Source organism: Amblyomma mixtum, chromosome 3 (assembly GCF_055824585.1).
Source record: "Amblyomma mixtum isolate Tamu chromosome 3, ASM5582458v1, whole genome shotgun sequence".
Taxonomy (NCBI): Eukaryota; Metazoa; Arthropoda; class Arachnida; order Ixodida; family Ixodidae; genus Amblyomma; species Amblyomma mixtum.
Window position 1 is genome coordinate 205,080,157 of NC_143014.1, and position 61,900 is coordinate 205,142,056.

Genomic DNA, 61,900 nt, shown 5'->3' on the forward strand with positions numbered 1-61,900 from the left:
CAATTATCATAAAACATTTATTTCCATGTGATGGAATTGCAAAATATACAAGATATTATTCTATAGTTTTTATTTTAATCTGTAACATCGGAAGAGGAATATATGGTATACAGAGGATAAGCGGCTGGTTTTTTGACATTCAGAATGTGAACAAGGAAGGGGAAAGCCTCAGAGCGCTTGCCAGAGTTTCCACAAGAGGTCTTGTCTTCACCCAGACGAAGACAGTTCTCTTGTTGAAATGTTCGCAAGCGCCCTGAGGCTTTCCTGTCCCTTGTTCACCACGTGAGTACAGGCAGATGAAGGCAGTCACTGCATCGCTGAAGCATCAATGCAACATCGCACTTCCGGAATAATTTCCATTCTCTCTAGACCCCAGAAAATGTGACCGATTTGTTTTTTAGTTACTGTGACAGCAAAAAAGAACCTGCAAAGATTGCCTCGAAATGACCGAGCAAGTAAACAGTACTTGGAACGCAATATATCATGGGTCTTCGGTCGTTAAAAAGCCTGCTCGGCCATAAGCACTGCACTGTAAACAATGTAGGAACAGGTCCGACAGAGTAAATGTATGGGGCAGACTTGGCTTCCCTTGTGCGTGCGCCTATGGAAGTGTCTAGGTAAGAATAATGATCTTGGTTGTTGTCTAATTACCAATATTTGTACTTCCTTGACAATGACGTGTCTGTGACTCTGCATGAACACATTGGAGTCAAGCGGCGACTATGAATACTTTTTCGCGGCATGGAGAAGGGAGCGTGTTTTTCAAACGATCGAGTGATTTCCTCACTCAAAGAGAAGTGGCTGGAATGGGCCGCAAGTAGAGGATTTCCGCGCGTAATGATGATGCTGGGGGGAGTTGTCAATGTCGATTCATTTACAAAACCTGCAGCTAACTTGTGAGACATTTTGTAGCGCACGCCCTTCTGAAACGTTATGACTTTACTGGAAAAAAGCGCTATTTTAGAGGAAATCATAGTATCCGGTTCAAGGGATAGTGAGAGGAAAGTGACGCCAACCAATATTTTAATTTTTCCCAACGTTTCGGGACCAACTCGGTCCCTTCGCTCTCCCTTTGTTAGCACGTGGCGCAGTCCACTACGCAGAGGGGAGCGTTCCTGGAGTCCTATTCACTGCCGCCTTTGTGAGCCGGATGTGCCATGACTAAATGTCGCCTCTTGAACAGGTTTGGCTCCACGGCCAAGCGCTCGCAGTGTTCGGCGAGGGGGTTAGTAAAGATTCTTCAAAGGAAGGTTCGCAAACCCTTCCTCTAGTTAATTCGGCGTGAAGGAAGACCAGGAGGCGTTTCTTCAAGATGAGGATGATAGAAGAGCATATATTTACAACATATACATGTGCAAGGAGTAAAACTGGAAAACAGCAGACATGAATTTACGAAGGGAAAAACAAACTGCGCTACTTTACTCTTCGACCCAGCAGGTTAGAGCCTAAGTAGCAGAATGTTACATGCTAAGCATGGAGCCCCAGCTCAGGCTGGTCTCCATCCGTTTACTTCGGTTTTTATAACCGTAACAAACAAAGAAATGGGGCGGTGATTTTCAGTGGCCCGCCCCAAACATCAATTCTCCAATCATTGACCTACCACGTGGGTTGAGCTCAGCCTCAAACCCAGGGTCTCGCTAAGAAAACAAAAATAAAGAACAAATACAACACCACTTTCTCGTCGGAAAGAGCATGTACATCCTCTCCCGTTGGGGCTCTCCTTCCGACCTGTACCAAGCACACCGCCGCCCCCCTCTCCACTCGCACTGCAAGTCAAGATCTTGGTACAGATGCGTACCCCCTGTCCTCAGTGCTTGTCATATGCAAACAATAGATGAGAGAGAAGCCGGTACGGCACAGACGGTGGGGCGCTCGGACAAGAGTGATCGATGAGCGGGCGGATAAAAGTGAGGAATGCATGTCGTTCCCCACATCGCCAAAAAAATGCTCGAATCGTCCTTTCCTGGGCTCTCTGTCGTCTCGGCATACCAGCTACGAAAGGGTTCCTGTTTTCCCCCACAAATTGATAGAGACACCGTGAAGATAGCAGTGCGTCAAAAGACCAACTCCCTACTGCACTGTGCTTGGAGGGGCTTTCGTTCACAATGGACAGCCCCTTCCGCGGGGGCAGCGCCCTGCACCGTGGTAGCTGGAAATGAGCGTTGACCCTTCAAGGCCGCTGTGGGCCATCAGGCGCCTTTCCGACGTTAGCGGGGGATAGGGGTGGGGGGCGCCCTGAAGGTAGCGGCGGTGCTGTCGTTCACAATGGACAGCCACCGCCGCGAGGGCAGCGCCCTACACAGTAGTTGCAGCTAATTGAGCAGCGGCCTTACAGGGTTGGATTCCGAATTCATTAGCCGGATGTCATTTTTGTGTTGCCTTATTCATTGGTGGAGGTTCTTTCTTTCGCCGATGTATGAAGCCGGACGCTTGGAGAACGGGATTTTGTAAACGACACCCGGTTGTTTTTCTCTGGGGACGCGGTCTTTCGGTCGTGGTAAGAAGCGGCTTGTCGAAACAGGTTTGTGAGCAACGTAGATTCCATATTTTCCCAGAATGCGTGCAAGTGCCTTTCTGGTTCCCCTCACGTATGGAAACACCACGAGCGCGCGTTTCTCCTGTCCTCCGACCTTGACGGCGACCAACGCGTTGAATGAAGCCACGTGTGTAGCCATTCTTCTGTAGGTTGGCGAGAACGGTGGCCTCTTCTGCTTTTTTCTCTGCTTCGGAGAAGCAGATAGCCTTTAACCTTCTCAGAAGAGAGGAGAAGACGGATTCCTTGTGGCTAGTAGGGTGGTTGGAATTAAAATTTAGGTAGCGGCCGCCCCTTTTCTTTTATAAAGACGTCTAGGAATGGCAACGTGTTGTTCACTTCTCGTTCCATTGTAAACTGAATAGAAGGTTCGACTGAGTTGAGGTGTCCTGCAATGTCTTCAGAATGCAGAAGCAGTCGTCAATGTAGCGAATGAAAACTTTTGGTTTTTCTTGAAACGACATGAGTGCCTTATCTTCGATGGCCTCCATCGTCAGGTTGGCAGCAGTCACCGAGATCGCGGCGCCCATATGGCAGTGCCGCTGGTCTGCTTATAAAATTCTCCTTTGAAGGAAAAGGCTGTGCTGCTTAGGCACAGGTACGCTGGTAAAGAGCAAGACCACGTCGAACGAAACCATGCACTCGTCCGCTTCCAGTTGTACGTGGGAAGGATGTTCGACGAAGTGGCTGGAGTTTCGCACGTGCGTTGATGTGTTGCCCGTTAGGGGCGATAGGACTCGGTGGAGGTAGGCTGAGAGTGCCTTGAGCGGTGAGGCGGTGAAGTCAATGGGGGCGCAGCGGAACGCGAGGTTTATGAATTTTTGGCAGTCCGTAAAAGGCCGGTGCTGAGCCGTTCCAGCAGATCAAGCGTAAGTAGAAGTGCTTTGGTTTCCTGGTGGTGCTTGAAGGTGGATGCTAGAAGTTTGTTAATTCTGGTCTGAAGTTGCGAAGTTGGATCCTTTCTTAATTTTTCGTAAGCTGCGCCGTCGAGGACTGTTTTGACCCTTTCCTCGTAATCCGGTCCGTCGAGAACCACCGTTGCTCGGCTCACTAAAGGCATTCGCCGAAAGTGTTTCCTCCAGCACAGCGTTTCATCCCGGCCATTTGAGTTTCCCTCTCAGTCTTGCGGAGTGAAATTGCATTGATGATTATTGAAGGATGCTTGACGTCTTGCAGATTCGATATTGCTCAATCACGTTGCTAGAGGAGACTTCTGGAGAGGTTAGCTTTTTATTAACAATTAATACAACAAAGAAATTAAGATACAAGCTAGGTGAAAACTTATTTACATTTGACTGACTCGTAGTTCTACCTGACGGAACCAGCCCTCGGAACCGCTGGTTTTAAACCCTATGAAAGATATCGGCGCCTCGCCGAGGTTCGCTGGCGTCTCCTGCAGTGCGCATGCGCAGACCGGTTCTGCCGTACGCCAAGAGCGCCGACGCTGGGCGCATACGCCCAGGAACGGCCCTTGGAGTTTGCACCTTATGGTGCCTCGAGCGCCCTCAGTAGTGAATATTTGCTTCCCTTAGCTGTCAACAACATGAAAATAGCTAGGCGGATATCGTCGTCGCGAAACATACGCGACCGACATCGCTGTCGCGTCCACCCACCACGTCCACTCATTGCCACTCACGTCCACTCACAACCACTTATTGCCACTCATGTCCACTCACATCCAGTCATCAACAGCCCTGGATTAAGGGGGGGGGGGGGTCTAAGAGGGCTGCAGCCCAGGGCCTCACCTCCGACAGCAGGAGAAGGGGTCCATTTGTTCTAAGTTGCTTAGTATTTGGAATCGTGGGCAATTGAACTTTGAGCGACACGTATGAAGCGAGAAAACCAGAACGAGGAGATGGGCCCCCACCTTATGTAACTTCGCTTAGCCTAATCAGCTGGGGAGAGCCTGTCGAGCTGCAAAAACAGGAATATCCCCCGCCACCTCGAGGGGGCGCCTTTCTTACGAAGCGATATACGCGTTTGCTTACGGATTGTGGAAAGGTTTTCGTGGTTTTCTGTCAATCCCCCCGTCCAGTGGCGTCTGAAGGTGTAGTGTTGAAGGTGTATCGTATTTGAGAATCCTGGCGTCGGCATAACAGTCGGGACATCCCGCCTCGCCTCCAAGCATTCTGCTGGAACTGCTTTCATAATCCGCTAAAAATCCACTAATTAATTTTTAATACCACACATATTTCCGCTAATATGCAGTGCGGAGCAAGATGTAAAAAATACTTGTTTTGCGCTCTCTGCATGGCTTACAAATATACAGACTGTTGAGAAAATAAACGCGCACAGTAGAATGCTTCTCTCTGCTACACGGGTGGATTGTTCAAGTTCGAATTTCGCACAGATATGACATTTAGTCGTCGGAATTATTTTATACAACACCGGGTTTTCTTCTTTAGCTTTACCAAATTTAAAAAGAAATCAGGCTGTACTAGCTTCTTGGAAGCCCCACAGTTTGATTTTGTGCACCGGCAGCCACTAGGAAAGCGAAACACTCGTTTATGGGTTTATGTTTAGGTAAGACATGATGTTGGGCCAGTCGGTTCATGGTTAGAGCAAAACAGAACTGGGAAAACAGACGGGACAAAAGAAGGCGCGCGCACACACACACACACACACACACACACACACACACACACACACACACACACACACACACACACACACACACACACACACACACACACACACACACACACACACACACACACACACACACACACACACACACACACACACACACACACACTGCACTTTGTGTGCGTGCATTCATGCCTTCGTTTGTCCCGTCTTCCTCGCGCAGTTCTGTTATGTTTAGGTTTATGTTGTTTAACCGCCACGGCAATTTATTTTGTTCGTTCTTTTTTGGGGGGATTGGTTTTGTAGAGCCAGGTGAAATTTAATTTTTGAGGAAATAAAAGGCACAGTAACTGCCTCACTTCTAGGTGGACACCTCAACCGTGTCTTGAAAGGAGGGAGGAAGGTGGGAATGAAAGGAGAGAAAAAGATGCGGTTGGTGCATTGGTTTATGGGGGCTGAACGTCCCAAAGCAACTCAGGCTATGAGAGATGCCTTAGTGAAGGGCTCCGAAAATTTCAACCACCTGGGGTTCTTTAACGTGCACTGATGTCGCAAAGTACACGGGCCTCTAGCATTTCGCCTCCATCGAAATTCGCCCACAGGGGCTGGGATCGAACCCGCATCTTTCAGGTCAGCAGCCGAGCACCATAACCACTGATCCACCGCGGCAGCAAAAAAAAAATATAGGTGCTGTTGTGGAGCGCTCAGGAATTATTTTGACCACTTGGGGATCTTTAACGTGCTCTGAAATCGCACAGCACACGGGCGCCTTTTTGGATTTCGCCTCCATCAAAACGCGGCCGCTGTGCGGCTGGGTTTGAACCCGGGTACTCGGCTCAGCGCCGAGCACGCTCACCAGTGATCCAGGACTTAAATAAACTTTAATAACATTTAATAATACCCTCTCGGGGCACTAATTAACGAGTGTTTCTATTTCCTAGTCGCTGCCGGAGCACCCAGCTCAACTGTAGGAAGCTAGCTCAGCCTGGTTTTCTTTGATGCGCGTTAGCATTAAAAACAGTTCTGCGAACAAAAACCCGTCTGTCGGCTTGTGTACGGTGTCATTGAAAGAGGAGAGTAGGCATTGCAGCGCGCTGCAGTGCAGCCCCGCAAGTTGTCGGTCGGCTCACGTGGCTCTTCTGTGGAGTTCGGCGCTCGTCCACAGACGGACGCGTGTCACGCGTTCCAAGAGTTGCGTTGTGTTTTGTGCGCTGTAAAACTAATGCTACTGCGTTACTGTTGCATGAATACCATTGATCGCACTTCATTCTTTTTAATTAGATACATACATACATACATACATACATACATACATACATACATACATACATACATACATACATACATACATACATACATACATACATACATACATACATGCATGCATACATACATACATACATACATACATACATACATACATACAGGAATTTTATTGCAAGATATATATACACAGTACATAGCGTGTGCCCGCAGAAGCGCAAGCGCTTGTGGGCGGGCCACGGCAGTCACAACAGCATGCGGTGAATACAAAACGCTGAAAGTGCACACTTTACAATCCATAAAGAAGAAAAAGAAGAAGAAGAAAGAAGAAAAAAAAGCAATAACACGAAGTCGAAATATTGCATATAGTTCAGTCAACAAATTTAGCGATTGAGAATTATGTAAAGCAAAGAAAATCTGCAGTTAATAAATGGAACACAAATTGAAAAACAAGATAGAAATTACAAAGCAACTCAGTATTTCCTTTCTTTGAAACTTTCAAACCACGCTTGCAGTCCAGATTTCACAGCCGTCAACGAATCATAACCAAACACCTGAGCAGGTAGTTTATTAAAATGGTAGGGTATATAGAACTGTCGTGTCCTTTTACCATAATGTGTGTAAACCCTGGGAACTTTATAACGCGCTATATGCCTAAGTGACTCTGGTTTTTTATCTGGCTGTTTAAACTGTGCTGAAAAGTAATTTCTGAGAACTACCACCTGTAAGTACAAGTCATGCAGAGGAATAACTCCTGCTTTAGCCATTCTGGTGTTATGGTCGGACTTCTCGTGAGCAGTGCCATACAATAAATTAGTGGAGATTCTGCACAGGAAACTATCTACCTTCTTAATCTTACAAGGTGCACAAGAACCATACACTGAAACGCCGTATCTAAGGATAGATTCTCCTAAAGATCTATATACAGTCTGACGCAAGTTTATAGGTGTAGTGTATTTTATACGATAAAGCTGGACAGAAAGAGCACGGAGTCGTTTTAATAAATAGTCAATTTGGGAAGACCAACACATGTTGGAATCAAGATATAGGCCAAGATATTTAACACTGCTCGAGTAGGGTAGTGGCGAACATTCGCAATTGGCACAGTTGCTACCATGCAGTAGAACCGACTGGGTAAGATCAACATTCTTGTGCGGATTTCTGAAACATATTAACACAGTTTTGTTTTTGTTGATGTATATTTGATTCCCAGATAGCCAGTCTACTATTTTATTGATATCGTACTGAAGGAATTTCAGTGCGAGTGGGCTAGATTCATGGGATATCACTAAAGCTGTATCATCAGCATACTGAAATAATTTTGCATTTAATGTAAGGTTAACCATATCATTTACATAAATATTAAACAAAAAGTGTCCCAAAACAGAACCTTGTGGAACGCCGTACTGAATATCAGAAAAAGTACTAAATGATTCTTGAATTTTCACTACTTGCGTGGGATATATTCCAGTAGTGTAGCAGGGGGGTCAGTGGGGGGAAAGGGAGAGGGGGCCTACATGCGCACTAGCCCAGGGCCCCCATTTTTCTTAATCCGGCCCTGGCTGGGTAGGCCGAAGGCAGCCTTGTACGCTTGCCTGATCATAGCTTCTGTCTTACCCCTTTCCGTGACATACATGCAGCTTAGCGCATACACCACCCTGCTTACAATGAATGCTTGCACCATCTTAAACATGTCCCTCTCCTTCGCCCCCCCTCTTCCGGTTGGCTATTCTCCTAATGAGTCTCACCGTCGCACTGACCATGTTATTAAGTCGTTCTAATACCTCCTTGTTCTTTCTGTTCGCCTGCAAGTACAGCCCCTAGATCCAAATCGTCGGGTCCTCAGCGACCGGCAGCCTCCCCACCCTCACTTCCAGCGGAGGCGGTGGGGCGTAGCGCCTCATGTGGATTCCTCTAGGTCTGTCTCCTGTCTCGCACCACAAGCAACTCCGACTTGGGTTGTGAGCAAGATCGTCCAGCCTCACCAGCGAGCTCCTCTATAACATTTACTGCCCGCTGCAGCGTCTCTTCCAGCTGGCCATCACTGCCCCTGGTAACCCATAACGTAATATCGTCCGCGTAAAACGTATGCTTTAGCCCCGGAATCTCCAGCAGCCTCGACGGCAACTTAATTAAAGCAAGATTAAACAGTAATTTTTCAACAGCGCATGCTACACAAGGACACAAGACGAGGAAACACACACACGAGCGCTGAACTGCAACTTTATTTGAGAAAAGGCGCCAACCTCTACATATATACCCTCAAGGAATTCCGCCCACTAGGGTAAAACCTAAAATCACTGCACGTGTCAAGACACAAGCAAGAAAAAATATTCAAGAGTTAAGCATACAGTACAAGGGTGACCAAGACCGCAAAAAAGAAGAAAGATTACAAGAAGCAGCGAGAAGAAATTATTTCACTTGCCCTTTTTTTTGTGCGTAACAAACAGTGAGCAGAAATCGTTTTTAAAAGTGGTAAAAGCACAATTCGCGGTAACTAAGCATGATGGTGACCGAGGCGAAAAACATCTGAAGTGCATTAGGGCCAACAACTAACACGGCTAAAAAAGTGGTGGCAAATGAGATGTAAAAGGTGCTAACACGAAGACTAAAAGAGATAAAACAGAGGTACAAAAAGGAGGGTAAAAGCAAAAGTAAAAACGAAGGAAGAACAACCGGAAAAAACCAGGTCAAAATCACATAAAACCAGACAGGAACGCTATCTCTTTGTTTGAAAGAGAAACAGAAGGTGTACTAACGCATTCACTCTTGAGGTTACAAATCTTGGCTGCTTCTATTATTTCGCGAGTCAGCTGGTAGGGGCATTTCTTCAGAATGGTTGTTCTTTTGAACATAGGGGTGCATTGTTCATTAGAACCTAGTTTGCAATTTTTACAGTGCACTGGCAAGTTCCTGAGTGATGAACCAGATAGATCCCTACGATGTTCCATTAATCTTTCATTAATACATCGGCCTGTTTGGCCGATGTACGCCTTCCCACAAGAAAGAGGGATCGAGTATACTACACCCTCAGCACACGTGACCAAGGGATCTCTGTGCCGCGTGGTACAACCGGAGTTAATTTTTGTCTTTGCATTGATTCTCCGGCACAGTCTGGAAAGGCGCTGGGGGGCCGTGAAAACGACATCAACACCTGCCTTTTTTCCTATTTTTTTAAGGTTATGCGATATTGTGTGCATATATGGAACAACGGCGACCTTTTTATTTCGCTGCCGCACGTCGGCTGAAGCGTTAGTATTCGTGCGCTGAATGCTTCGGAACATCTTTTTCGCCACAGAAGTGAGTACTTCTTGTGGATAACCTGAGTTCGTCAGCCTGCACACCTGAGCTGAAAAGCTTTCTTCTAGCTTATGCTTGCATGTATTTGTTAAGGCGTTGTTCAGAGTAGACTGTACAATATTTCTTTTTACTAACTTTGAGTGCGCGGAATCATAGATCATATGCCAGTGCACTGTAAAAATTGCAAACTAGGTTCTAATGAACAATGCACCCCTATGTTCAAAAGAACAACCATTCTGAAGAAATGCCCCTACCAGCTGACTCGCGAAATGATAGAAGCAGCCAAGATTTGTAACCTCAAGAGTGAATGCGTTAGTACACCTTCTGTTTCTCTTTCAAACAAAGAGATAGCGTTCCTGTCTGGTTTTATGTGATTTTGACCTGGTTTTTTCCGGTTGTTCTTCCTTCGTTTTTACTTTTGCTTTTACCCTCCTTTTTGTACCTCTGTTTTATCTCTTTTAGTCTTCGTGTTAGCACCTTTTACATCTCATTTGCCACCACTTTTTTAGCCGTGTTAGTTGTTGGCCCTAATGCACTTCAGATGTTTTTCGCCTCGGTCACCATCATGCTTAGTTACCGCGAATTGTGCTTTTACCACTTTTAAAAACGATTTCTGCTCACTGTTTGTTACGCACAAAAAAAAGGGCAAGTGAAATAATTTCTTCTCGCTGCTTCTTGTAATCTTTCTTCTTTTTTGCGGTCTTGGTCACCCTTGTACTGTATGCTTAACTCTTGAATATTTTTTCTTGCTTGTGGCTTGACACGTGCAGTGATTTTAGGTTTTACCCTAGTGGGCGGAATTCCTTGAGGGTATATATGTAGAGGTTGGCGCCTTTTCTCAAATAAAGTTGCAGTTCAGCGCTCGTGTGTGTGTTTCCTCGTCTTGTGCCCTTGTGTAGCATGCGCTGTTGGAAAATTATTATGAATAACCAACTAGCCCGTGAGCTTACCCTGTTCAAGATTAAACAGGAATGGAGACAGCACAACTCTACTCAGATCAAGTCCTAAAATGACTTTAGTCCCCGTACCATACCCTAGCTGGGTCCACTATGTCCCTCGTAAGCCGTATCATGACGTCTTGCACTGACAAGTTGGCTGTAAAGCCAGTCATTGTGAGCGGGAGCAGCTCACCTTCCTCTATAGTCGTGAAGCCTGTTGAGAACCACATGCTCCGTCAGCTTCCCCACACAAGAGGTCAGCGATATGGTGCGTATTCTCTATGCACAGCTTCTTTCCCGGCTTGGGAATAGAAGTGATTCTAGCACATTTCCACTCAGGCGGCAACTCTCCTTCATGCCAGCATTTATTCATCAAGTCCGTGAGTGCCCCCACCGACTTGTAAACCAAGTTTCTCAAGACCTTATTCGTCACTCCGTCTGGTCCGGCTTCTGACGTGGTGCAGAGCTGACCCATGGCAAATTCAACTTCCACCAGCGTAAAATCTGCGTCTAGCTCCGGGTTGTCTCTTCCCCTGTAGTCGGGTAGTCGACCTTCTGTCGTACTATTAATGTACCGACCCTTGAGCGCCTCGACGAAATCATCCTGCGTATTGATGTAATAGCCTCGCCATCTGGTTTCTCTGCACCGATTTGGTCTGCGTCGAATCAAGAAAATGCCGCATAAGTTGCCTCGTCCTCTTCCACCCAAATTGCCCATTCATGCGATCGCAAATCTGTACCAAAACTGCGAGCTTTCGCAGTAATGGTTCCGGTAGCGCTATCATGCGCCCTCCAGACGAACGAGCACTCTGCTGCTCAAGGCTGCGGAGAAACTCATGGGAGAAGCGCAAGGTTCGGGGAGGGGGCCAGTTGCGTGCAACAACTTTTTCTGCGCCCGATTTTTACAAAATAGCTGAGAAAGCACTTTCAAACCAACCGCGCAGCCGCTTTCATCCCTCTTTCGTTTAGAGCGCTCGTCTAGAAGGCCATGGAGGAAGAAACACTCGTCATGCTATGGTTCCTCCGGCGTGCACAGATGGCGCTACGGGTACGACTGCTGCGAAAGCTTGCCGTGTCGGTAGGGCCCCTAATTTCGGTCCGCCGTACCCCATCCAAACGAAGTGTAAAAAAAACTAAAGAGAACTGACCGCCACATGCTGCTTTGGTGCGAAATTGAAGCCCGAATAAGAAGCGGTTAGTCCAAGAGAATTTTCTTTTCGATTTTCTGTGATCGACGCAACAATCGGTATCATCATTATGAAATATTTTCGCTAGCACTTGTTTCTCCAGTCGGGCAATAACGTCAGGTGGGCTGTCGCTGTCACACATGGCGGTTCGTGACTATCCGGTGTTGCCTTTAACATTTTTGCCTTAATTTCTTTTTTTGTTGTAACGCAGTACTTGTATTTCGTTGGCCACTATCTCTAGCTGCCACACTGCGTTGAAAGCAGTTTTTGGAAACGAATCACTCGAGCTTAACGTTGTAGTTTCTTGTCATTAGTCCAACCATTTTTTTTTCTTAAATGTCGAATCGAGTGCTCAAGAAGCTTCAAGGCGTCAATGATATTGGGAAACTCGATGCTCAGTCGGAAACCGAAGATGAGGCACCGAATGTGGCTACCAGCGATGCTCGGAAAAACAGGCAAGCGGCTGCAAACCGTTTTGAACTGGTGAGCTCCCTGGCCTCTAATCTCTTGTTTAGGCTCGCGATCGATGTGCTTGCTTACCGTACTTTTGCACTTCGCTGCTTAAAACTGTGCAACGCTGGTAGCTAAGATAGAATCTAGCTTTTGTTGACGACGGCTGCAGGAGAGACTGTCTATGAGCGACAGTTACGAGGCGTGCGTGGAGTGCGGTTCCCACCGACGCTGCGTTGGCAGTAAAAAGTGTCAAGATGTTGGTTTTGCATGTAGCAGACGTGCTATGCACAATTCTGGTTAGTCTGTCTGTCAAGTTGGTAGATGCTCAGCTTTTGTTGCTGGCCCCACGGCGCGCTGCTATGTCGCTGAGCGGTAACAGTATCTTGGTCGCTGAGCATAATATCCGCGCCTCTGTAAAGGCGTTAGTCTCAGCCCGTTGCTTGGCTACGAAAAAAAAAAAATATATATATGTATATCTCGAGTGCTGGGTTGTAGTTTTTCCGTGGTAGTGCTGCCTAGGCCTGAAGACATTAGTTGCGTACATTGGGAAGAGTTCCAGAGGTCGCCATGGCGAAAGCAGCTGCATTCAGTAGCTGTGGTCCTGGTTCGAGTGGAAACCACATATGCTGACTGCCTTACTTTTGACAAGTGTATGCAAGTTTGGTGCGAGACGTGCAACTTGGCGCGGCATCCGATGCCGTAATAACTTATGCATTTGGGATTGTTTAATACAGAAGCCAATGTGGTATCTAAACATCGTAACCAGTGTGCTAAACTTCATACAGTTCATGGAGTGCACTTACCCAGCTTTTACATGGTGCACTTGCAGGCAGGGCTCCTTAGGCACTACACCTCATTCCAGTTTGCACTGAGAGTGTACTGGTGTACTGGTGTCGTGTGATGTTTGTTCAGTTTTTGTGAGGCATGCATGCTTGGCATGTTGCAATGTGCACACTTACTGTTCGTGCAATGCTCATCGTATGCAATAACATGCTTTCGTCATACTTCAGATGGTTGTATGTAGAGCTGTTCTGTGGGTGCATAATGCTTGTAGTAGCATCCTTTTTCTAGAAAAGCATAGCTGTGGTGAGAAATGAGAAATAGAAGCAGTATGCCACAGGTAGGGAGGATGCTTGTGGAATGTTGTAAACATGTTAAAAAGTATAGTACACACAACAGTGAGGAGTTCAGTTGAAGTAAAGAATTCCTCCTGTGTGTGTGTTTGTTATTCTGTACCGTGTGTTTTTTTTAGTGAACTGACATTGTTTGTGAGCTCTAGTGACCAGCTGTACTGACTTCCTACGTTAAAAACAGTGAGGCTGTTCTCTACTGGTAAAAAATTCACCTCTGGCCTATTTTATACATTTATTTCCTAACTCGCTGCAGTGGCTTAGTGGCTGTGGTGTTCGGCTGCTGGGCCCAAGGTTGCGGGTCAAGACTGCGGCCGCCGCGTTTTGATGGAGGAGAAATGCAAAAACGCACGTGTGCTGTGCATTGTCAGTGCACATTAAGGAACCTCAGGTGGTCGAAATTTAACCAGAGCCCTCCGCTAGTGTCTCTCGCAGCCCGTGTACAGCTTTGGGGGTGTTAAACCCATCATATACAGCTTAACAAAGCATAACATTATTTGTTCCCTGCATTATAACTTCATTTGTTCTGTGCCATTTGTAAGTCTGTAATGAAATTTTTTTGACAAGCTGCCTTAGCCATTTAATGCTTTGAGAAAGAAATGAACGCATTATGAAGTCACAGAATTGATCAATTCCTTCTTTGTTTGCCCAGAAATTGAATAGGTATGCGTTCATTAGCATTCCAAACTGCAAGCAGTTCAAATAGGACTGCTCCTGCATGTCTTAAATGCAATGCATGTTTGCATATGAGCAGACAAAAATAGAGCAAAGTAGGGGCTTGTTAATTTATAACAGCTTGTTAATTTTTGCTGGACAGCAAATTTGGATTTGCTTTCGTCATCTCAGTTTTTTTGCCCTATGTAAATGTCTTGCAAGTTCAAATAACCCTAAAGCCCTTGCCAGCTATTCCATGTGCTTCCTTTCTGTTTTGGCCATCCTTCATGGCATTAAATGATACAGTCGAGCCCACTTATGGTGAACCTGACGGTGGCACAAATTGCATTCGTTGTATCCGAAGTTTGTAGCATGTGGACTTTCCGCATTACAGCCAAAAATATAAAGTAACAAAGAATGGCATTTATGTGATTAAAAACTTCAGTAATTCTCTAGATTCCTGGCTGTCGAGGAGGGCTTGTAATTCGCTTTCAGGCGTTCGTCAGTCAGTGCCTGTGTGGTATTGGCGTCGTCACCTGCACCAACAAAGTCACCACAGGCAGCACCAGGACTGGCCAGCTGTGGACCGCTGACGCGTTGCCACAAATTCAGATGCATACAATCACGTACATTTCCTACACCATCTGTCATTTCTGGACCCATTCGGGCAAAGAAACTAGCATGGCGCACGTGTGCGCTGGAAGTGTCGAGGCACTGCTGTACACTTCACTGTTTGCTCCATGTGCGCTGACTGCACGCGGTAGCAGCACAGAAAGGGGAGAGCTGATTTGGCAGGCAACACGTCTTCTGACCCCCTGGGCCAGCACCCATAGACTGTTATCTATACATCTGAAACTGCTGCGACTATGCCATCATCAACTGTGCGCAGTAGCACAGACACAGCATCTAGCAGTAGTTTGGTTTTTTAATGCTGCCCCTGTCTTGTACCCACCACACTTACCCTTCCACTTTAGATGCTTTTCCCAACCGGCGCACACCCACACACTGATTGACATTGTGGGCCATTGTCACGCTTTGCCAGCAGTTATCTACAGTTCTAGTGCAGCCTTTTTATTGCTTGTTTGGGTGGGGGTGGGTTGGGCTGAGCTTTTAAAGTGGGAGCCGTGACTCGTAATGGCGAGTAGTATGGGGGCACGATCTGTTGATAAATGTAACAAAACGAGTTTTGGTTCTCTGATGTGCTAAAATATTTCATTTTCTTTTCTGACTCTCCAATGGAGCGACATCATAAAATTTACACAGCACCACTGGTGTATTGTGTGGGTGTAAGTGGGGGATAAAATTGGGGACTTCATTTATGATTTTCTTAGCAATGTGGCCACCTTTTCATGCAAAAAAAAAAAAAAAATCTGGTAGTGTTATTGAATGATAACCTACTGGTTTAGTGCAGCTTCTTGTTTTCATCGCTTTTCCCTTTAGTCTTCCTTTAATCTTGTTGCCAAGCATTCGTCATGCTTATTGAACGTCTTTAGTTGAACTGAGATATTTCGAAGGTAGTTCTAAAGCAGTTCTTTATATCAGTAATTTGGTCCATAAAAAATGGCAATAAATAAGCTGATCTGTAACCAAGAAGCAAGAAAGTCACTGCCAACAATCACGTCACTATCGCGAATGCAATGCTTGGTTTATTGGTGTGGTTTAATCCCCAATAAACCAAACCAATAAACCAAGCATTGCATTCGCGATAGTGACGTGATTGTTGGCAGTGACTTGCTGCCTGCCAGTGTACTGGTGGCACCAAAGCCGCAGCAGACAGTGCTCTGGAACTGGCCACTGCCGATCAAAGGATGTCTTATCCTGTTACTATTGCACTATAAATAGAATGATCTCATTAAAATAATGTGCAGTTGTTTTCCGCAATGCCTTCGGCAGCAAAGCAGGCCAAGTGGGGGCTGCTGCTAGGCTTTAATTAGTTTGACTTCACTGCATCACAGCCATGCAGCGTGCAAAAGAAGTGCGAGAAACTGAAGACTACCCCCAGGCACAGCCCACGTTCACCTGGTCGCGCAGTTTCATAGAGCTAGTGCTGCCAGCAGGGGCTGAAGGCTGCATAGCCGACTATTCTCTGCACGCGAAAAGGGATCGAAGATTGCCGTTGGGAGAAACGCCACTTGGCAGGGGCCATTCGATTTGTTGAATGTTCTGCTGAAAGCGACCTTGAGAAACGCAAAAAATATTGCTATACTTTTGCGTGAGATTTTCAGGTGGATGTTGTGACTGTTAGATCAGAACAGTAATTTTATATATCTGGTTTAGGTAAATTCGGGCACGACTGTATTGACATGCTTGTTCCGTGTGGTGTTCTTGTATTTTTGCTGCACATGTCCATTCCATGTGTTTGTCCTATACTGCTCACTTGTAGTACTGCCGTTGTGTCATCAGGCATTTATTCACTTCTTTGACTGCCGCATACGCATCTGCTCATTGTAACTGTTGTTTAAATGAAACCATTTTTATTGAGCAATGTGGATACATCCAAACTTTATGCTTTTGTTCTTAGTAAAAAGTAGTAAGGCTGTTGCTAAGCGTGGAATATGGTTTGGAATTTTCGTGCAAGCTGCTGGGTTTTCATTAACCACCTCTTCAGAGGGATTGGGTTGGGCTTTGATTGTTGTGATCCTGGCACCCAGTGTGACACCATGACAGTCTAATATATGGGAAGGTGGCAACACCTGGAATTTATCAATGACATTGCCTCGACGAACAGTGAAATCTCATTGTGTGATGCCTGAACTATCCAAGGCATGGCGCATATATTTCTGCCTGACGCAATGAAAAGCTTTCAGTGATTAATTTTGACAGTAATTCATTAATTCTGTCAAGCTGCACTGAATTGTAAGGCTTGTGCGCACAGAAGTCACTGTAATTGCTGATAGGAACTGCAGCATGAAAATCTGCAGAGCTGCTGTATTCCATGGTAATATGGCCATTATTCGCAATTGTGTTTAGGTGTCATGGTGTTTGCATATCAGTGGATTGGTGTCATGCTGGATTGGTGCCATGGTGATTGCATTTGGTTGGAGAGGTTGAGAAAATGACATTTCATTTTATGGACCACCTGTTCTTAAATTAATGATCATCTTTTGGCAGATCCTATGTATTGTTCTATTATCTTTGGCTGTGTATGTGCCATTGTAAAGTGGAAACATTGGTCAGAAGTCTGTCTCTACTCTATTAACTTTGAATTGTACCAAAAACGTCTCAAAAAACATTTGGAAAGAACATTGTGCATCAAAGCAAAGCCATCACTTTGGGAAAAGAAATTGTTAACATGATTATATTGAGTGCTTTCAGAAGTTTTCGATAGCATTAGGAGGGCCATGAAGGCGAAAACTGTCTGGCGGTGCTGCCGCGGTGGCTCAGTGGTTATGGTGCTCGGCTGCTGGCCCGAAAGACGCGGGTTCGATCCTGTCCGCGGTGGCTAGAATTTCTTTGGAGGAGAAATTCTAGAGGCCCGTGCACTGTGCTATGTCAGTGCACGTTAAAGAACCCCAGGTGGTCGAAATTTCCGGAGCCCTCCACTACGGCGTCTCTCATAGCCTTAGTCGCTTTGGGACGTTAAACCCCATAAACCATAAACCAAACCTGTCTGGCGGAGATAGTGTTGGCGTCTATGTTAAGCCCCCACCTGCTAAGTGGCGGCTAGGAGTATTAGCCTCTTTCCACTGCCTCTTTCCACCTACCCCTTCCCCTGTCCAGCTCCCTCAACCCCTCTCCACTTTTAGGGCAGAGAAGGGAGACGCGGGCCGAAGGATGACTCAGCAAAAATGAAAATGACTAAAGAAGACAATATACAGCCTCCTGAAGAACTAGCTGTGCAAAAATGAAGCTTGCGGGAGCTATTCCTTCTTGCTTTGCTCGGGCAGAGCAGCCTGGGTGTGCAAAAATGAAGCTTGCGGGAGCTATTCCTTCTTGCTTTGCTCGGGCAGAGCAGCCTGGGTCTCACAAGCCCCACCGGTGGCTGTGTGTGAAACAGCCACCTGCCAGTGCTGTGGTGTATCGTTTAACTGCTGCGCCACTGTGTTGGTATGAGGACTCGCCGCAATCTGTGAATGTGACATATTTTGCGTAGTTGGAATTGGGATACATTGGAGAGTGAAAGACAGTGAACTCAGAATCGGAATAGAATCAGAACTGGAATGATTGGCGAGTGAAAGAAGCACGCTATCACATTTCCTCCGCACCAATTCAGTTGATCGTCCTCCATTTTCTTTAGTGCGTTAGCGTTAGGACACCCATTATTGCAACAAGTGTCCGGCATTGGCTTTGCCGTGTGAAGCCTGGGTGAAGCCTGGGTCCTTTCCACTCTCAAGGGAGAGGGGGAGAGGGAAGACAAAGAGTGGGTGGGAGGTGATGGGTGCCATGTGGAGGAGAGTGGATCAGGGGTACGGCGTGTCACACCGTGTTTGATGGACTGGATCACACCACCTGCTCGCATGGTCTTCAGTGGCAGCAGCAACTCCGTCCAGTGGGGGGGGGGACACTAATGCTAACACATACTCTGCCACATGAATCGCGTTGATCGTCTGTGAATTTTCTACTGTGACATTCTGTTTGAGTGTAATGACAGTTTTGACTAGGTGGAGATGTCAGCCACATTTTGCTCTGCTCGTGTGTTTGCAGCTCACGGGCCTGTCAGCGGAGCAGTCGCTTTCGGACACAGCTAAAGAAGATGATGACCGAGAGAATGAGCCACCCCCTGCACGTGGGGGCGCAGCAGGAGCACCTCAGGAGGGCTCGCTTCTGGCTGACGAGGCCCCACGCAGCAAGCTGGAGAAGCAGGACTCCACCCAGAGCACTGACAGCCTCAAGCGGCGTAAAAAGAAGAAGAAGAAGAAGAAGCAACTCAACAGCCAGCACAGCCATGAGGATCGCCTGCACCACACTGTGAGAGCCAGTGGCTGCCATTGTCTGTGAGGTGCAAACATTAGGGCTGATGTGTGTGACTGCCGCTAGTTGCTTTTAACCCTGCACAGAAACATGCAGTCTGAAAAGTACTTGCCTATATTCGTGCGAGTGAGTGAGAGCATATTTTGTACCAGGATTATTTATGTGAATGAGAACTGATAGGTCATTCATTAGAAAACAAACTGTGCTGCATACACAATACTGTGTGAGTAAATTGTAGGGTGCTGCCATATGCTCACAACATAAGCGGTGTATGGTAAATAGTCAGCCATAGGAAAATGCTTGATAATTTTAAGCGTAAGGCTGTTGAATAAAGTTAAAGTTCAGTCTGAATGTTATTCAGCTCTTTGTATTTATATATCCGGTACTTGTGCACTCCTAGTTGATGCCACACTTCTGGGTTAATTGGTTTTTCGTTGTTAGTGGAAGGTTATATGCACATCATTGATGTGGTTGCCACTATTGCATGGGGAATGTATGGTACTGAAATTGTCTTGTATTGTGCACGACAGCCAGTGTCTTCTAGTCTTGTGTGAATTACTGTATCCTCTATTTTACTTCTTGCTTGAGTGCTTGTTAGCAAGGAAAATTGGTTAATAGAAGTGTGTGCACTTTTGTACAATAATTTCAGTGGGTCACATGACTAAAGAAACTAGTATTCTGGGAATTTGTATGCTGTGGTATCACACTTTCTGAAACTTTTAAGAAATATAGTCCTAACAACATCATGCCCTTGTATTGCTATGGTAAGGAGTATCAGTTGTAGTCGCAATTTTCCTAGTGTTCACGTGAATGATGATCAGTCTGTCCTTTATTGTGCCCCTCATAGCTTGACAACAAGGCATTAGGGTTTTATGTGCTGCAGATACTTGCCTTGTTGTTTAACCATTGCTGTTGTGCCGGGTTAACTACCAGGCACACCTGTCCTGTAATCATTAAAATGTCTCCCTCTCTTTCTCTCTTTAACTGAGTGGCTGTTTTATGTTGCTGCAGGAGGATGAGGTAGCAGCCAGCGTGCGGGAGGTGAACCGGATGCTAGGGGAACCTGAAAACCTCCCCCACGTTGCCGCTGTTGCTGCCACTGTCTGTGGGCCTACCCGACCAGAGAAGAGCCTGCTCACTGTTGACCAGCGTAACCTCAATCCTGAAAATGAGATGCGGAGGATCTTTGGATCACGGGTTGTCCAGTCTGAGCAAGTGTGAGTGAACACTGTCTTCTTCTTGGATGTAGCCCAACTTTACGTAGGTTACATAGAAAGCTGATGCCATTGAGTTTTACCCCTCAAAAGGAGGGCAGCAGAATTATATTTTTCGAGCTCTGCTAGGCATTGGCGGGCTGAAATGTGCAATGCTCCTAGAATTCTCATTTGGAAGACATTTGCGTTTTGCTGTTGGATGAGTTCAGAAAAATGTTGGTGACGGGGCCGTATTAAAATTTGAAGTACTTCCTCAAGGATGATGATCACAGAGTGTGGCGTCATCAATGGTGTGCAGGAAACGACGTGGAAGAGGACGGGTCTATGGCAGAACGGCTGTTTTGGTGCCGGGCAGAAACTGGCGCCACATTGGCAAGCCTGGTAGGTTCACTCTTAATTTCTGGTAATTTTCCTTGAGTAAACCATCTGAAGGGCTTCAATCAGATTGACTGGTGGGCAAGCTGGCACATCATTTTAAAATGGAGAGCATAAGAACAGCACATAGGGTTGATAGGAGGAGACAGGGACATGACACTATTATTGCAGAGCTCTGTCTCAAGAAATTAGGTGTGCTAGATTCTTCGGCTTATGATAGGACCTGACCTAAGGATTGGTAGGACTTGACTTTGAATTGAAACATGCTTACAGTCAAGATATAGGTTATTTTTGGGAGTGAAGTCATGAAAGAGGAGAGGTAAGAGGGCTTAAATCCACAGGTTGCTTTTATTTATGTTTATAGTGCGTCTAATGTTTTGGGAAGATGTTTTCATTAAATTTTGAGCATATTCTTTTTGAAGTTGCAGCAGCAATATATTTGCTGTTTGCATACATAAATATAAATAAACTTGGTACTGAGCTATGGAAAGCTATATGTTTATAAACCCTAAGGTATAAGTTATTTGTAGAATTCTCAGCTCTTTGTTTATCTAAAGACTGTTTTTTCTCAGCTCTGCTTTCAGTTACCTGAGCTATAAGAGGCACTGCATTGGAGAGGTGTTAATTTTGAACACCTGGGGTCGTTTAAGTTCACTGGCATTGCATACCACTTTGGAATTTTTCCATTTTGCCCTCAACGAAAAGCGGCTGCTGACCCATGATTTGATTTCGCAACCTTATGTTCAGCACTGAACCCTTTGGCCACTGTGCCACCTCAGTGAGTCGCTGGAAAGGAACGCTGAGGGGAGGTTCGAAGAGTTTGACGGTTTCTCATGTTTGCTCTGTTTTAAGCTGAATGCAGCTTTGCTACTTTTATTTGGTCTTTGTTTTCATTGAGTGAAAATGTTTGATCATTGGTTTTAATTCTCGGAGCAGTTGAAGTAGTGCTCTAAGCTTTAAATAGCTTAAGCTTTAAATTTCATGGTGTGGTATTGAATTCTCTGTTCATGTTTTTCCCCCTGATGCAACTATGGTGCCAGGAATAAGCATGGAGTTGGTGGAAACACAAGGTGATGTGCATTTCTTCACTTTTGAGCACTCAAAGTCGTACCAGGCAATCCAGTTTCAATTCTTGGACGCTGTTGAGACCTTCAACCCAGACAACATAGTGGTGAGTCTTGCGTGTGATGTTTTCATTTTTTTTTTTTTGCTGCACTGACCTGTTGTTGTTTACTTCGACTTGTCCTTATCAGTGCTTCAGGTTAAGCTCCCTTGACTGTGAAGTAACAAAAGGAAGCATCGTTTGATAGTTATTTCTTCAATATAAACCATGTGCCTTATGAGGACCAACTTTTGTTCATTGAGCTCTTCACCTGCTTGTTCTCATCTTGTTTTGCTTCTAATGTAGCGCTAGGCCTACCTCAACTTGTGCCTTCAGTATGACAAGGCAGCCAGAACATATCTGTCCTATTTTTATTTTCTACGTACTGGTGTACTGTGGGGGTCAGATGTCTCCAAGAAGCCGCAATACAAGTCTAGGTGCATAGGTGCTGTGTCTGTCAGTGAAAGCCTCATTCCACTGCCACACGTGAGCATGCTAGTCTGGCTTTCGTCTCTACAAGCATGGTCTTGGTCATGCATAGGGAAACAAGTTTCCAACCTGCCTTTTAGCGAGCAAAAGTATCACTGGATGTTCTTTCTGAGATGTGGCAATGGGAAGTGCTTGCAATGTCATTCTGGTAAAAGTAGAATAGGTAGCAGTTTTGTGCTACAAAATTGCACACAGTTTGAGTGTACTTTTTGGGAGGAATCACAGAGGCATCTTCTCTCTTGATTTTATTCACTTGGTTGCCTTTTTGTGATACTTTTCAGGCACTGCTGAACCAGCATCCCTATCATGTAGACTCCCTGATTCAATTCAGCGATGTCTGTAAGATGAGTGAGGACCTCCAGATGGCTGCAGAGCTTATTGGTGAGTTTCTTCACTGAAAGCAACTTCACCTGCTTGCCAAAACGAGGTTTAATTTTTTGCATAAAAATTTAGTCAAAAAGGATTTCTTTGTTCAGGTTGTTTTGTTGAGGCTTTCGGTTCTGTCTCGAAATGCTGATTTCATGACAGCATAGAAACTTGTCGAATGTCATAACCATTCTTCACATGATGGTTATTTAATTAACGTGGGAATAATTATTATGCCACTATGTATACTTGCTACACAAACACTGGATTGTATTCACTGTTACTTGGTTATCTTGTGCTTATCCAAGTGAAATGCATATGCCATTGGATTTGGTAGGTCTCTTATGCTGCTAGGAAAATTTCTCTGTCTACACAGTAGTGGGGTCTTTATATTGCAATAAGAGGCATTTATGCCAGCAGCCTTCAGTAATGTGTTGTGTCTGTCTAAAGCAGACAGTCACCGTGTCCGTTCACCCAGTGACAACTGAAATTTGTGGCTATTGGCCTCAGATTGATTACCAATGGCCGTTGAACCCTAATGGCCATTGATCATGATGGCCATTGCACTTCATAGCCATTGAACTTGTTGGCCATTCGCTCAGTTGGGGCTCATGAGCGACCATTGAATTTCTGTGGACATTGAGAGTATCATCACGCTCTTCACGCTTTGAGAGAAAGCGGGTGTAAAAACTCAATAAACTAAGACAAAAAAAAAAGTGTGCCTATAAGTATTACTAATTGTACACCTTTACTGGCTTGCAATTCAATACAGTAAAACCTCATTGGTATGTTAGAAAACAAACAGCGGAAAAACTTATAATCCGGGAAAACATAGATTCTAACAGCCTAAAGGTACAAAAGCATTTTATTGACAATTTTCACCTCATATAAATATTGGTTAGTGAACAGCTCCGTTCCTAGTGCTTGTGGAAGGAACTTTGCAACACTTCAGATTTGTTGGACTGCAATGGTAAAAGTAGCCAAAATTCTTCTTCCCTGCCATTTTTTCTTTTTTTTTTTTTTGGATGCTTTGCCTCCTTGCACCTGTGCACTGCGGTGAAACCACAGCAGCAGCTGACTGTCACAGCTAGCTATTTTGCTTCTCATGCTGAGTTCACAAGACCCAGCCCGCTGGCATGTAAGTGCATTGCTGTAGTTCTCAGCTGCTTCACCCCCTTGACCTTAGACACTGCGACGAAGTTACTCAGTCTCTCCTCTTCATGTCGCGTCTCTACAAGAATGTCCCACTTTTATAATGGCACACTTCTTTTTTTGTGTTCTTTTGTTAGTGCTTCGCCCGTTTGCATCTAGACATTGTAGAAAAGCCACCATGGCGGGTGACTGCCACTGCATTTCAGTTCTTCATATCATGTGCCCCCAGGTTTGGCCCATATGTATGTTTTCACATATGCAGTTGGCTGTTTAACGTGTTATACGACCAGAATTTGTTAAAATTTTAAACGTAGTAACCAGGAAATCGTGTGATCCAGAAACATATAAAATGGGAGAAAAAGTGTTATCGTGGGACATTTTTAATGCCCGTGATTTTGAATGTATGAACCGAGAAATCTTATGAACCGGGAACATATCAATGAGGTTTTACTGTATTGTGGATATACTAGATACAAAGATGGCTTGGGGATTTATGCATAATCAAACCTGTGCCATTTTTAGTGTGGTCTGTGTCTTAATTTTTTGGCACATTTCCACCTCTTCATATGCTTTGCAACGAGCGAAAAGAAGGTATGTTGCAGTGGTGTTGCAATCGTAGCCAGTTGTGGACAACAATGGTTGCCAGTTTGTGTGTCCAGTTTTTCTGGCAAAAAATGAATGCTTGTGAAATGTAGTGAAAAACGTTGTACCATCGGTGTTGGTATAATATATTTGAAGAGTTCATGACACAAAACACCTCTGCATATTATGAAATCAGAAGATGCAGAAGAGGCTCCTTGATAGCTTTGTTGAAAGGTTTTCGAAGGTTTTTCAAGCATTTTAGGTTGAAAGTCTCATCATATTCTTTGGGGTCCCCTCTCTCTGTCACAAGCAGTTTTTCAAAACAAATTAGGGAAAACAGCAACCCGAAACTGACACTCAGTCTGTGGCCCTGGATGATGCTTTGCATGACTCAATGCTGGCATCACAAACATTACTATAAAAACACTCACATACACATCGAATGGCTGAAGTAGAAACTGGAAATGGTTACGTGGTCCTTTCATAAAATGCCTGAGGTGACCTTACGCAAACCTCAAAATTTTTTTCTGTTGAAGCGGGGAGTGGGTATTGACATGGGGTGATATTTCTGGCATTGAAAATGCATTGTTGCCCATAGAAATCATCTGAACTGAAGCCACGGAAACGGCAAGCCTTGAAATTGATTTGCACTGGAGTGAAGTGTCGAATGGCATGCAGATTTAGTGGAAGCAATCAGGAATGAGTAAAACCTGCAGTACTATAAGTTTCATTACAATAGGGCAAGCCTTGAAGAACCCTTGGAGCTGCCCATAAGGTGGGGGGAAGAGGGTCGTAGATGAAAAATTCTTATTTGTGAAGTCACAATTATAAAATCTTCAAGGACCACGTATTTTTGTGTGCTTAGTCAAAATTGGCTATTTACAGCAGAAACTCGGATGATGGGTGGTATGAATTTTGGGATGACGCAAATTTGCAGAATTCTGTGTCCGGAGCACATTGTGTACGGTGTGTAAAATTTTAAATGTTCCAAACACTCCCGTGCAATTACAGATAATATGACTGCGGCAGCTGTGGCTACACTCTTGACTGCACCACTAAGTGTTGCCTGCATATTGCGGTTCGCACCTCATTTAGTGAGCTGTGGTGCGCGGCCGTAAATTAATCCTGTCAGCCGTATACAGATCTGTGGGAATGCACCTTCCTGCTTCTGCGTACTGATTGTGTTCGCTTTGGATGATGAAAATTTCGGGTGATACGAATATTTTGGTGCAAAAGCACTACGGTCCCAGCCAAGAATCTTGTGTGAAGCTCAGAGTAACTTGGGTTAGCTCAGGTTAGTTCGGAGGAATGTTGCGCAAGCTGCAGCCACTGGGAGGAGGGCGTCGTGCCAGCTGTCTCAGAGTGGAGAGAGGGTGTGAAGACAGAAGGGTGAGAAACGTGGTTGCATGCACTTGCATATGCCAGAAAGAAGAGGCGAAGAATGAACACATGCTTTTGCATGTCTACTTGGTTTAGCTATGTTAAACCCTACCACTTTTTCATGACCCTAAGATGTTCATTTTATTGAGATTCTACTCTATTTTGCTACCTTGTTGCTCGAATTGAACAGAAGTGTGTTTGTGTGTTTTTCCTGTTTTTCAGAACGAGCTCTGTATTGCCTAGAGTCTTGTTTCCACACGCTCTTCAATGTCACTCAAGGAAACTGCCGACTCGACTACCGCCGTAGCGAGAATCGATCACTTTTTTTGGCTCTTTTCAAGCATTTAAACTTCGTTGGACAGCGTGGTTGTTCACGAACTGCACTGGAGTTCTGCAAGCTGCTTTTGGGGTGAGAATCTGTAGTGAAAGAGTAGTTTTGTGTCCTAAGTTCTTGCAGCCTTCTGCATATGCATGCATGCAGCCTCCTGTGAGTTAACATTGTCCTTGCTAACACTTCACAGAAGTAACAACTAAAAGGCCAGAGTTGCATACTCCTTGAAATATTAATCCTGTTTCTTAAAATGTTATGTAAGAACTGAGATCTCTCTTTGTGCTGCCTTTGGTCGTGGCACTGTTTTTTCTTTTTATTACCTTAACTGAAAACACGGTGGTTCAATTGGATTAAGGGGATTTAAACTAAAGGCATGCAAATAGCTGAAATTCTGAATAGTTTTTGAGTAGTATTTGGTATTCAATTCGATTCACACTGTGCTTTTGCTATTGAATTAACCAAACGAATACACAGCAAAACCTAGTTAGCCCCGCCGCGGTGCCTCAGTGGTTATGGTGCTTGGCTGCTAGCCCGAAAGACTTGGTTTTGATCCCGGCCATGGTGGCCGAATTTCGATGGAGGTGAAATTCTAGAGGCCCATGTATTGTGTGATGTCAGTAGTACATGTTAAAGAACCCCAGGTGGTTGAAATTTCCGGCGTCCATCATAGCCACGGCGTCCTTCATAGCCTGAGTCGCTTTGGGGCGTTAAACCCCAATAAACCAATAAACCAAACCAGTAAAACCCAGTTAAGGGGGGACACTGGTCTTGAAAAAAAAATTTTTATTAATGAAGTCACAGTTATGAAATCTTCAGGGCATATGTATTTTTGTGTGCAGATTCTAAATATGTGATTTAATTTCATGTAAAACAATTCCTTGAACACATGCACTTTCTATGCTAGTATTTTGCGGAGAGTTTTGAAGAAAATTTGCTGCGGGAAACTCGCTGAAATGTATGCCATTGGGTTCTCTTGACACCAAGGAATACAATAAGGGTGAAATTGTCTTCCTGCCTATCATAGAACTTAAGTTATAGAGTTTTGAACGTGTCGCTTTAGAAATGAGAAGGAAAATGTGTATTCCTGTGTGTGAAGTGGCAGCTTCAGTACCCTATTACTCAAGTTCTATGAGAGACAGGATGATAATTTTACCCTTATTGTATTCCTTGGTGTCAAGAGAACCCAATGGCATACATTTCAGCTAGTTTCCCGCAGCAAATTTTCTTCAAAACTCTCCGCAAAATACTTGCATAAAAAGTGCATAAGTGCTCAAAGAATTGTTTTACATGAAATTAAATGACATATCTAGAATCAGCACACAAAAATACATGTGCCCTGAAAATTTCATAACTATGACTAAATTAATAAAATTTTCTTTTCAAGACCAGTGTCCCCCCTTAAGGCAACCTCACCAGACCGCAGAAAAGCTACACGCAAAGTGGCAGTGTGCCCTAACTGAAAACAGCTTGAGTATTCTGCGAAAGAAGCTACATGTAGAAGCTTTCATTTAATCTGGATGACAGAAATCTGATGTTTTTCTCTGCCGCCAAGGTGGCCTCACAGCTACTAGTTACGAGGCTGCACGAACTAACCATGGAGTGTGGAGCAGCCTCGTACATTGTAGTAGGCACGCTTACCAAGTCATTCGCAATAAGCCACTAAGGTGTAAGCGGGCACCAAGTGCATGAGGTTAAGGGGAAGCTTAGTCTGGGATTTCTTGCTGCTATTTCTTGAGCAGAATTATCACTTAAGCATGTATGCCTAAATGGGGCATTTTGAACAGTGTGAAGAATCAAGGACTAAGCAAGAAACGCGCACACACACAGCTCTCTCTCTGTCTCTGTGTTGCTTAGTTCTTGTTTATTCGCGCTGTTCAAAGTGCTAAACGTTCACCAGCTCGCCCGGCTTTTGGTTCTACCTAAATGAGGTTTCACTACATTCGAAAATCATTGGTGTTTACTGCTTATCTCAACTTGCCGTCGCATACCATTTTTACTACTATAATTATTTACTAGCATAATGGCGTAAGCAAAAGCTGCTGTCTGCTATGAATGGCAAGAAGACCTCTCTGAGGGCTGCTGCAAATGAATTTATCGCAGAGGGCATTATGGACGTAGCATACTTGAGCACTTCAGGCTCCTCATCTGTGGAAAGTGGTTTGATTGGTGATTGAAACCGTGTCGTGGACGTCATGGAAGCGCAACTAGTTGGCCTTCATTATTTTCAATATCTCTTGCCAGCGACTTGTTGAGCACAGTAGGGCATGCACCAATTGTAAACCGCGGTTCTGCGAGGTGAGGATTTTGGGCAGAGGTAGACATCGAACGGCTCGTGAAATTCTGGAAGCCTTTCATATCAAAAATGCAGGTCTGAGCTGTGTTAGTGACACTTCTGTTTTTCTATACGAAGCTGAGCAAAAATTATTGTCGCGCCTACTGTGATAAGATCGATGCATGGTGTGTCTGGGTGCCTTGTACGCGTGCGCATACGCTGGGAGGGCTATATATTTCGTATGCTGTCTCTTGATTAAACAGTTGAAGTAAGCGCCCGTGTTGTCGTCTTTCTTGTGTTGTGTCCCCGTTGCGCTAAAAATCATTTATTATGTCTGAAAACCAACTAGCTCAGCAGTTAAACCTCTTAGTGTACTGCAAGCCATGTCTCCCATTAGGTGTGCTTCTAATGTGTAGTGAAAATAGCTTTTTGTTTTTTTTTATTATGGTACCTACAGTGTGACTGGGAAGCTCAAAGTGCCGAAAAACCATGCCATAGCGTTGTCGCAAACCGCATCTTTTGATAACAGGGACTGTTGAGTGATGGTGCCTAATGCATAGTGCGCTTGTATGAAATACTTTCGAAGCACTAATTACTGCCTGGTTATGGTAAATGTTATAGATTCTAGCTTAGTATGAGCCTTAGCAGTGCTTCCTTTTTTTTGGCATTCTTTTTAGGTCCCTTTGTTTAGGTGTCCATAGGAGTCTGTCAGACTTCCTCATGACAGATGTGGCAGTACTGACAGATTTTATACGTCCAATTGCATAACTATGCACACAGTGAAACGGGATCCATACTGTGCTGGTAGTATATTGTAAAATTAGCCTCTCATAATCCTGATATGCAGCCTATTTAACTTCTTTTGACATATTTTTGTCTAAATGTGGGCTCGGTATGTTAGTTGGGTACTGTGCCAAGCTCACCTTACTCCAGGGGACAAAAATAACCGACTTCCCCTCCGCACTGCATGCGGGCACAGTGCGGCAGTCTCGGCACCACGAATGCATAGTTAGGCTGTGCCCACATGCAGTGCGGCATGGTTTGGAACTAGGATGGGGGTCTGTTACTTGTGTCCCCGATAGTAAATGTATGGTGTGGATTATAAGATCAACAGAGTTAAGGTTGAGGTAAAGTCATACAATATGGTGCTTGTTAGGCCTGCATGACTTCGTCGCTGCTGTTTGGACAGGATGAAAATCACCATTCCATGGTTCAGCACGTATTTATGATTTATGAATGTACTTTTTTTTACCCCATCATATCATTAACATCAGCCGTAGTTAACACCAGTAAAGCGGTATGAATACTATGCTCGCATTGATCTCTTGATTGTTCAGAGTTTCGTAAACTCAAGGGCTACTCTGGCTCTTTCTTTGATCCTGAATCAGTGCACTTTGCCATTTCTTTTTTATTTTCCTTTGCTGACTGGCTTGTCTGGCGTAAATCCTGTGCAGCTGCTTTTGATGTGGGGTTTAATGGAGGTCTCACCTTTGCAGGCTTGATCCTGACAATGACCCGCTGTGTGTGACGCTGCTTCTGGACTACTATGCCATCCGTGCGGACCAGCACCAGTACCTAGTGCGACTCTATCGCGAGTGGGATGCTGAGCGAAACCTGTGTCAGCTACCAAACTTTGCTTTCTCCGTGCCCCTGGCCCTCTTCCACCTGGCACGTGGCAGTGCCTCTCAGGATGGCGTGTCTACCACTCAGCAGGAAGCAGACAAAATGGTGCGGCCACCACTTAACACTTTACGTGGTACCTTTTGTTTGCTGTAGGTTTGTCAGAAGTTTTGTATTCTGGGTGGTAGTTTTATAGTCAGACACACTTATAACAATATTGAAGTGCCAAGGAAATATCGTTGTTATAGCCAGTAACTGCTTTAAGCGGGGTATGCAAACAGAAGAAAACAGGACAAACTTCAGAGCATTTAATGGTAGCAAAGTCCTGGAGGGGCTTGATCGTTCTAAGGCCTCTTGACATGACACAAGTTGCTGTTCGTTGTCCTCATCCGTGCTGGTGACAGCTGCGATGGCCACCTTGTTGGTGAAGTCTTCATTTGTCATAACTGCATCGTCAGCATGCAAGAATTCAAGGCCCGACACACCATCATCATCACCATTCACTGATGACCAAAGCACCGCCATCATTGCATTGGTGGGAGCTTCGCTAGCCTCCTTGTCATTGACATCACAAGCGAAGCTTGCTTTCCAGAAGCGATTCTCAACGAAAAATCAGGGAAGCTTGCAGGACGGAGCGTGCCCCACACCGGCTGACTGAGAGTACATGCTGCACACATGGCCAGTGCAGCAGAGCAGCAGGTAGTCTGCCCTGCATGCAATGTGCGAAGCAAGGGACGTGACCAAGTTAGTGAAGTCAAGGGGAGAATGGGGCAGCGCAAGTGTCGTTGCTACCAGCCTTCACAAATTATGCAAATAAAAGAAAACATGCACTGGTGCATTTCCTACGAGCAGCGTGCTCTCAGGTACGTTAATAATGGACGGTTCCACCGAAAGAGATTCCCTAGCTCCTTTTCCTCTGCTTTGGCACAAGGGAAAGTATCCGTCTTTTCTCATCCGCTGCATCGTCACGGCTCTGCAGCATGCACAAATCTCCGAGATGGCCGGTGTCTCTGAGCGTGCAATCACGTGCTCTTTCCACTTTTGCTGCACCGGCTGAATCCGTCGGTTGGCTCCGCACGCATGTGTGTGCGGACTTTAGCATTGCAAGCGTGGTTTGGTTGGTGTGGTTGTAGCGTTACCATATTTTTGCTTCTTTTAAAAATACTGGCTCTCAGTGACCAGATATAATTGTTATAACCGATAATTTGCTATGACAGCATTATTATAAGCAGTGTGTTTAACCATAGAACACATGGTAATGCTGATGTGGTTGTCTTTTGTTATATCTGTTGTTTTGTTCTAACCAGTATTGTTATAAGTGGAGGTTTGACTGTAATAGCTGATTAGGCCTCGTTAGGCTGGAAGCCTCATTACTGAAGTTCATTGCTATCTTCATAGTTCGCATTTTGAGCACTATCAGGGCATTGAAAGTGATGCCTTCCTGTTTCTTTCGTAGCAATAAGATAGTTACTGCAGAGCAGGCCTAGTGTTTTCTGATTTGAAGTGCCAGTTTTCTTCAAAAATGATGTTTTTGATTTTTATTAATTTTTATAACCACTAACATTCTTAGACCTTGTGCACAATAAATTCTAGCTAGTGCCATTCAAAAGTTCAAAAGTTAGTCTGAATTGTTACTTTCACCATGCTAAATGAAACAAAGATAAAGTAAAAAGGCAAGCTGCTACACATGCAAAAAAAAGACTAGGAAAACACTCAAAGAAAACCTTCTGTAGGTATGGAGCATTTTATTGCTCTAGGACTTTGCTTTCTTGCGTATATAGAAACTTGTGTGTAAAGAACTTGTAACCTTCATGATCATTTTTCTCAAAATGCAAGTTTGTTCTTTTCTTTGTGACGGCAGCATGGATGACGTTACATTCAGTGAAAGTTTTCTCTTGAAACTCCGCCCGCTCATTTATCACATACCAAGGCATGCAATGGATTAGGATTATTGAGATCCACAGACAATTTTTCATGTTGTGGCCTGTCATCTGATTATCCGTGCTTTCGGAAAACCAATTTTCGTGTATGTTTTCAGTTTTTTTGCGCTAACTTCCAGTGAACTCATCACAGACTCTTTGTTCTATTTATTGCACAGCTAATAGGTAGACCTGCATAAGTTCCAAAACACATGGTGTGCATTAGATTGTTTGAGAGTTGTCACTGTTGGCGTGTGAGGCAAATTTGGCACTTGTCAAAGAAAAATGTTATGATTAAAAAATTGTGATATATTTTTCTAAAGCTTTATACCCACTGATGGTGCGCCTAACAAATCACTGCAGTAAAAGGAATTTTATTCCACAGAATGAACATTTTTTCTTCAATTCTGATGTCATATGTTAACATAAGTGTCTGCTGGCATGATATTATAGAAATTGGGGCCCACATTGAATTGTATATTGCAGCTACAAGAATCGCTGATCATGTTTCCTGGCGTGCTCATGCCACTGCTGGAGAAGTGTGGTGTGCAGCCTGACAGTGAAGTGGCCAAGCATGGCTTCTTTGCTGCTGCAGCACGGGCACAGTGAGTATTACACTGTGTGTAAAGCCTTCCTGTGAACACAAGCATGACTACTGTGCAGCGCTGTGCATTCACATCTTTCTCTGGGGCTGCCGCGGTGGCGCAGTGGTTATGGTGCTCGGCTGCTGACTCAAAAAGACACGGGTGCGATCCCGGCCACGGCGGTCGAATTTTGATGGAGGCGGAATGCTAGAGGCCTATGTACTGGGTGATGTCAGTGCAAGTGCACGTTAAAGAACCCCAGATGTTGGAATGGTCCGAAACCCCATAAACCTGATGTCTGATCTTCAAACGTGATGTCACTTCAATTTTTTATTGTGGCTACTTTTTGAAACGTAATTCTTATTAATCACCCCTGATGTGAAGGTCCTTATCATTTTCTGTTTGGCATGAGATGTGATTTATCTTACGCATCATTACTAAGTATTACTGGACTGTTTCAGAGCACTAGTTTGAACACTAGTTTGAACCAAACCTACAATGCTGAGGGCTGCCTGAGACAGCAAGACTGTCTGGAAAGTTGTGTAAACAGCTTTGGCCATCCCAGCAGCTGCCAAGTGCATGTGTCACTGTCGCCACCATTGAGTTCCTTTCTTTCATTTTCGGCTTAAATTTGCCTAATGGACACTGCTTTCTTGAAAATGTTTACCTTGTTTGCTTTTTGGTGCTGCTACATGATATCATGAATTAGGGTTTGTTTGTGAATAGGAAATTTTCCAGTATGAATTAAATACGAATATGAGGAAAAAACGCCTTCGAATATCTGATATCTGTTCAGTATGAAAACAAATTTCAGTTAAAATTGCCCTGTTCCAAATGTTGTTGCCCTTATTTATTTTTTTTTTCAAACTAGTGTGTGGTCTTTGCAACTGAAGTAAACAAAATTAGACTGACTCAGCATCATAAGAAAAAAAAGTATGATGTGCACTGAAATGTATACTGCTTGATTAGATTGCACAACAGTGTGCAACTTGTAATGTGGATGTGCAAAATGAGTAACAAATTGGAATCCATGAATTGATGCATGGCTGGCAACTAAGAATAACTTGATAGGTAGTAAAACGAGCTTTGAGGAACTGGAAAACATGAAGATAAGGTTGAGTTATACCCCCCTCCACCCTCCACGAAAAAAAAAAAAGGGAGGGGGGATTGTGGAAATGTGGTGAAGACTTGTGATGAGGCTCCATCGCACAAATGGTGAAATGCCTGTGAGGAGTGTGCATTTTCAATGTACTGGATGAATGACATGGATAAACAAGGGGAATGCACACTGGTGTCGGAACGGTGAGGCTAAGAAATGACCAGCGACATGCCATTTGGCATCCGAAAGCAGCGCGAAGCCGAGGATGAATTATTCTTTAACTGCGAAGTTTCTGAGAAACCTGTGTAGCTTTCCTTTGTAGCCGTATGCTGCACTTAGGTGGATGCCAATGAGCAATTACTCCTTTAGCATACATGTATACCAAATTACCATACAGTGGCTGCGTCTGACCCTGCTCTCACCACTGCTCATGCGCGGGAGGCTTCTGGTAATTCGGTATACATATACACTAATATGTCTCCACTATGCTAAAACTCTTGATTGTTCGAAGCGGGGTAGCTGGCCGTCTTGTTCTCACTATGTGTGACGTACGGTAAAGCCCACTTGCAGAATTCCATGTGGTGTAGCCTCCAAATGTCTACGCTACAAATGGCAGAGAAGTAAGCAAAGAGGATGTCTTTATACTGTTTTCCTGCTGATTTAAACTTGATCTTTGGATAATTTGCCCAGATAATGTGATTTTGCCACAGTCCGATTTACATAAGTTGGTTGCAGTGTTCGATTGCTGGCAGATAGTATTCGGAAATTCTCAAACATCAGTTTCTTCAGTTAAATAAGGATCTTTTACAAAACATATTCAATTTGTGTTTGGAATTTCAAATTATCGATATTTGCGTAACATAGGTTGTGTTACACAAAGGTTGGTACACCTTTGCGTAACTCAGCATTGCGGGGCTTAGAATGCGTAGTAGTATATGTCATTAGAATCTGTTGCAGTTAGAGCTGAATATGTGGTACAATGAACTATTCAGGTATTTGCAGCTTGTGCCATCTGCCAAGCCAGAGCAGCAAGAGAAAACTTGGGAGCTGCTATAGTCAGACACAGGCTGGGCACCAGCTGGCTTTGACTAAATTGCATTGCAGTGTCACCTGGTGGCCCAGTTCTATTTGTTGAGGCCTCGTTTGATGTCTCCTTTTTATACTTGCAGGATTGCTCATCTGATGGTATTTCTTCCAGCACCATTCCTTTCTCTGAGTTGCATTCATTGGGTAATTAAAGACCATGCAATGCAAGCGCCAGGGTATCCTTTACCTTGCTAAAATATAGCCTGGCAACAGGGGCAGATTTATCGGTGACTCTTGGGGGGAGGTTTCCTCTTTCTGAAATGCATTTAGAGGGTGTTGGGGGGTGGGGGGGTGAGGGGGGGGGGGGGGGGGGGGTGGACATGTTGCCATTTTCAGCATTAGCGCTTGGCATGCAGTCAGCCTTCTCTTGCTTGTACAGCAGACTTTGTTTTCTGATTTGGAAGGTTAGCAGTTCACCAGAATGCAGCTGTGGTGGTTGTTCAAACTGATGGCTGTGGGTTCACTTTCAATGCAGGCAACCTGCTGCTCTCAACCAGCTGCAGTCACTCTTTGTGGGACGTAACTATGTGCTCTGGAAGGAGCCAGAAGTGCTGGCCTGGCTTGAGCGCAATGTGCGAGCTGTCCTGAAGCGTGTGGACCAAGGAGATCCCTTGGTGACATCGTCAGCAGAAAAGTGAGGCCATTTTCATCACTCTCACATTCTGGTGTGCTCTTTACAGCGACACCTCCCAGGAGCATGGTCATATAGACCGCCGTTGTGGTCTGCAGAGAGGAGGAGAGAAGCGTATTGAATTGGGGAGGAAAGCAGTGCCAAAGAGTGGCGAGTGTGAATTTATGTGAATTTATGTGCGGAGGAGAGTGAGTGCAGCTATAGCACCTGCACAGCACCTGCTCACATGTGTGCATCTGTGCATGCATATGAATGTACTGTGAAACTGGCTTGAGTACAAACGCCTCTATGTTGAAATGCATTGGTCTGGGAAAGTGCTTCGTTGTAGAGGCCAGTTTTAATGCTCATGCTCCCCTATCGCCTCCAGTAAAGTAGGATGAGCATATTGACTCAAACCAAGCTTTATTATGGGCAGGTGCAGCGTATAGTTAGTGGAAGGAGGCAGTATTTTTTATGTTTTTTTTAATAAAGCGCTTCACAGATTGTGCAACTGTGGTGGACCTGATGTCATCGAGCCCGACAGCGAGCTGAGTCTGCAGTTTTAGGAGTGATGGAGCAAATGGTCCGGTAGTTTCGAATTCGGGTGCTTGCCGGAGGTTTGCAGAGGTTTGCTCTCACAATTGTTCGTTCAGGAAAGCGATTGCCAATGCGAGCACGCCAGGTAAACGACGTGAAATTGGAATTTTTTCAACAGAACCAGTTTACAAACGAATTAAATATTTTTTTTTATATATATATGGAGCTCTCTGTATACTGCTGGCAATGAGATGAGCACCGTTACAAAGAGTGTACTATCCACAGCTCGGGCGAAACCCCCCACTTCTAGGTTGGCGCCGCGTATGCATTGACCACCAAATTTTGAATGGTCGTTTTTGTAAACAAATTGCACGTTATCACCTTCGAATTCTGAAAAGAGAGATGTGCTGCATTATTTCTTTCCATTATATAGTCGATATCTCCATGGCTATTTTGCTGGTGCTGACTTGTTTTCACTCATGTGTTGGGTGTGCCTCGGGCATGGGTATGAATGCGATCGAGGTACACTGGTTCCGGCTCCCTAGTCTCATACCCTTGCCCATAATGGCTGCGGCTCAGCTCGGCTAACCCTGGCTATGCAAGCGAAAGTCACGCTTTCATAACCAGCGTGAAGTCACACTGCGGCCTATTGCTGCAGTCCCACGTGTCAGCCACAACGTTGGTAGCGCTGACGCATGCAGCCCGTATCTCTCTCTCACCACCACCACGTACCTCAAAGCGCAGCTGAGGCGTCCACTGACCCAAAGAGCCAGTTATGCGCCCTTCCTTTCCTCAAAATTATTGCAGTCTAGAACATTGTCAATGCCAACGAATGCCGACGGCCTATAGCTTGGATGCCGGCTTTCTGCTACAACGTTGTCAACGTCAACCATGCAGTGCACATCTGTCACTACCACCACGTAACTTAAAACGCGACTGAGGTGTCCACTGACCCAGGGGGCCAGTTGTGAGCCTTTCCTTTGCTTTCGGAGCTCCCGCTCTTCATCGTTTTTGGCTGCTCGTTTAGCGCGTTTACTGTCCCTATCAATCGCTAAATCCTTCGCACGGTTGGCAATGCCGACTGGATGATCCGATTCGGCCTGACACCTGCGAGTACCCACTTCAGGACGTCTGCTCCAGCTGACTTGCTTTGTCCATAGTGAGACATTAAATAGGCCGCGCACAGCGGTCGCAGTGACGGCGGAGTGCACGGCTGCAGCTGCTGTGACTCATGTGGTACGTCATGTGGTTACTTACACAGCTCTGCTCCTCCTGTTCAAGGTCATTCGTGCACACAGCGAAATCGGCGCCGCTAGGCTAGTAAAGCTTTCACTTTAAAAATGCCTGTCGTGTTGTGTTGTGCTCGCCTCTTGCACACATCAGATGTGACTTCGCTTTGGCTTGGCCTTGGCAGTGACGTCTTCCTTCGAGCAGCACTCGCACCTTTCGCAGCCGCACACAGCGACATGGCTGCACCGGTCTATCCAAGCCTGCCTTATGCACATCCACATGCATACTGGTGGTCGGGTGCAGCAGAGATCGTAAAATGTGCGAGTAAAAGTTTTTTTTTTTATAAACTCAGGTAATTAATTAGAGGTGCCGAAATTACGCAAGGGCACATATTACAGGAGCAAATACGGTATGCTTTCATAAATACTATTAGAAAACATTTACTTGCCTGCAAATGCTTGTGGTAACCACAGCTGCATGCACGGTTCACTATGGTGCGCTGGAAGTGAGACCACTTGTTGTGGAGTCTGTCACTGAGTTGTTATGCTGTACCACAGTGGTGGCCTAGTGGTTCAAGCATCCGCTTCGGATGCGGGAGATGCGGGTATCGATCCCGAATGACATCGGGTACCCACCATTGATGCAATGTGTACTAGTTTTCCCATGACCTGGTGCTCGGCTTCTTTAAGGTGAAACGCTTGGGAAATGGGTCTTTGAACCCACCCTGAGAAGAAGAAAAGTACCTTGTACTGTGGTGCTCTTTGGCCCCAGAAACCCTTGCACCGTAAAAAAGGCAATCATGTAAAATCAGTCATGAGTTGTGTTATGCTGCTGCAGACAGTGCTGCTTTTGTGCAAGATGTGTTGTTTAGCTCTTTCCTTACCGCACAAACATGGCCGAATTTAGGTGTAGTATTGAAAGCAAAATTTTTAATGAGAATTGCCAAATGTATCGCACATTGCGGTGCATGATATTGTAGCTTATTAGTTGCACTTCTTAACAAAAAAAAAATGCCAGAATTGTGTGCGCAAAACTTTTGAAAATTTATTGTTTAAATATGCTGGTAACTCGAAAAAAGAATACAAGCAAAACAAAATAAGCCGCCGCACTGAGCCAGAAATTGATTGGGGAAAAAAATATAAAAAAACGTTGCACATCTTCTTAGCTACCATTCTTACAATTTTCAGCCACATAAATAATACACTGCACTTTCCGTGGCCTTTCAAATTAGGCAACATGGCTGCTTTGCCACTAGAGAAAGCAGTCGCATTAGTACATGAAGTGGAGTTATATATGTGGGACGTGCTGCACAGTACATTTGTTCTGAGTTCTGTTCTTGTTTTTTTTTATAGCAGCACTTGGAGTTTCTACTTTTTCTATTTTTTTTCCTCTTGGTAGTAATAAAGAATAAAAGAACGCTGAAAAGCTCTAAAAGGGGGCGTGGCCTTCCTTGACATCATTGTACTAAAAAATCTGCTGGTGCATTTGGTAAAATATCTTGGTAATATATTGCAAAGACCCTAAAGCACCAAATAAATCTACTCTCATCATTTACAAATCGAGCGCACTGCATAAAGTACAACACGAATTTCAAAACGAAACACGCGCGAGCACGCGCTGATGTCACAGGCCCTTGAGACAAAGTCTCGCAATCGGAACTGAAATCCAATCATTCAGTATAGTTGTCTAACTCACCACTGCTGCCCAGGGTAGTTTTTCGCCTTCCAGGAGCTCGCGGTGCACGCAACAGACGCCATGATCGCCGACTGGCGGACTACGTCCGATCAAAGTTTCCTTCTCCACATTCCCTTTTTGTGTTAAAAAATGAAAAAAAATTGGAGGCTTATCAAGGTTAAGCCCAGTGGATGCGAAGCATGTCCTTAGCGTTTGGAGGCATCTTGACCGCATACACGCCCGGCGCAAAGACGCTGGCGCGGTTGCGGGCACAGAGACTGACGTGACGGCGGGCGCGCGCCGCCTCATCCCTGGCGTGACGTCACATATCACGTGATGCAGCGATGGTGGCGCCGCCGCCGCGTCGCGCGCGACGGCGCGAACCGAAGCGTGGAGGCCTCCGCCGGGCGATGTCCGACGGCGCGATATGAGGCCCCATCTGCAGCCGGTGTGACGTCATCACGTGACGTCACATCATGTGATCTCACTTCAAGGTTAATGGTGGCCACCGCCGGGCGACGTCTGACGGCGCGATATGAGGCCCCATCTGCAGCTGGTGTGATGTCATCACGTGACGTCATCACGTGACGTCATCACGTGACGTCATCACGTGACGTCACATCATGTGATCTCACTTCAAGGTCAATGGTGGCCACCGCCGGGAGGCGACCGACGGCGCGATATGAGGCCCCATCTGCAGCCAGTGTGACGTCATCACGTGACGTCATGTCACGTGACCTACTTGAAGGTCACTTGAAGGTCAATGGTGGCCACCGCCGGGCATCGCGCGAAGGCCCGAAACCTACGTTAATATGCTTCGCATAAAACAAAACTGAAACCAAGGAAATGGTGTTGTAGAAGCAAACTAGATGGTGCAGCTTGACCAGGAGCGTTGTCTTGAATTTTTGGCGGCAGGTCCAAAACGTAGATCATATATGACCTATGACGCATTAAGGAAAGACTTAAATATCAACATAATTAACCAGAGTTAAAGAAATGTATTTGCGTTTCCAAGAAGTGTCCAGGTGACTCAAGCAAGGTTAACGTTGAGACAAGATAAACTGTTATAAATGTTTTTGCATATAACTATGCATTTATTGATTCCTTTGTTTCTTGGACTACATGCGTCTTTTGCATGTGTCCCATGAGGCGGTGTTGCATAGTATTAGTTGTTGTGTTTGCATTGCATGTTGAACTTTCATTTTTTTTTTTTTGCTGCACAAGCTCTGCCTTCAAGTGTGTCTCTGGTTTTGCATTTATCTGTTGCTGTTAATGGCGCTTTGTTTAATTTACTGATGAAAAGTTACCATTCTACACAGGAGGATGAAACGCTACCAGGGAGCACCACGCAATCTCTGTCGTCACATCATTCTTTCAAATATCCAAGAAGCCAGTGTGACACTACCTCAGGTATGAAAACTCATGCTACAACGTATGATTCCCTTGATGTGCTTGAAATTGGGTGCACACTGTGCAGCGTTTTTCTATTTTGTAGAACTTCAACAGAAATGAAGGATTGAAGGGAACATGGTTGAAGGGGTTAGGAAGGTGCACTATAGCTATGGCTGAAGTTTAGCTTCCTCAGCTTGGTGCCAACATTTTGACTGCACCTTTTGATATTGCACCTTAATGTCGGGCATTTTCAAGGATAAGAACTTAGCGTTCGCCTTTTGTAGTGTGTTGTCCTCTGCATTTGTTTCAGAATCTCATGGTATGTCACTGAAGTGGCTGTCTTTCCAGGCTTCATGAACTCTGCTAGTGAGACGGTACGAGTGAGGCAAACACTGGTGTTTTGCAGTCGCAAAACACGGCAGCCTTTGTCTTCATGACCATAAAGGCTATTTTGAAGTGCTTTGTTCTGTTTAGAGGTGATTGGTGTACCTATGCCATTGTTGTTTGCTTGGTTTCTGGCATAGCAAACTAGCCCACATGTAATTTTTGGTGACCATCAGCTTTAAAATGTACTGGTAATGCTGCAGACAAGTAAGTGCAGACATGGGCTTGTGCTGGAATGTCGCACCTTGTGTACTTCCATAAGGCACCTTGGACCCCATCTTGCACACAGCCTGCGGTAATGTGTATGCTCTGTCATAAAACGCAAGGAACATCATAACTCCCCACACTGTGTGTAGGGTCGATGGGGCATGAAATTGGGGACTTCATTTGCGGAACAGTCATGTTTTCACGAAAAAAAATTGCTGGCAGAGCTCTCAGATCTATCAGTCTAACATAATTTGTTGAGCTCTGACATCTATCAGTCTAGCATAATTGGTTGTTTCTCTTTTTATGGATTTATCTTTTGTGTCCTATTAAATGGCTTGTTGGAGCATCACCAAGAACTCCATCAATGTCCAGCAGATAAAAAATGCATCCGCAATTCGGCCAGGTGCAATGCACTAAATGCGAACGAGAATGCTATCTTCTAGATGCCTGAAAGCAGTGCCGCTCCTCAACACTTGGCTTGTTTTTCAAAAGCGTTTTGCTAGTTTGCCAGTGCCAGGTCAAATGCCTTAGTTTGAGTAAAGTTTGTGTTCAGATCTGATAGCTTCAGCTTGGAATGAAACAGTGTTGGGCAAGTTCGCATAGGCCTGGGAAAATAGGAGCAGCACAGTGGTGAATCAGCTTGTCCACTTGTGGCTTTGTTGATGTTTATTACCATAAGCCATATGTGTGGAAAAGAGCTTGGCATGAAATGTGTGTCTTTTGGAACAGTCTTGCTAAGTTGGTAGCTGTCCTCCCAAAGGTAGAAAAAGATGTGTCATTTTGGGGCAACTCTCTATATGCCAGTCGTGATATGGACTCTCTTTACAAGTTTTATCATTTGTCTTCATTTTGGTTAAACTGACTGGCTGCACACACAGCGAAGCTATTAGATAGAGTAGGCTGTAGCAGCTTGCTTTGATTTTCTGTTGGAAGAGAATCCATGTTGAGTAGCTGATAGCTATTGAAAAATCACTGTCAGTGTTGAGCCGAGTCCATCTGCACTCTTTCAATGCCAGCACCATTTTTCATGTAGCGGTTGCACGGGAAAAGGTGTGCCATGTTTGTAAGATAATGCCAGCAGCCTTTTGTGCACGTTGAGTAAGGGCACATACAAATATGCTATAACATGGTTACTTGTTTTTAGGAGCTGTCAAACTCTCCGATCTTTGGCTTTGATCCCCTGCCACCGGCTGATGCTATTGTGAGCTACACACGACCTCCAAGGTAGGTCAGCCAGCATATTTTCTTCACACTTCTGAAGATAGTAATGTAACAGCATATGATTATCATAGCAATGTAGCAAGACATGAGCAGGAGGTATATCGTATTTACTCGTGTAATGAATACACTCTCATAATGAATTGACCCCATAGTTATGCACCCTTTATTTTTATTTGTAGTCTGCGGATGATTATAGTGAATGCTAGCAGGTGCTTTTTTTCAACACCGAAAACTACGCTGCTCAGCAAAGTACCATCTGTCAAATGTCAATACTACTATACCACCCTACGGGAGGAACAGCCGTTGGGAATGTTCCATGAGTAATTGGAGAATCTATAGAAGCCATCATGTCTGGCCATGCAGAGTTTCTCTGCTTGATCTGCCATTTTTATGATCGTTGCAACTTGTTGATGTCGGGCTTCACACTCAGTACTGTGTTTTGCTTTAGAGTGAACTCTGATTGTACTTTCTTTGAATGGCATTATGGTCAGTTTCGTGATTTATATGGGTTGTTTTAAAATAAAATTTAAAATAATTAAAAATAATTTAAAATTTTTAAAATAAAATTGTTTAAAAATTTTTAAAATGAAAGAAATTGGCATTCCTGATATTTTAATGACATGGATTACCGCATACTTAAAAGACCGCAAACAGTTTGTTGAAGTGGGTGGACGACATTCGGGCTCTCTTCCAGTTTCATCCGGTGTTCCCCAAGGAAGTGTCTTGGGCCCTCTGCTTTTTCTTTTGTATGTGTATGATATTGTTCAAGTTGTTAACCCACCAGTGCATATTCGATTGTTCGCTGACGATTGCGTTCTATACCGAGAAGTTACAAATAAGGAAGATCAGTGTGACCTGGACAGGGCTTTGAACTATGTTTTCGAATGGTGCAACCGATGGGGCATGATTCTGAATGCTGATAAATGTGTTTATATGCCGATAACCCGAAAAACCGTACGTCATAGCCACACATATAAATTAGGCTGTCTCCCTCTTAAACAAGTATCCAACTACAAATACCTAGGAGTAACCATAAGTAGCAACCTATCGTGGAACTTGCACATAAACAATATCTGCTCAGCTGCATTTCGAAAACTGTGTTGCTTAAGGCATAAACTAAAAAATGCTCCTTCTAACATTAAGCTACTTTGTTATTCTTCAATAATTAGACCTAAACTGGAATATGCATGCATAGTGTGGGACCCGTATACTAAATTTAACGTAAAAAATCTGGAAAGAATACAGAGAAGAGCCGTCAGGTTTATTTTTAATAAATATGCAAGGACTGACTCCCCAACCACTTTAATGGAGATTAATAAAATTGAACTACTTGAACATCGGAGAAGAAAGCTTAGGTTAGAATTTATTTCTCTCTTATTACATAACAAACTTGGTTTGGATCCCTCATCATACTTAACGCCGGCACCAACCAGACAAACTCGTCAACACCATCCCACTTCTCTAACCCCTATATTCGCTAGAACAGACACTTACAAGTTTTCGTTCTTTCCACGCACAATAACAGATTGGAATCAGATAGTTAAATCATTGTCTCATGAGTTTTAACCAATTATTGCTGTATTGTGTTGTTCTTTTTTTTTGAACTGTTGCGTTTTTTGCCGTTTGATTGACTTGTTCGCCCACCCTGCTTGGACTCAGTGTCCGCAGTATTTTGTAAATAAATAAATAAATAAAAGTTGTCGACTATGCTCTTGAGTGCGGGAACTGTGCTTTAGACTGCATTTTATTTTATTTAGGTGAGTCACACTGGAGGAGGTATTTATTCCACCGGCCAAGTTTTTATCTCGTTTTGATCGCTTCAGTTTTAATGCGACAGCATTATGGTTTCTTTTCGCCAAATTTGCCATTGTGTGTTGTCTGTAAACGACCCCAGTGCCCCTAGCGGAGCTTACACCGGAGTTGTGCCCGAGTAGTGAAAGGAGGAGGTGCGAAGGGGAGAGTGAACTGGTTTGATTCCTTGCATGATTTCATCAATGTCATACGCCAGCACCTTGCCTCGTGCCCGATTCTGTGCTCAGTTGTGCTCGACCTTGCATTTTCGATGGGTGCTCTCGGACCCTCATCTAGCAAAGACATTGTGATAGCCTGGTGCGCCCAGCGTGCCGAGTTGTGGTAGCTAAGGCGACAGGACTCAGTGGTATGAGTGGCAGAAGCAGAAAAGACGCGATGGTCCAGCTATGCAAGCAGCCGAATAAGAAGCAGTGCATAGAAAACGCTAAGCACAAATGGAGGCGAGATGGTTGACACCCTGCTGTCACAGATTTGTCGCATCGCATTGTACGATCGCCAATGTTTTTTTTTTTTTTTAGAATATTTTAATCTGCATAATAAGTGCACCCCCAAATATTCAGAGATATTTGGGAAAAAGAATGCGTTCATTATGCTTGTAGTGTTTTTTTTACATCATTTTATTTTTGATCTCTTGTTGCTCATCTTGGTTGTGGTCTTGTCTTTTCAGGACGCAGCAAATTGGAGACCAGAGTATGATGGGAGCCTTCTTTCGGTCACTCTTGCCAAGCTTTAATTTGGTAAGTTGAATAGTCTGCCACTAAGTGCCTTTGGCTTAGTTTTTACTGTGACTCGGAGTGCCCTAGATTGTTCTTGGCTAGCAGAACAGGCTGTAGCCGATTATTTAAAAAAATATATATATTTGCAAATACCCTGCAGGCAGCAGTGCTGCCCAAGCAGGAGAGGGTTACATGGGCTGTAGTAACCATTCAGCAAAGATTTTTTCATCTAAACATTCAACAATCAGTGGTGGCACACAGTTCCAGCAGTGCGTTGTGAGGGGTAAAAGTTTTGTCCTGGCAAGATATAGGCGTATTACCTGGAATGGTTCGGTCTACTCAAGGTCCGTTTGATTCGACCTGCACAGAAACGAATGTCAAAATGCAGAAATCATACAAACCTTGGTGTGCTGTCGTGGGTTTTAGGGTGTCGGTCGTTTGCTGTACATATTTTTCTTTGCTGCTGTGTAGAAAAAGAAGAAAAAAAGAACTGTAGCTAACTGCCAATGGTCATAGAGGGGAAGAGGAATTTTGATTTCAAGCGTCTTTTCCACCTCTTACATGGCAAGTTTGACACTCTTGTTGGTTCCTTTCAAGTTTTCAAGTGTTGTTGTTTTTTGCAAACATCATTGGAAGCTGTCCACAGATGAATGCAGTGAAGACACTCCTTGCCTTCATCTGCTACCTTGGGACCTAGTGCAGCACGTTTTCGCTGGCTGACCACTTTGATGTGTCTGTGTCGTCTGTGCATATTTGCATTCAGCGAGTCTGTCGTCTGCCGCCATAATGCAGTCTGCTGCTGCACGAAATCGGCACTGGCAGTCAATAGTGCAAAGCTTCACTGAACTAGGTCTGCACAACATCTGCACTTGCTTGGAAAGAATGGCTTCGGGCATAGGGCCCAAGGCTGCACTCTTGAAATGAATGGTGAAGTACAGCATGAACGGAACTAGTTCAGGTAGTGCAGGCGAATCGAACGAACCTTTGATCTATGGGGTGTAGCAGAAATGTAGGTATCACATGACAAACCAGATTTGTTGTGATATAGCGTGTAAAAAAATTTCAGCCTGCAAATGTGATGGCGTACATGAGGAGTATAGATACCTAACTTCTGGATGCGTGTTTTGGTTTTCTGTGGTTTCCGGCATGTTTCCTATGGTTAGCTATGGTTTCTTTTAGCTATGGTTTCCGGCATGTTGATAATAGATGCAACTTTGTATTGCAGATGAGAGGCTGCCAAAGATGACAGCCGCTCATTTTCCATAGTTGTTCTTAGATGAGTATCAGTTTTAATTTGGAGAAACTTTTCTCTGCTGTCGCTATGGAAATAGACAATGTAAGGAGTATCTTAAGTGTAACCCACTTCTGAGGGAAGTTATCCTCGATGTTGTGGTTTATTATAAACTGAAGGACATTGCTGCAACCAGAGGCAGCTGGCTGCATTGGTACAAAAGTCCGTCAAAAAGGTCCTTACCATTTATGTCAGCTCTTCATTTGTCCTTCAGAGCAGGGTGGAGGCCACTGCGTGCAGTCTAGTAAGCACCACTCTTTCTGGAAGTTTTTTGATGTTGCAGAGGGAACCCCAGAGGTTCACATGCTGCTCCACATACTTGAATTGTTCCTCGACTGACATCATTACAGAGACCATCATTTCATGCAAAAAATTCCTCTTGAATGTTTCTTCTCCATCATTTGCTTAGTCGTCTCCTTCATTCCTGAATTGTCATTTCTTCTGCTGCAACTGTGAAGCTGGCCTCAGGTTTGAATCAACACCCATGCTTTCAGCAAAGGCTTTGGTTGTGGCCAAAGGGTTTTCGTATCCAACATCTTGATAGTTGGAAGTGTATTCTGAACATGCTCTCAGCATCTGTGTACATTTGACAATGTCAGCTGTTTTGCATGCTTGCGGCATTACCCTAGACAGGATGTCACACCAAAGTACATGCTATGGCAACAAGGAACCTGAGATCTGTGAGCTGTCCCTTACTCTTGAAGCGCTGATAGAACACTCTCAGTAAGGCCCACTCTCTTGTCTTCACTGATTGGTTTAGACCCGTTGAAATGTTTTGGATATGGACCTTGCCATTAGTCATGTCCTAGAGGTGAACTGTAATAGACGTCAACTCGGGTATACAGATGTACAGTACAGTACGATGGAATAATATTTTGCAGGTTTCAACCTTTCTGTGATGTGCTTGACCACATTCTTTGCCATCATGTCAGTTTTTTCAGCCTGAATTGTTTTTTCGCGCTGGTGATATGCCTATCTCCACACAGCACATGCCTCAAGTGCGCTTACATGACCTCGTCATATTCACCAAGAAGCTCGACTAATCGCAGAAAGTTTCTGTTGTTTTCTGTGCAAAGCCAGTTTTAAGAGTCACAAAATGCCATGTAGTGCTTAGAGAAAAAAGTGTTATCCTGGTCAAGTGCTCAAAAACTCTCTAAGGTGCCCTTCCAGCGTTCTTTCTCTTGCTTCATGATGAGCTCGTGCCCCTTGTTAATGCATTCACTCGGCCCCATTCTGAGATTTGCGCATGAAATGATTTGCTGACTTTTTATGACTTGCAAGAATCTGCGCCATGTGCCTCTAGTCATTGGATCCATTCGTCACAAATGACGACTTGGGATTCCTGGCATAGCATGGTATGCCTCCATAATCTTACGTATGCGCTGATCGCGATGTCTGAAAAGTATGGTGGTCCAAGAAAAAAACTGGTGTACACTTTTTCTTTATCTTCTTTTGCTCCGCTTTTTCGCTGCATTCGCGGCAATGCTCAGGAAGATTCCCGGGGGATTCCTGGGGCTTTCGAGGAGGGGGGGCTGCTTTCATTGTTTTTTCAAAGTGACTTGTATAAATTGCATGTTTCAGCAATAAACCCCCAGTTTCGAGTTAGCGCTTGTATGCGTCATTCCCTTTCTGTCCCTCGTGTTCCTTTTGCGCTATTTTTTCATCATGAACGTTATCCAACTTGCCCAACTTTTGGCTTTGCAAAATGCTCGAGGTATACTTGGTCTCAGTGGGACCCATAAATGCGCCCATGCACTTGAGTCACTAAAATGTTTTGAATAATTGTAATATTGGGTCACAAAGCAGAATTGCCTAGATTTTCTTTGGTGTACCGTAGTGTTCATCATCGCAGTCAGCAAGGGTTGTGTTGGTGGACATGCCCCTGAAGCAGCAGAGCAGTGTTATCTGGATTTTTGTGTGGGGCTTTAGGTTCCTGCAACTGTGAATAATACTCTCTGCATGTCGCACACTTTTCATGTTATCTCTTCTCTGGGTCACTTAATTGATACTCTGGGTCGATACTTGCTTTCTCACTGCATTTCCACTTTTTCTGAAACCATTATCTAGCTCGTGCAGCTCATGTTTTCGTTTTCCATACTGTGCTCTTAATAGTGCCAACCGAAAAAGGCAGCATATGTTCTGAATATAATATTGATAGAAGGACAAAGTTGAAGCCTTAAATCTGCTGCAAGCATTATATTTATCATTATGGATTCCTTCGGTGCCGAATAACAGTACCTCAGCTGCAGACTAGTTTCTAGAAAGCTTGGCGTACCACTTTTCTTCGTGTACACGGACAGAAGTCCAGCGGGGTGAAATTGCTCTTGTCAATATGAGCTCAATCTGCTCAGGTTAAGTTGTGGGCTGTGTGAGGTTAGTCGGGCTAGATCAGCATAGTTTAGCCTTACTATGAAAATTAGGCTTTCTCTTGTACTTTAAAAAGGGCTGTTCCCATCTTTTCTGTTTCAAGCTGAAAGCTGTGACCACACAGCAGTACTATCAACATTTCTGCCTCCTTTTCGTTTCACAAATTGTTCTGCTTAGAAGTGTGCCTAAGACAGGACAGCATGTTGGGAAAGCTGGTTTGCACAATCCATGGCTACAGCGCAACAGGCAGGACACAGCAAGATAAGACAACAAGAGTCAGCATTGTGTCTTTTCTACCTTGCTGTGTTCTATCTGTAGCGCTGTAGCCAGGGGTTGTAAGAAATATTAGATTTTGTTCAGTCTGTTTGCTACAAGGGAGGGGGAAACTTCAGAATAAAAACAAACTGTGCTTTAAAATAATGTCACACCCAGCAAGTCTAAGCTCTCTTTCAGAAGTAGCCAGGTCATTGCATGAAAATTTTGTCTTCATCCGTACATGTAAAGCAATAGTAGCACCTAAAACCGTTCTTTACTCAAAAATAAAATCAGTACAATTTTGTGCGCTCATTTTACGGCCTAGTATTTATGGGCCTACAGCCCAAAAAATCCCGTGCTTCTCAAAGACGTGAATCAGCACTGCGCATACTGATAGACCTTGTGCGCTGGTATAGAGGCGCCACTGCTCCAGAACAAGCGGTGCCAACTCACGGACACGCTGAACGGTGTTTTTAATTTTTAAAGGGATACTGAACCAAACTTTTGGAGCTGCTCTTTTGCATGTAAACAAGAGCTTGACTGCTAAGATTGATAAATATGACAAGCATTTTAGCGAAAAAGGCGGATAACATGTTTTTTTTCGCGATTTATTGCCGTATCGTTGCACCTGGCGGCCGCCTGTGGAAGCTGCGACTAGACGTCATTACACCCGCGCGCCCACCGTTTCCGCAGAAGCACGATTGCCATCGCTACTCGCGGCTTTTCCATGTCTATCGTCTGCTCACGGCGTACACAGATATGTCAAAATGTTAATGAATGCTGTCTACATACCATAACCGTATGCACGCCTATGTCCGCTAAATGCAGCTACTTTTTCCGGACCTTATATACCATTTCTAACATTCTCACTTTTAAAACAGAAGCGCGACGATGCTCAGACTAGTGGCGCCATCTGGTGGTTTGGAGGGGAAGCATTGTTGTCAACAAACCGATACCCCTCTGAGCCTAAAGGGGACAGAGTCGTCACTCTAAATAAAAAATAAAGCAAATTTATTACTCGTAAGTTTTCTTATGGGCGACAGGAGACGAAGGGAAAGACCGGTGGCCCATTTATGGCCAGTAAACGCGCTGAAGAAGCCAGTAACAACGACGCAACCAGTCTGAAACGAGGTTTCATGCATCGAAGGGCGCCGCCATATTTGTCGCCGCGGGAGGGTGTCATGACGTCACGCTCTTCACCTCGCGCTGGCCGGGAGGGCTTGGCGCGCACTCATGAAACATCGAAAATAAAACCATCCGCTGAAAAATATGCGCAGTGACGTCTATATTTCGGTGTAATCACATTCCGAGAATCTATTTTCGGCATTTTTGTTCAATTTTCAGATTTTGCTTCAGTATCCTTTTAAGGAAGCAGTCGACAAAGCACTGTAACAACAGTGGTCCCTTCCGCTCTCCTTACTGCTGCAGTTTTGGGGTGCTTCGAGGATACATGTGTTCTCCCTCACTTCAAAGAAGGCTGCAAATGTCTCTGAGGGAAGGGTGGGGATTAAATGAGGGCAAGGGTATATATAGCATAACTCACAGTGCAGATCAGCGCCGCCTTCTTGATGGTGCCCTGTGGGACCGCACTATTCGCCCACCCCGAAGACTGTGACTGGGGCTAACAGCCCTCTATGCTGCCATAACTTTCTTGGCACTGTTTGTGAACCACGGCGTGAACACTTGCCATACCACCACCAGCTGCTTATATGGTGCATTGAAGTGTGCTGCCTGTCTACAGAGCGGGTACTTCTTGGCTCTGTGGAGTTCATTCCCCGTTTTTTCTCTTACTGTGTTCAGTATATGAAGTAAAAATTAAATGTGTTTGTTAAAAAGAATGTGGAAGATGTATCGAGGTTTGACTATAACATGGATCCACATATTGTGTCCCTATTTTTGGCAGTGAGAACGTTTAGTGTTGTGGTATGAGCTGAAATTGTTTAACTCAGTAAAGCGTGGCCATTAAATAAAGTTCATGTCCATAGGCTTTTGTTAAGAATCGGCATTGACAACAGGCAGTCGCTATATGTGACTGGCAAGTTGTGGACATTGCATGCAAGTTTGTCAGTTTGTCTTCCATGTACTCTCGAAACCGAAAGCACCTGCGTGCCAGGCCAAACACACCACACAATGCACTCTGTTGGTTCACTTTGTGCACATTTGACTGGTATTGTTATATATGAGGAGAACCACATTAAAACTGTTGTAGTCGTATAAACGCGTGTAAGGGCCGCACTTTTTTTTTCCAGATTCGGGAGCCAATTTTCGGGGTGCGGCCCATACACGCGGGAATTGACGATGATGATGATGGCTGCGGCCTCGGGTGCCATCCATGGACGGTTTTTGGAAGCTCTTGTGCGCGTGCTTGGCCTCCGCGATCAAGCGCTCCGCGATCGAGCGCACCATTCGCAGCCGGAGCCGATCGCGGAGGCCACGGCGCGTGCATTTAGAAGGCTATTCCCGCCTGGGTCATGAATAGTTCGGGCGCAGCCCTTACACGGATTTAATTTTTTTTAGAGATTTCCTTCGGGAAAACGTGGTGTGGCCCATACACGGGTGCGGCCCTTACACGCGTTTATACGGTATGTGTAAAATTAAGTTTAAAAAATAAGTTTTACAGGTAGAAATTTTGCAGGTCTGTAGCAGTAATTTCAGACTGCTTCCGTCTGTGTGCATACTGTTCAGTGTGCTGCACCTTTTCCTTCTTTCTCGTTTTCGTTTTAAACCTCCCGCTGCATTGGAAGTGTGTGGCAGAGCCTCAGTGATGTGGTCACATTGCAGCCTCAGGAGGTGGTGGGCATCGACGTGCGGAACCCCATGGTGTTGGTGGAGCCTGGGCCAGCCGAGCAGGGTGCAGCAGGTGCTGCAGGGGCAGATGGGGCCAATGGAGACGCGGCCGACCTGCGTCGAAGTGTCACGTCACTGCTGGAGGCCATGCGTGACCTCCTCAGCAACATCCATCTGCCCTCAGATGTGCCAAATGATGGCGACGTGGACAGCGATGACGAGCACGAGGACTGAATCGCAGCCTGGCCAGTCCATTTCATCTCTCCGGAGCTTTCCTTGACCGAGAAGGGCTGGCCAAACAGCACTGACTTGCAGATTGGACCGATTCACTAAATGGATTGCAGGAGTTGCTGACAGAATGCGTTCTGTAGCTGATCAAAATCGCAGCCAGTTTCTTGAAGGAATGCCACTGCCCATTTTGCTGTACCACTCTATTAGGCTTTTCACTGCTAGGCACAGCTTGTCAAGGCCTGTGTACTGAATTGGTTCTGCTTTCAGCATGGGTACACATGTGGCTGTTATAAAGGCTGCACATCTATAATGTGGTGTGTATTTATTTCTCACCTTCTTATTGACTGCATTTTGCTGTGAAAACATATATCTTCCTTTCCTCTCAAAACATAAACCTGTCTTGGTTACGGGAACTCTCTGCCTAAGAAAGTTGCTTTCCCGTATTGTCAGTAGTCTGACAGTAAGGTTGAGAAGTTTCTGCAAACCTTGCGACTGATGCCATACCTTTAAGAGGTAAAAACACAGAGATATGCTGCACACGTGCAGTTTTGTCCAGATAGGCGACAATTAAACAAGTTTTTGTACTTCTTAAGGGGGGACGAGGGTCTTAAAACTAACTTTTTTTTTATTTATGGCTAGAATCTCGTGAAATTTTACACACAGATGCGTTTTTTTCTTCTGATTCCAGATATGTAATCATATTTAAGCTGGTGGTCTTAAAGCTTACGAAGTCTAGAATGTAATTAGCTAATTTCTTACGCAGCTTTAATGAACTTTCTCATTGCATTTTGTTGCTTTTATTTACGTGAATTGATAGCCAGAGAGTTCCCATACCCGATGATATTCTTTGTTTTTCTCTAAAGGCATGTCATCCTGACATACTATGTCGAGAGTAAGAGGTCGCAGTATTTTACACTGCAATCCGTTAAGCTAATTGTAAATTGCTATTTATACGTGGCCTAAACAAAAAAAGTAAGAATGTCATTGGGTATGGGAATTTGCTGGCTATCAATTCATGTAATTAAAAGCAACAAAATGCAATGAGAAAGTGCATTAAAGCTGCGTGAGAAATTACCTAATTACACTCTAAAATTTAAGATAGCTTTTGATCTAAGACCACCAGCTCAATTATGACTACATTTTTGAAATCAGAAGAGAAAAACTCATCTCTGTGCAAAATTTCATGACATTCTATCCACAAATAAAAAGGTCAGTTTTAAGACCCTTGTCCCCCCTTAAATCTTCCTTTTCTTCTAGGGGATACTTAATGAATTACCACTCATGTCACTTCGCCATAATACTTTATTATGATTATGAGTGGTTGTAAGAACTAAGACCAACCCTTCTTTTGGAATGACAGCCTTGTGAAGCTGTGGTTTTTAGAACATTTTATATCTTTACACCAGGTTTGCAATACCTTTGCCTAGCCAAGAATGAAGCTGCTTCTATACTGCTGCTGGGCCGTGTGCAGTGTGCTGGCCTCAGTTAAAGAGACAAGTCTTAGTTCTTGCCATGATGCTTTATTTTGTTATTTCACTTGGAAGGAGCACATTCAGGCTGTGATGTTGGCTTCCTTTGAGACACCAGTATCTCCTGTGTATGTAGCATGGAGACCACATTGTCAACACAAATGACATGGTTTGTGTACATGAGCTGTTTGGAAATATTGTGTGTATGGTTGGAGAGATCCATTTTTGTTTCCCTTTTAGCCAGCATTTTGGCTATTTCTAGCCTCTTGTGATGTCTGTGCACTTCAAGCCGAGTGTTTTAAACTTGTTTGGCTGTAAATGTGATAGATATGTGTCGGTGGTACAAGTGTGGTGTGTATGTTCCTTTGGTGACCATTGTGGTTGGCCTTGCTCACTGGTGTAAGCACATCGTAATTTCTTGGGATCCTCCATATCATTTACTGCTTTCTTTGTGTGTCAGACGTTTGGTGTGAGCTCACAGAAATGGCAGTTTGCGTGTCACGTCTTTTCCTTGTGGCTGCAGTGCTCATTGTCGTAACAGTTGTGTGGTTTATTGTTTCCTTTTAATTAGATTTACTCCTGGTTTTTCCTGAGGTGTAGCTGTCATTGGCTAAAACGCTAGCCTCCTGCTGACTAATTTTATTACAGAAAGTGGGAAGGATGCTGTGTGGATTATGGAGTGAAATGTAAGTTTAACTGTTAGTTCGTATCTAACTGATATAGGTGAATGATTCCTGAACTTTATTTTGAAAAAAAGGCTGTAAACCATTATACGTAAGGCCCCTAATTTCTAAAAAATCGTGGGGTTTATGCATATTTTGCAAAATTATGTGTTAGTAGCCGCATTTTCTTTTCTGGTGCTATTGTTGTTGTGGTCATCAGTAGAAAAAATTTCATTTTTACCTTATTTGCACGAATGCAATGTGAGGGGGTAGAATTCATGGTAATTTTTAAATATTGTTACGATTATAATGTAATCTTATACCCGTGCCACATGCATAAATTTAATGGTATTATCCTTACTGCCATTTACGACCTAATGAGTTTGCCCGAGCACTCATTCGCCCGAGCAATGTGTGCTCTAGTCCCCATTCCACATGCAGAAAAGCATGCAACTTTGTTAGTAACAACTTTCTAATGAGTAGCAAATGGTTAATTCATAACTTTCAGTAAGATGAGGCATTTCTGCCGCATTTTTTTGCAAGGGGCACCATTTTTACCAGCACTTGTGACAGATGCTCTTCGCTTGTGTGCTGACACGTGAGTTTATGGCTACCTATTCGACTTGTCAAGCAAGAACGGCTGTATTTTTTCGCAAAATAATTTTTAATCGATAGCATTAAGGGCCCCGTGTCACAGAAAAGCTGGTGTCGGCGGCGGCGGCGTTGGCAGTGAGCGAAAAATCCCAGAAGCATTAATAAACAAAAGTCTTTCGGGTCGCAGCTTGGATTAGCCTACCAGGACGTCCTGTCGTATACAAAACTTGTCATGCAGGCTTTCGTCAGTACGGAAATGCAGCTACCGCGTTCGCCGGGTGCCTCGGCAAGTTTCTACGCATAATGGGGGCGGAGGGGGGGAGCGATGCAAGCACACAGCCGTTAAAACTTGAGACACTGCTGCTTCAACCAGTTGCTTTCACACTCGCACCCCTGCGCCATGATGTAAAACACGCGTGAGTGCCCCGGCCATGTTTTAATTTCTACTTCCACTGCTCATCTGCATCCTTGCGACCGAAGGCTAGCACCCCACGCTCGCGTGTGATGCCTCACAACCCACATATCTCTTACTCTGGGCTGTTAAAAAAACAAGTGACATGACGGTCACCACATGTCAACGTGATATTCAATGACAGCTGTTAATGCGATATGTTGTGGTTGAGATAATGAGCGTGACCTCTTTCTTATCTGTGTAGTTCTATGGCGCTTTTTTCAGTATCCTACCCATAGTCGTCTAGCACCAGCGTATACAGCTCATTCGGTCGAAAAGCCGTCGTCGTCGTAGGTGTAGCTGTCGGCACTGTGCGTCGGAAGAAAGTCTATCATGCCAACCGTTTGCCGCAGAATATTCCAGATGGCGTAATACCGTTCAGCGTTTCGAGCAGCATAAACTCACTAGTTAAGTTAGAGAGCTTGCAGCAGGAATTCGAACCGGCGACCTATAATCAGGGCTGCGGGTGTCCACCGAGATGTGAGACAATTACTGAATTTCCTCTCCTCAAAAATATGTTGCTTTCAAAGCTGTTTCTAACGCGTTCCGTGGACTCCCTGGCAGTGCTGCTACGCGCTGTTGTGTTACACTCCTTTAGGTGAAGCTTAAGCGTGTTCCAATTTTTTTATATTACATTTTAACTTCATTCCCGGGATATTGTGCTCATTAGCACTGTTTATATTCGGGTGAAATTTTTTACTGCCTTGCAAGCATTATCATCATGAGTTTCGTATGACAATAAATATGGATGTGTAGCACCAACTCCGAAAAACAATGGCACTAACAAACTTAAGGCCTTAAGCATTTACTGCCATTACTTGAGCGCGTGTGGCACCGGTATGCAAATGTTCAGGCCAACCATTGTTAAGGTACCCCCAAGACAGCACACTAATATACGGAAGCATCGGATACATCGTCGTATTTAAAAGGAACTCTTCAGGTGCACCCAACACGATCCCCAACTAGGTGTTTCGAGCTGCAGAATTCTGCATGTTTGCCCTTATTTGCTCTCCCTACTCCGTTAAACTCTTTCAGTGGTTGCTGTTTTTCAACAACCCACACCGCCTTCTGTCTCCATAGCCACCTCTTCCTTTGACTTTGCGTGCAGCGCTTTGCCCCAAGGTCAATGAAAAGCTGGCTTCTCCTTTCAGCTGGCAAACTTAGTGGTCGCTTTTGCAATTTTGAAAAGCTCAGAAAATAAAAAAAAGAAAATTCACACAATCGGTTCGGAATGTAACTTAAGGTGCATTTTAAAGCATTATTTGATGTCTCCTGTGGCGGGATCTTCACAAATTTTTTTGTTCTCAATTCTCAGAATTTAAAATTTTCTGCTGCAGAAAGTTAGGGGCCTTAAATACATTGTCAAGTGCCCTTCATTTGCCTTGTAGAAAGCTACTGGATAACTGAAACAACTTTGCAGTAAACCTAACGTGAAAATATGAACTTCGCAGTCAAACCTGCCAGCCTAGGTGCTGTGTCTTTGCAGCAGCATTCTTGTAAAAGTAGTTTGCTCGCTTGCATTTGGATCATTGGAAAGCACAACATTTCAGAATTTGTAGCTGGTTGGTGGAAGAGGCAGTTTCGGCATAAGCAGTAGTGTGGTGTGCTCAGAGTTTTTCTGTTGCGGTGCTCATGCATTCCCTTTTGTCATTTGTGTCACTGAGCCCTGAGTTGGCCTGTTGCTCATTTCAGATGGTGCACTGTGCGGTTTAGTAGATATGTCCTTAAATTGGCCAGGCAGTATGTGCATTCGCAGTCAAAAGTTTGTACAGTGGAGTATTAGCAAAAAACTTTAATTTCATCGCCATTTTTCTACATATCCTGGAATAAATATGTGCAGCCTAATTGTCATTGTGTGAATTATGCAGTGCACCTTTAAATCTCAAGCAACACGACTTGGATGCAAAAAAGGTCACATTCCATAAGCATTTCGTGATGTGTGTACATCCCTCAGCATAAACTTATGGAGTTGCAACTTTGGTGTCTAGGGTGCATTGCTTAGGATTTAATGATGTACTCTGTAATTTACGCACTCAGAATTATGGTGATTATACACTTTCCAAGCTGTGTTCAAAGAAAGCAGTGTAGTATAAGATTTTTTTTTTGCTAATATTCCATTCTATTAACTTTTTATTGTAGGTGTGCATGGAAAAGATGTGTGAACACACTACAGAGTTACTGTTGCACCTCAAAAATAGGACTCATCTACGCAATTCTTTTGCAGTCTTGTGCCCCTTTTTTATTTTAGAAAAACTCCTTGCAGGTCTACTGAACAACATTTGAAAGATATCATTGAAGAGCAGGTTGTGCCTTAAAATGCTCGTGCACTTTTGTTTTTACAGGTGTCACATTTGCGATTCTTCCACATCAAATGATCTTAAATACAGCACTAGCCAGGATTTTCGACAGGCTTTGTAAGAGAACTAGAGATATGTACTGTGCGCATATTTTCGGGCTGGAAAGTGCTAAGGCATTTTTGATTGTGTGAACATATGCAGTTTTTTTTTTTATTTTGGGCTGTGCTTGTGCTATGTCCGATTTTTACTTGTGTAATATGGCTAATGCTGTTGCCTTTATGTAGACAGTTACACTGAGGCAGGCAGACACTCACTGAATATATTGCACATATATTTTAGTCACCCGAGTTACAAAATTCGCCAGTTTCCCACTAACCCAAGACAGCTGACACAAGGAACGACAAGAGACCAGTCATAGGTGCCCAGATGTACAATTTCAGAACGTTTCTTTCTGCAGAAGGCTACAATTCGAACTGCTTTATAGTTTTGTGGGTCACGAGAGATTTTCTTTGCTCACTCTTTTAACCCTGGAGGAAGGGAAATGAAAGCCAGTAAAACTTGTTTCTGTGCTTCCGAGATTGAAGCCTTCTTTAATCTAAAGGGTACACCACTAGAAAGGCCATATTTGGTTGTATGCTGTGCCAGTGGGGATATCTGCCTGTTATGCAGTTTTTCCACTCGAGCTGAATGAAAGCCTTAGTGCTGCTGCTTCTGTATGGGGGCTTGCCTTGTTGTGAAATGTTTTGCAGTGAAATGTGGATGCGTGCTTACCTTGAATGTACTTTTGCGTTGCAACAGTTCTGTGTTATATAACGGGGAAGGCTTTCCTTCACATATTGCAATCACTCAGTATGCACTTTACTGCGGCTCCTATGCAGCCCACCTTTCGTGACGTGCCTCTCCTTTTGCTAACAGCCTACCCGAGGAGCACAGCATGCTGAAAAGTGCCCACACGTGTGTGTGCATGTGCAAAAGCATGCTCACAAGCAGTAGATATGAGCTTTGGAGTTGGATGAAAATGTTACGTTTGTCGCAGTTGGGTTTTAGGTTTAAGTGTTGTTCACAAGTGTGTGGCTTGTGTTATTTCTAAGGTTTTCTTGTTCACATCTTGCTGTTTTTTTTTTTGGTCACCTGAGTGAATGACTAGGGTTGTTCGCTTTGTATGTAAGAAAATCTGGCATGCCAGCTGCCAGATTTCAGGTGCATGCCATTTGCAGGCTTGCGCATCGTTTTGTGGTCGTGTTGTGTTTTGGAGAAAGACGCAAATATGAGCTTGTATGTCACTCTTTACTGTGTACAAGTCGAGACTTTGTGGGAAAAGTTTTTATATTTGAGAGTGCTTAAGCAAAGAGATTTTAGTGGAGAAAATTTTTGTGTGGAAGGATGCTTGCTTCAGTAAGCAGAGGTCACTGCTGCTTCCATATTGTGACCCTGATACCTTCCTTATTGCTCTTCACATGACACTTGTGTGAGTTCGAGGTAATTATGTCTTGCTTGTGTATGTGTAGGTATGCTGTTTGTGTATATAACAGAGATGTGCAGCATGTTTGCTGGTTGTTTTGAAAAAAAATTTTCAAATGTGCTTTTGCGCATGGAGCGTGTGTGAAGTCACATGTGGCGTCTAGTCTGTACTGCACAAGCAGTCGACAAACTCTGGCTACTGACAGCTAGAATATTACCCCGTAGCATTCATCGATGGTTGCATTCTTCAGAATATGTTACACTAACAAAAATGGAAATTTGAAACATTGTTTTGCAAGTCAACCGGGCTTGGTATGTGGTTAGCTACCCTGTGTAAGTGGCTCGAGTAAACAGTGCAGAGGTGTGTCATTTGAGCATAATCAGAGGCCCACTACGCTTGCCTTCTCTTGGAATCCACTCCGTTACCCTTAAGGACCAGCGGTTGTCTTCCAAGAGAAGGCAAGCGCAGCAGGGGGTGGCAGAAAGTTAGGTGGGTGGATGAGATTAAGAAGCTTGCGGGGATACGGTGGCCGCAGCTGGCAAAGGATAGGGTTAATTGGAGAGACGTGGGAGAGGCCTATGTCCTGCAGTGGGCATAGTCAGGCTGATGATGATGAGAGGCCCACTTATGTTGGTCATTACGCAGTTACTCATAAACCATTCTTGCAGAAATACACTGCCACGTTAGGCAGGGTATGAGAAAATACAGTGGGGCAGGGAACTACATTTTTATTCAGTTTAGTCTTTTTTTAGTGAAAACAGCATGGTGAGCTCTTGAGTGTCATGATGTTGCATGGTGCTCGTTTTAGAGCAGGAAGCTTTGAATGCAGGCCATTTTATGTTATATGCATGAGGCACTTTGCATGTTGTGTGTAGTTTAGTTTTTTTTTTTTAATGCTTGTTTACAGTTTATAGCATACAACAGTTATGGTCTACAGAAACGTGGTGCCATATTTCACAAGGTCTGTGGAGCAAAAAATTCCAGACGCGTCGCTGCATGCAGTGCAGTGCTTACAAAACATTGTAAGCAGTGAGAACAAACTTGGCCTTCAAAACCCCTGCTTCTTGCAACAGATTTGAAAAATGTGTGTTCCATGTGCACAGTGCATCACATTGCATGGCACGGTTGGGTAAGAACATTGCTTTGTTCTTGGAAACCTGTGACCTTGCAGTTTCTCTGCTGCACTAGTAAAAGTTTTTGATTGTGAAGTAGCAAAACTTCACTTAAAAACGCTATTTCTGCACTTTTCCATGGCATATCATAGCAGTGGTCACATTTAGCCACTTGTAAGGAGGCACGAAGTGGACTGAACAATTTGCACCACTGTGGATATGGAATACAGGCCACCTTTATAGTGCAGTTGGGTCTGTGCATCACAGTACAAGCTGCCATGATTTTGAACTCGGTTACGTCGCTTAGTAAATTTGGGTATTGTCTTTCTACTCACAACTTGAAATTTTCACTTCTATCATTGATAAAAACAAGTTAAGTATTGCACTAGTTATCGCTGGCTGCAGGAAGGTAGCAGCCAAGCATTAAAACTTGTGTGCCATGAAGCAATCCATCTTTAATGTTTGGCTGTCATCACACAGGGCATCTCGTGGATACCTTGCTTCTCTGTTGTCTTGTAACCAGTGCTATGGAGCCTAGGCATTATATAATTCAGAAGAATTCATGTGTGTTCTGTTGGCCGGTTTTTTGGATAAAAGCTGTTAATACATTTCATACTGCACATTTTTACACATTTACAACCATGGAGCAAGAATTCACATTTGTACATAATTGTATATGTTGAATATTAATTGTCTTGCCTAGTGTATGGCTGTGTGCATTTTTTTTAAGACTTTATTTGTAATCTTTCTTGACTTTTGGTGTTCATTGCCATTGTTGTGGAAGATGCACAGCTATTGAGTAGTCACCCAGCTCTGTACCACTTGGTTTTTGTTGACACTGGTGGCACTTGCAATACTAACTGTATTTATGTGTGCAAATTCCTGGTACGTTGTTAGTTTATGAAAAACAAATAAAGATATTAAAAGCGACATAGACTTATTGTGCACTTTATCGGCATCTCAAATTAAATGAGTGAAGAAAAATTATTTACGTCAGCATTTTGCGGTGCAAAACTTGACTGTATGAAGAGCATACAGAACAGGTATCTACTTCCTACTGGCTTTTTGTTGGAGTAATTCAAACTCTCGATCAAGTATCTCCCGTAAACTCTTGTGCCTTTTCGATCTGTAATAGGCCAGAGAGGAAAAAATGGGGGGAGCACTTAAGCTACACCTTTTAAGGGTTTGACGCGATACCGTTCCATCAGTGACTCCGCTTGATCTTACTCGCACATTACCCAATGACGTGCTCTACTAATGTTACCAGATCACATGACTTGCCAATGCCACATGACAAGCATACAGTCTTTCACATACACCCACCTCTTGCCGACATGAACTTTGCTACTTGCTTAATCACTACCTTCTTAATCAGTGCCTGTCTACACACACACTCATTAGCACACAGTCGTAAGCTACCACATTATGTGAAAGACCACACGACATACGTATAAAACGCAGCTTCAACCAAGTCATATGCAGCCCCTGCGATGGCTTAGTGGTTATGGCACTCGGCTGCTGACCTGAAAGACGCGGGCTCGATCCCGGCCACGGTAGTCTCATTTCGATGGAGGCGAAATGCTGGATGCCTGTGTATTGTACGATGTCAGTGCGCGTTAAAAGAACCCCAGGTGGTGGAAATTTTCAGAGCCCTTCACTACGCCATCTCTCATAGCCTGAGTCGCTTTGGGATGTTAAATCCCATAAACCAAACCAAACCAAATCGTATGCACGCGCCTGCGTGGCCTAGGGGTAGTGTGCGACGCGCAATCCAAGGGTCAGGGGTAGAATGCCCACTAATTACCCAAATTTTATTCTCAGCACAGTTCATATACTTTATATACTTACATTTCATAATGATATCTGACATCTTGTAATCGCAGTTTATGTAATGTCTTAATCACTTTTCAATTCCGGAGTTTTGCGAGAACGCCGAATGATAGGTACATTTTCCGCTGAATGGGAGCCTTAAAGCTACCGGTTTAAAATAATTTGGGCTCAAACAGTAACCAGAAGCCTGGCCGATAATTTCGGGAAATCAAAAAACATGGCCACAGAGAAATATCTTGTGGAAGGCAACCCCAGTCAAAAGCCTGGTGCAGCCACACTAGGCCAAAATGGTGTTTTGTATTCATTGCGTAAATGTAGGCGTGCTAATAAGCATTAACCAGTCACTGCACTACTTGATTTAACAGTTATTACAAGTGAAGTTGTACTGAGTGAAAACTGGCAAACCTGCAGACAATACTGAACTAAAAGACTCTCGCCAGAAAATATGCGAGCGGTAAAACGGCATGTGTGCTGCTACTCGTGTCTTGCTAGTTTTCTGAAGTAACAGCCTCAAATAATTCACCGTGGCTTGTCATTCTCTTGAGAATTCTTTGCATGCAAATTCAGGATGGCAGGGAGAGTGCTGAGTTGGGCTGGTTGGATCATGTTGAATGGTACGACGAAACAGCGCTTACGTATGGGACGGAAGAAGAGACAGACACATGGCCGATTTTTTTTTTTTGCACTTTCGACGGTTTGACAGTTTTCACTTGTCTGAAGTTGGCTGTGACTGCACCTTGAGCCTTGTCCTTGTAGAGGTCATTTGCCACGACGACAAAACCA

General features: G+C 44.3%; 1 protein-coding gene across 1 annotated transcript; it reads left to right on the forward strand.

Moving 5' to 3' along the window:
* Window positions 1–11,900: 11,900 nt before the first annotated feature.
* On the forward strand, window positions 11,901–60,217 carry Nulp1 (Nuclear localized protein 1). Its single transcript, XM_089582525.1, has 14 exons — window positions 11,901–12,290; window positions 18,689–18,952; window positions 19,967–20,172; window positions 20,468–20,550; window positions 21,585–21,715; window positions 22,417–22,516; window positions 25,838–26,024; window positions 29,715–29,946; window positions 32,244–32,362; window positions 35,002–35,160; window positions 39,897–39,987; window positions 41,705–41,784; window positions 44,261–44,330; window positions 51,004–60,217. The coding sequence occupies exons 1-14, from the start codon at window positions 12,144–12,146 to the stop codon at window positions 51,241–51,243; spliced, it is 2,109 nt and encodes a 702-aa protein (XP_089438651.1). The 5' UTR covers window positions 11,901–12,143; the 3' UTR covers window positions 51,244–60,217.
* Window positions 60,218–61,900: the final 1,683 nt, after the last annotated feature.

Excerpts from the sequence above, each read along its gene's own strand:
- Nulp1 (XM_089582525.1), top strand. The coding sequence starts at position 12,144 with ATGTCGAATCGAGTGCTCAAGAAGCTTCAAGGCGTCAATGATATTGGG. Across the intron at positions 20,173-20,467 it reads GTTGTCCAGTCTGAGCAAGT|GAAACGACGTGGAAGAGGAC; the intron begins GTGAGTGAACAC and ends AATGGTGTGCAG. Across the intron at positions 20,551-21,584 it reads GCGCCACATTGGCAAGCCTG|GAATAAGCATGGAGTTGGTG; the intron begins GTAGGTTCACTC and ends CTATGGTGCCAG.